Source organism: Panthera onca, chromosome B4 (assembly GCF_046562875.1).
Source record: "Panthera onca isolate mPanOnc1 chromosome B4, mPanOnc1 haplotype 2, whole genome shotgun sequence".
Lineage (NCBI taxonomy): Eukaryota > Metazoa > Chordata > Mammalia > Carnivora > Felidae > Panthera > Panthera onca.
In genome coordinates this window covers 46,743,071-46,814,596 of record NC_138345.1, presented here as the reverse complement: position 1 = coordinate 46,814,596, position 71,526 = coordinate 46,743,071, and the positions used below count along the sequence as shown (strand labels likewise).

Here is a 71,526-nt window from a genome sequence, read left to right as displayed (position 1 = left end):
TGACAACATTAAATGCTGGTGAGAATGTGGAGCAACAGGAACTCTCACTCACTGCCGGTGGGAACGCAGAATGGTACACCTACTTTGGATGACAGTTTGACACTTCCTTATAAAACTGAACGTACTCTTAGCAAATAATCCAGCAACCACACCCTTTGGCATTTACCCACGGGAGCTGGAAATGGATGCCCACGCAGAATCCTGTATGCAGATGTTTATAGCAGCTTTATTCATAATTACCAAAACCTGGAAGCAACCAAAATGCCCTGCAGTAGGTGAGTGGTTAAACAAACTCCAGTACATTCAGACAATGGAATATTATTCAGAGCTAAAAAGAAATGAGCTATCAAGCCATGAAGAGACATGGAGGAATTTTAAATGCATATTGCTAAGTGGGAAAAAAAAAGCCTTACAGCTACACACGGTATGGTTCCAACGATGACATCCGTCCCCCCAAAAAAGGTAAAACTATGGAGGTAGTAAAAAGATCAACAGTTGCCAGGAGTTGGTGGGAAGAAAGGATGAACAGGCAGAGCCCAGAGGATTTTTAAGGGGGTAAAACTATACCATACGTTCCTATAATAGTGGATACATGTCATTACACATTTCTCAAAACTCATAGAATGTGCAACACCAAGAATGAACCCTAATCTAACGATGGACTTTGGGTGATAGTGATGTATCAATGTTGGTTCATCAATTGTAATAAATGGACCACTCTGGTGCGGATGCTGATAGTAGGAGAGGGTGTAAAGGAGAGCCAGGAAGTAGATGGGAACGCTCCGTGCTTTCCACTCCATTTTACTCTGAACTTAAAAGTGCTCTCGGGGCGCCTGGGTGGCTCAGTCGGTTAAGCGGCCGACTTCGGCTCAGGTCATGATCTCGCAGTCCGTGAGTTCGAGCCCCGCGTCGGGCTCTGTGCTGACAGCTCAGAGCCTGGAGCCTGTTTCAGATTCTGTGTCTCCCTCTCTCTGACCCTCCCCCGTTCATGCTCTGTCTCTGTCTCAAAAATAAATAAACGTTAAAAAAAAAAAAAATTAAAAAAAAAAAAAAGTGCTCTAAAAACTAAAGTCCATTTAAAAGAGAAAAAAAGTAAATAGGAGGTATAGCACTAGCTACCACACATGTCAATGCAGGTTCCCCCTGTAGGTAAAAGACACAGGCGAAGTCAAGCCGTCTGGATTACAAGTGAAACACTCATGTGAAGAAATAAAAAATGTATTTTAAAAACTCATAATTGTATCTGATGAGTTTACCACGTGACCAAGGTCGAGGAAAGCCAGGTGATGAATATAAGGCACTAAGCCCCGAGAATGGTATGTTATAAATTCCCAATACATGGTGGCTGTTGTTATCATCCTCCTTTGCTTCATCATTATCATCATTAGTCAAAGCATTCCAGGGAGGGGGCCACCTTGTTAAAGGCACAGAGATTAGAAAAAGAAAAAACAGACGTGGAGCTGTTGAGTTTATAGAGAGTGTCTCTGGAACACAGAAATCGAGGTAGAAGCAGTAAGGAGACAAGCCAGGTCTTGTGAAGCCATAATTTACTCCCAAAGAACATTGTATCCTGTAGATAAACAGAGATGGTCTAACGCAAGAGAGTACTTGAGATCAGATGTGCAGTTCTCAAAGACTGGGAATGGGAGCCAGCCTGGAGGCTGCTGCCATTGTCCAAGAGGGGAATTGTGCACTGCTCTGGAACAAGTAGCAGGAATGAGGGGTGGAGACGGAAATTGAACCAGTAGAAATGATAGACTTTAGCGACCACTGAGATGTTAGAGGAAGAAGAAGAGAGAGAAGTCTAGAATGGCATTTGGGTTTCTGGTTTTAGTAACGGAGGATGGTGGAGACACTAAGGGGAGGCACAGGTTGGGACAAGGCGGTGAGGTAAGGAGAAAAGAGCAAACAGTATATGAGCTCTCTGCCCATAAGTACACCCCAGATGGCCACGGGCATCATGGCACCACCGACGACCAACATAGGTGCATGAAGCACTAAATATGGCCCTGCCACTCTGCTGAGCCTTCTGCCCACACTATCTCATTTGATCCTTCCAACAGCCTTATAAAATAGACACTGCTGTTATCCTTGTCTTACAGATGAAGAAACCAAGGCTTACAAACTTGCCCAAAGGCAAGCAGTAAGTCGTGGAGCAGAGCTCTAAACCCACGTCTCTCTGACTGCAAAGCTCACATCCTCTAAACCAAAATGTCTGATCTCGCTGAATCGCCAGCACCTCCAGCCCTTTCTCCTTGTGACCCGGGACATGCAGCTTCATCCTCTAGCACAGCCAGTCCCCACATGAATGCGTAGCTTGGTGAGAGAGCCCACTTCTCTCAGCTGGGGACCCTTGGCGGGACACAGCCTGCCCTGCTGTCCATGGTGGCCCAGTGTTCTATTTCCTAAGCACAGTTCCCTTGTTCTCATCCTTGGGCAGGACTGGGACAACCGGAAGGATTTCAGCCCTATAGGGGGGCATGTTCCACTTTGGCTAAACGACACTTCCCAGAGAAATGGTCTTTTTCTGTGTGTGCCGCTGTCCCCCTTGTGTGCACTGCCCTGGAACTAAATAAGACATCATGGTGAGGTGATTTTCAATAAAAAAAAAAAAATACACCTAGGGATAAAAACTGTACCAAGAGGAAATAAAAGATGGATGTGTATTTGGTACCTTTGTCATGAAAACCTTTGGGACTCTGAAATTTGCTCTCCTCAGCAATGTGCAGCAATGGCAATTGCAATAGTTAATTAATGACTCTGACTTTTCGCATAGCAGTTTCCAAATGCTAGTCCTCAGGCCACGTAAGTGCTTGAGGAAGTGTCACTACAAGATAGAATGAGAAAAATAAGCACACTGCAAAATGCTTGTGTGTGTGCGCAGGTCTGTGGCATACATAGGTACATCAGGATAACTTTTCTAACCGCCTTTCTTGGGAAGAACGCTCCTTTATTTTGAGATTATTATCTTCCCATTTTTAGAGCAGTTTTTACATTCTAAGCAGCAACTCCAAAATTCTGGAACAACTATTGCCGTTAGCCAGCCTTATTTCATCATTTAATCCAACGTGCGTTAAGCGTCTACTCTCTGTGCGGCTCTGGGGATGTCCCAGGGAGCAGGTGCCACCAAATGCTGCTCTTCAAGAGATTCCTGGCGGGAAAGATGGGTATTGACGATGTCATCAGAGCACGAGGAACACCAAGAAGGAGAAGCACGGGACATTGCAGAAGCATGTGACAGGCATCCTCGCCTCGCTGCGGGGGGATCTGGGAAGGCTTCCTTGAGAAAAATGGCATTTAAGATGAGTAGGAATGAGTAGGATGAGCAGAAATAAACTGAATGAAGTAGCCCTAAGTGGCAGCAAAAAGTGAGACAGTTTCGAGGAACAGAAGGGGCTCAAGAGCCAGGGGGCTGGCTATGTCACAGAAGCACTTTATTGTTTACATCTAGATGGTCTATGGCTAAAGAGGAAAGTTCCCCCACCACAGGGTAAGCCTGAATTAAACCCATAGTCTGCATCTCCCAAAAATGTTCCTGACTGCTTGCAGCAACATCACCAACGAATAAATGCCTGACTGCACACTATCAAGTAGTGTTTGAGAAATAAATGTTCAATGAGTAAGATTCTGTCCCTGGCTGAGGAGGTTGGACAAACAGGTTACTTTGCTGATCACTCTGTGCTTTGTTTCGTTTTGTTTTTTGTTTTTTTGCTTTTTTTTCCCGATGCCTAAAATAAGAGGATTAGTTCTTAGTGCTCTAAGGTCTATTCCAGGGCAAACATTCCATAACGATAAATGTGTAACAGCTACCATTTATTGAGCATTTAAAAATTGAAGTCACTGTGTTAGATTTTGTATCTGTATTATCAGTAATCCCCATCACAGCCTCACGAGATAAATGTTATTACCACCATTTTATGGATGAGAGACTCTGAGACATAGACCAAAAGTTCCAAGGTCATGCTCTAGTACATAGCAGATCCAGGACTCAAACCCAGTGCTGTCTGATTCCCAAACCCATGCTCTCTCTTATCAGTTTGTGCACACTACTGTGAAGTCTTGTGATGTTCTGTGATTCAGCTCCTTGTCCCTTTGATATTCTTCAGCATGGCACTCAGAGTCTCTTCTGAGCCACTCTTCCCCCTGGCTGTAGTCACACTTGCCTTGGGGCTGGTCCACGATACTCATCCCCCGGCAGCACTCTGCTTATGATGTTCATCCCTGATCCCCCCATCACCACCTCCTTCCCCCACTAGAATAAAATCAAGTAAGCAACTGGACAATGGCCCGGAAATAAAACACACTGAGTGGGGTCATACAAGCACACAGGAGCAGACGTTTTAAGAGAAGCTATTTGAAGTCCAACCGGGCTGATGGATGGAGTAATTCCTATGGAGTGACTAACAGGATAAAGGTCTTGGTGGGCCCGTCAGCATCCAGAATCTCCTACAAGTGTGACAGTTGGACCACATACACAAATATACAGGCATGATGCTGGCCAACAGTGGCCCAGGATACAGCGATGAAATTCCTGAGACTGTGGGACTGGGTGGACGACCAAGGCAGGTGCTTCAGCCCTGAGGAGCAAGGCAAGAAAGAATGGAGCCCAAGACTAGGGTTTGGCTCATGGGACAAAGAAGGAACCAAATGATTTATGAGGGATGCCTCATATGAGCCAGAACAGCAACAGAACCCCCCCCCCCCCGCCCCCAAAACAGGACGAGGGCTGTTCCCAGGTGCTGGAACAAATTTGAGTCTGATGTCTTGGACAGGGAATCAGTGAGATCATTACACTTCTCTTGGCTACTTTGGTTCTAACCCTAGCCCTGATGTTTACTAGCCGGGCAACCTTAAGCAAACTAGAAGACAACTCTCCATGAGTCTCTCAAGTTCACACGTCTCTATGAGAGAGGTGCTGATTACTCTTTGTTCCAGATTTAGCTCTTCAAAGACACTTGTGTAACAAACAGACTTGGAAGATAGAGTGCCCCTTGGAACAAAATACAAGGCTTATTGCCCTTTATAAAAGATTTGGGTCCCCTAAGCTCAAGCTTCCTCTTTTATAGTGAAACCCACTTCAGGTACAAGTATCATCTGGTCCACCTAGCAGATTTACTCAACAAATTACATTCCTTCCACCACCTCTTTCAGAGAGGTGGTGAAAGGATCCTAAAAAGCGCTCACCATAAATGCTAATGTGCTCCATTGTTAATAATTGTTACTAACAATACAAACCCTACGACTTCAAGTCCCAGCTCATTTCTCTGTCTCCATTTTGACCTTTTCAAATAGGTGTCAGGACAGAAGTTAGTCACATAATTTACACATATTGTCAAAAATGATTATGCTTACTTCTTAAGCATAACTTTTAGCTCCATGACTTGATTATTAGTGTTTGAGGGCAGGGATCATATTTCCCACCTCTTCTGGATCGGGTATCTACACTTAGCTTTATGATAAAGATGCCCAGTAAACACTTGTAAATGATTGAGTCTCATATGTCATCGTTCTACATACCTATTACCAGGAGAAGCTTAAGGAAGGTCAATAGGAAAGAATGTTAATTGTTTTTAATCAGTTTTACTGTCTCTGTGATACAGGCTTTATAGCCTGGAAAGAGGGCAGGCTGATAAAAACTGTTTGTGGGATGGCAAGCCCATTGAACTTATCTGAAAGGCTGATTTAGCAGTTAAGATGTTTATAGGATACTTGCATCAAGTGTATTATTGAGCACGGGCTTAAGTATTTATATATGCAAAGCAAATTGCAATAATTCACATGAGTTTTTTCCAGCAACTCATCATGTGGAACAAGCCATCTGCCCACCTACAAGAAACAGTCAGGGTCAAACCTCAGAAGCCACATCTTCACCCTGTTCCTGGGATCTCTGAGCCACAATGCATGCCATCTACTTCAAAAAGACATTAACAAAATTAAGCTCTAAGCTATTAGGGTCAGCAAGCAATAACTCCTATGAGAAAAAGCAAAACTAAAGCAATGAGAACCAAAATCAAGCTTATTCTACAAATAGTTACTATGCTATTACTATCATTATAGACAACGGGGCATCCAGGCAGTTTATTTTCTCCAAGACAGTTGTCCTACAGGGTGATAGAGGTACCTGGGTGGTGGCCTCCTAGTCTAATGGCTATACGTCTTGGACACATGGTTAGTAATGAGTTGAGAAAGCTCTCTCAATTAGTTGTGCTAAATATACGAAAGTGTTCCTAGAGTCACCAGGACAAATCCAAACCGATGCTGTCGTTGAATATGACAGTCCACAAAGTAGTATGAGTATATCATTTCACAAACCTGCAAGTGAGGATTGGCACTCAAAAAGCGCCCAAATGTGGAAGTCTACCCGTGTTATAATCTGACACATTATCAACAGCCAAATTATGGAAAGAGCCCAAATGTCCATTGACTGATGAATGAATAGAGAAGAAGTGGTATACACACACACACACACACACACACACACACATATATATATACACACACACACACAATGGAATATTACTGGTATATATTTATATTACATATATATTTATATTATATATATAGTTAGTGGTATATATTAGTATATTAGTTTTATATATATATGTGTGTGTGTGTGTGTGTGTATATATGTATATAATGGAATATTACTCAGCCATCAAAAAGAATGAAATCTGTCCATTTGTAACAACATGGATGGAGCTAGAGTACATTATGCTAAGTGAAATAAGTCAGAAAAAACCAAATACCATATTTTTCACTCATATGTGGAATTTAAGAACCAAAACAGATGAACATAGGGAAAGAAAAGGAAAAATAAAATAAGACAAAAAACAGAGAGGGAAGCAAACCCTAAGAGACTCTTAAAGATAGAGAACAAACTGAATGTTGCTGGAGGGGACGTGAGTGGGGGAGGGGATGGGCTAAATGGGTGACGAGCATTAAGGAGGGCATTTGTTGGGATGAGCACTGGGTGCTTTACGCAAGTGATGAATCACGGAAGTCTACTCCCGAAACCAATATTACACTCTATGTTAACTAACTTGAATTTAAATAAATTCTTGGAAGGAAAAAAAAGAATCTGACCACACTTCAGCATGTTCATCTCCTGTGAGTAGAGAAATACAAGAGGCCCTACTTTCTGGTCTGAAGTACAGATGGCCCACCACATTCTTTAACTTGGATTTTCAAACACTCACACACACACACACACACACACACACACACACACACGGCTTTCAGGTAACATTACAACCTGGGAAAAGAAGTGAAATCATGTATGTGATGTTTCTGATTCATCATTAGCATTCACTGAATGTTCATTCAGTCCTCTCTTTCCTTTCTCCCTAAAAGAACCAGAAATGAGAGCTAAGAACGTGCCAAGAAGTCAGAGACAGTAAGAGACCACAGCCCGCTTCATCAAATGCTACCTCCATCCTGGCCACTCACACGTGGTGCGGAGGGTGAGAGGAAAACCCAGACCAGACACCTGCTGCCGCTGAGAATGGAAACACTTGTCTTTAAAAGCTTGTGCTGTGATGAGACCCGCCCAGATAGGTCCAGGTTAGCATCTCTAGGCAGAGTGCTCTCTTGGGCCATCAGAAACAGAGCTTTCCCATCTCTTTCTTTCACCAGAACATGAAGCATTTGCAGTGCGAGTGAACTAGACTGAGAGCCAGCCTTTGGTCCTTCCCGGTTGCGCATTTGACAACCCCTACGTCACCCACTACCGCGCAGGCAGCCAGGCGAAGCCGCCCAGGATCGGGCAAACTCCGGCACATCCTCGATTAATGAACCCCGCGGACTTCATTAAAAATCAGAAAACGTGGGTCAGGTCTCACAAACAAATATATTATTGTCATTTGTTTCCAGCTAAGAGGTGAAATTCCAACCTTGGGCAAGTCAAAATACAACCTTGGGCAAGTCAAAATACTCTCTCTATAAATTAAGTACAATTATGCCTGGCGGCAGATATCCGATATGTCGAGTATAAATAGCTTTGAGATCTCAAGATGAAAGGTCCAGTTCTCTTTGCTCTTTGTGATGTTATTTGCAAGAATCCCCAGATACTGCCCTTTTCCTCTTTTGCCCTGTGCCTTCCACTCCCCTCCCCCAACCCCTTGGAAACTGAGCTCCAGGGAATGCTCCAGACCTTTTGCATCCGATTTGCCACAGGGGAAAGAAAGATGGGGGAGCTCAGGGTTAAATTCTGAGATTTAGAGATTATTTGGAATAAACTCACCCCTGCGAACCAAAATTTCAGATAACGAGCAATTTTATGAAGTGCTGTATCAGAACGACTTGTGGTAGCTGCCATACAAAAGGTAATGTTTTAATGAGTGTTTTTGCTTCTTTTATTCAAGGGCCTTGGAATCCTTTAGGATGAAAGGTCCTGGGAGCCTGAAAGGGATTAATGACAGGCTTTGCGTGTTATTATCCTCCCACAGAGGCACCTACAATCTAGAGTGCAGAAGGTGAGTTTTCAGCCCGAAGCACTCAGGTGACACGCCGTTTTTGCTGCTGCAGAAATCCTCCGCGAGAATGACCCTCAGTGCCAAGAAAATAAAAGGAGGGCAGGAGAACAGTCACCCTCATCCCAATAACAGCATGCTGAGGACAACAGTTTGAATTTTACATTTTCCAGATGAGGAAACTGAGGCAACAGGAGATTAAGTAACTTGCTCACATTTGAAGATCTTATAAGTGGTGCAAAAACCAAATTTGAATCCGGGGGCACCTGGGTGGCTCAGTCGGTTAAGCGACTTCAGCTCAGAGCCTGGAGCCTGCTTCAGATTCGGTGTCTCCCTCTCTCTCCGCCGCTCCCCTGCTCCCTCTCTGTCTCTCAAAAAACAAAATTTTTTTTAAAATTTTAAAATTTTTTAATTTTAATTTAATTTTAATTTAAAATTAATTTTTAAAATTTTTTTTAAAAAAACAGAATTTGAATCCAAGTAGTCTAATTCCAGAGACGAAGCTCTTGACAGGGAGACAAAGCTATTTAATCCTGTCCATTTCATAAAAGACCAGCTCAGGTGGGAATAGAGTCCCCATACTCCTTCCCTGTTCCTCCCTCTGTACCTCTGCTCTCAGTGTGGGGGAACACCCATCCTACCCATGAGAGGAAGAGAGGAAGAGAGCAGGCTTCTTCCCGAGAGAGGAAGCTCAAGGAAAGGAGGGGGGAATCTGCTGAGCATTGGCTCCTCGAGTCTGCCTCAGAAGCTGCTGTGTAAAGACAGATTGAGAGATCTAACAGATGGAGGCTGAAGGAGGGCCACACTGAGCTCTGGACAGACGCTTTCCAGCCCAGACCATGCGGAGCTCATTCAGAACAGCCAGGATGGTGAAAGAACAGGATACTACACCCAATAAGGAATTGCTGAAGGAACAGGGCATATTTAGCCCGGAGCAGAACAGACTTAGAAAACAGGAGGGCTATCCTCCCGCACCTGATCTGTTCTCCTGGAAAGAGAGATGAGACTTTGCCTGATGAACCCAAGGGAAGAATTTACGCTAATTTTAGCTAATGCTCAGAGCTGTCCAAAGACAATCGCACCGCCTAGTCTTAGCAAAGGTGTTTAGGTACGAGCCAGAGGCCCACCGGCATCCTTGTTAGTAACACATCCTTTCACTTTCAAAAGGGTCCTGACTTGGGTCTACAATACTGGTCACCGGAAAGAGGGAACACAGACCCTGAGCTCCTGGATGACCTGTGTAGGTTTCAAAACATTTCTAAGTGTGTCATTTTTAAACTCACATATACAAGATTTTTTGAGATAGTAATCCCGTTAATGATTCGTAACTACAGGGATTATACTTTTTATCTACTTTTCCATCATTTCCATTGTGGTGATGGAGCATAGTCCTTCACAGGCCTGCTCCGCTTTCCTGTCTGTGCGCTCCCACCGGCAGAGGAAACAAGCCCAGGAATGTTGTGCTGAACGGAAAAGACAGGAAAGTTCTGTTTGACTTGGAATTCTGCGCCATGTGGCGGCAGGGTGGAGGAGTGACTGAGCTCTCTGAACAGGGTGTTCTTTGGGGCCTAGAAAACTTGCTGAAAGAATCTAAGTTCCAAATAAACCGGGAGGGAAGGGCGGAAGGGACAGGCAGGGACCAGGCCAGGGGAAAACAGCGTTCGGGGACACAGTCTCACCCTTTGGTGTGGCAGCACCACTTTGTTTTGCTTCGTGCTCTTTCTTTTTTAAAGAAAATACATCACCAGGCTAGGGGCTAAAGCAGCCATTTGAATTACAGTGTATAGGGAGGGAGGGAGGGAAGAGAGGCCTCAGAAAGGAAAATCATTTAAGAAAAAGAAGTAAAGAGATCCTCATGCGGTCTAGGTACCAGGTGCCTCCATCAGAGGACGCGAGCTAAAGTTCTCTCAAGTTCCTTTTAGTTTATGATGTGCTGATTTTTGCAAAGAGGAACTGCAGTCCTGTGCAGTGTGAGAGAGCAGAGAACATTTGGCTGGGGTCACCACTTCCCTGCTTGATTCTGGGGCTTTCCCTAAGTCACTTCACCTCTTCGAGCCTCAGGGTCCGCATGTGTCCACATGAAACCTTGAGGACACCATGTTTCCAAGGCCGCTTCTTTTTTTTTTTTTTTTAAGTTTATTTATTTTGCGAGAAAGCATGAGCGGGGTAGGGGCAGAGAGACAGGGGGAAAGAGAATCCAAAGCAGGCTTTACGCTGTCAGCGCAGAGCCTGATGTGGAGCTCGAACTCACAAACCGTGAGATCATGACCTGAGTAGAAATCAAGGGTCCGACGCTAAACTGACTGAGCCACCCAGGCACCCCACCAAGGCCCCTTCTAACTGAAGTTCAGTGATTCTATGATTAAAGTCTAAAAGAGCTTGTAATTGCCCTGGGCACGTCCTCCAGGTAAGGCAATGAGATGGGAAGAGCGGCAGGAAGGGAATCTGTCCATGAGAGTTCTTGACAAGCTTGTAAAAAGGAACTGGGCTGATGAGGAATGCAAGCAGGGAAGCCCCTAGACTTTTCCTCTTACTCCATGTCTGATGATCACCAAAGAGAAGGGCAAAAACCACTTCAATTGCCCCCCTCTCCTCTGGAAATATCCTCGAAAAATGAGATAATGGTGACAACTGATAGCATCCCTTCTTCTGAGGGGCTGAGGAGGCACAGACAGGAGGCCTATATGACATCATCAGCTGATTTTATCAGAGGCCAGCTCAGGCTTCAAGCTCCACGGACCAGGCGTAAAGTGAGTCACCCAACACCACGAGTTAAGGCAAAGAATCGGGAAGGAGCAACCTGGCAAAATGTGGAAGGGAAGAGGGGAGGTCTCAGGGTAGGCATATTTGTAGAAGACCCTGAAAGCCCCAGGAAGCCAGAACGGCTGGGGACTAGTTGCCTTCCCACACGGAAGTTCTGTTCTAGGTCTTCAACAGCATCCCCAAGGCAGCCAGTTGCCTCTTAGATGCCTACACAGGCTCTGGACAAAACAGTCACCAGTCAGTGCAAACACACACATCAGAGTGAGGGGAACATATCTGAGCACGTCTCCTGCTGCTTCTGGAGAACCAGGTTTGGGTCTGTGCTGTCTGACAGCCCAGTTTGCGAGCCGGAGAACTAAGGCCACCGAGGGAACACATCCGCTAACGTGCTCTGTACAGCAATCCCTCCCGAAAGCCAGTGCAGCTTTGAATGTAGCTGTCCCCTCTGGGCAAGAAGCCACCAATAAAGCCCCATGCCCCTAGGTGAGTGACATCATAATAGTAGCTGTGTGTGCAAAAGCTTGTGTGTCAGGCTTTACTGTGTGCCTAGCTTTGATGTATGCTATCTCATCAGATGCTATAACAACCCCGTGAAGTAGATAAAACTGATCCTGTCACCCCTATTTTAAGAATAAGAAAACTGAAGCTCACAGTGACCCAATGACCTAATCAAGCTCCCACGCTAGGGAGTGTCCGAGTTTACACAGACTTTGGTCCCAATTAATGAAAGGCAATACTTCAAAAAAGAAAGAAGGAGCCTACCCACTCCTCTTTGCTTTGTTTTGGAATTTACTTGTATTTATGCCACTGTGGCTGTGAGCCCCAAGGAAGAGAAGTGTGTGCGCTTTCCTGCACAAGAGGCTCTAAATACCTGGCCAATCAGTAGCGTCTCCCTGCTCACTCCTCCCACACACTACACACAACTCCCCAGAATCACACTGGGTGGAAAAGTTAATAACGATCCCTGCCGCACTCCGACACCAATTAGTACCTAATGTACGGAACACCCACGCAGTCCTCACCAAGCCCTGCAGGGCTTTATGGCCACAGAGAAAATGCTGTCTTTATTCTCAAGGAATTTACAGTCTTAAGAGGAAGTAGGAGAAGATGCATATCAAGTTACGCATGGCATAAAATGCTTCACAAAATGCCAGGATGACTGGGAGTACCCGAAATCTGCACATAGGTGGACGATGTCTCCAGCGGGAGAGCGTCCTTGGGGTCGGGTCACACTTCTACGTCCAAGGCTAATTGCTTGACCAAGCATATTTGCCTTGCTCGTTGTCCTTAGTAAATAAAAATGCACGTGCATACTTTCAAAGGCGTGCTTAGATTTCACAGCCTTGCATTTACTACTACGATAGCTAATACGCTGCACACTTCCCTTTACCTTTTAAATGCCTTTTGTGTCAATTAGGACTATTAATAATAACAGCCTCCATTAAGTAGATGTTTACTCTGTGTCTGGCACTGTTAAATGCTTTGTATTTGCTATCTCATTTAATTTCTTCTAAGACCCTATGAAGTAGCTGTTTTTAGCTTCACTCTTCAGATACAGAAACTGAGGACTAGAGAGTTTTGAATAAACCGACTCAAACTCATGCAGCTTATAAGGAAAAAGTAGATTTGAACCAAGGTCTGTCTAAATCCAAAGCTCCTAAGCTTAGAGTCTTCCATTTTAGCTTTATGACACCTTTATGAAGTAAGTAGGAAAGGTTTTATTAACCCCATTTTAAAGATGAAGAAATGGATTTATCCAGAGTATCAACAACTTACCTAAGAGTTTTGGCACTAATCCTGCAACCCATTCCACTTAACAGTCTATCCCATCGTCTTTCCACGGTATCAGCCACTACATACATGAAGAGGGAAAGCCAGAATATTATAATCAGCCTTGAGACCTATCATAAGCAAGAATGCAATCCATGTGTTTTTTAAATTGTTATTTGCTACATGAGTAGCATCGCATCCAAATGTTAAAAATTCTACCCTTTACCCAGTAGAGAATGCAGGTGGTTTGGACTCTTCAAAGCCAAGCTGGAAATGACCTACATTTGAGAAAACTCATGTCCTGGCCTCTCTCAAAGCCACACGGTGCCAGAGATGGTTGGAACCTTGAGCAGACTCGGTTCAGCGCTTACCACTCGAAACTAGCAGTTACGTTGGAATCGCCAATGATTCAGACTCCAAACTCCCCCGGAATCCCTCCCTGCGAGCCCTGTCTGCTCTCAGTTTGCCTCCAAAGAGAGTCACCTTCTCTGAACTTCCGCCATGTTTGTTAGTCATCCTAGTAAGTTGGGTAAAATGTGCGTTCAGGCTGCGATACTTTCGCTTCCACAGAAACCCTCTGAGAGCTACAGTCCTGCTGTAACTTACCAGAAATTCAAGGGTCGTGATCTATACAGTCATATCCTTGGGTTGCTCATGGATAAAATAATATTAATGAGTCCACCTGACTGCATCACGGGGACTAAATGAGACAATGAACAAAAAAAATCCCATAGCAGAATATGTTGCAAGTAGTCAATAAATACCCAATATTGTATTACATCACATTATACCGTATTATGTTATTAACAATGTAATATCATTATATTATTACTACTCATGAGGAGTTTGAGTATATTGAATTTAATTAAGAAAGTATGACTAATCAGTATAGGCAATTGGCTTTTTTCTTTAAAAAAGTCTGAGTAGGATCCTTTCTCAGCCAAACAATGGTTTAAGAAAGGAAAAGACAAGAGGTAGAATTATTTGTATAGTCAATTTGGATCACGTTGTGCCTGTGATGTCTGAATGGATCAGGGGAAGAAGGCAAGGTTGAGAACCACCTACCTTTCATATATGGGAGGGAGAAGAGGCTTACATGAAGAGCTTGTATTTGGGGGACCTTTGCTCCTTTACTCACAGAATCCCTACGTATTCCATTTTTCTGTTATAAATTAAAAGCAGTAAGGCACAGAGAAGACATGCCTTCCTGCAAGTCTGTGTATGAGCTGGGAGTGAGGATGGAGACTGAAGTGATTTCCATTTCTACCACTGTATTAGTTTCCTAAAACTGCTGTAACAAATTACCACAAACTTGGTGGCTTAAAACGCCAGAAATGTACTGTCGCCGACTTCTAGAGGCCAAAAGTCTGAAAGTTATTCCACCAAGCCAAAAGCAAGGTGTCGGTAGGGTTGCACTCCCTCTGGGGGCTCAGGAGTGCATCCTTCTTTGCCTCTTCCAATTCCTGGCCACCGCCATATTCCTTGGCTTGTGGCCACATCACTCTGGCCTCTGCCTCCACGGCCACATTGCCTTGTCCTCTTCTGTGTGTGCCCAGTCTCCCTCTCACATAATGTTCAAAGTTCATCTAGTAACAACTTTGTCCCATCTCTGGGATTGGCCATTTCTTTGAGGAACTCTTGGTTTTACAGGCCAAGATTTGAATGCTAGTGCTCATTGCTACCGGGGAGCCTTTACTTCTAGGCCCTTTCAGTAGACAAAGCTAGAAAAAATATACATATATTTATGCATATACATACAAACATAATACATAGGTGCATATTATACATATACACACATGCACACATATATGTATAGGTATACATATTTAGGTGTCCATATATATTTATAAATATATATGTATATATATATAAATAATACATATGTGTATATATAATACATATGTATATATGTATATATATAATATATATACAAATATAAAAATATATATATATTTTTTTTTCACACTGATGCCTCTAATTCCAGTCCACCCAATAAGGTTCCTTCTTGCCTTCCCCCATTCCATAGTTTGATGTCACTTTCCCATATGGAAATTCTAGCTGCCAACTGCATTAACCATGTTTCCATTTGCCCAGTGCCACAATACCTCTGAAATGTTTCAAAATTGCTTGACACATCTACCACAAGATTAAGGATATTTACTAAAAGGAGTTCAAGAGGTGGCTGCCATTCTCCTCAACTGAACTTCACCCAAGACAGAAGGTAAATAGTCACGAGTTACTTGGATTTGCTCTGTTCCTTTTTCCCCTTCAGGGTGGTTGTAGTGTTTATATGAAATACAATTGCCTTCAGTTTGTTTCCCGTTTGTGTTCAGTTGTAGGTTTTTCTTTCCCTTCCCATCTTGTTTTAATTTTATTTTTGAATACGTAGAACATTAACATGCTTCCAAAAGTCAAAACGACACAAAAAACATTGTTCTCCGTGAAGTGTCACTCCCTCCTGAATCACTTCCATCCCTGCCCCCCACCAAGTAATCAACTTCATTGTTTTTTGGTTTATCTTCCTGTTTCTTTGGTAACAATAAGCAAATATTTATGTTTTATTTGCCCTTCTTTCTCCCACAAAAGACAGCATGTTCTATATCCTCTTTTGCACTTTCCAGTTTTCCAGTTAATATTTCCTAGAAATCATACTATATCAGTTCATGGAAATCTCCCTCATTTTGGTGTTTTTTTATTTTTATATAGCTGCACAGTACTTCTTGTTTGCATGTATCCATAGTTAATTCAACTAATCTATTTTGGGAGATTCAGGTAGTTTCCAATATTTCATGACTGCAAAGAGCACTGCAATGAATAACTTTGTGCATATATATTTCCATATTGTTGGAGGTGCATCTTCAGGGTAAATTCCTAGAAGTGGGATTTCTGTGGTTAAGGGATAAACACATGTGTAGTTTTGTTCAATGTTGCCAGTTCTCCTCCAAGGGGCTGGTACCATTTTGGATTTCTACTAGCAATGAATGAAAGTGCCTATTTCCCCCCACAGCCTTATCAATAGAGTTATATTGTCAAGGTTTTTAATTTTGCCAGTCTGCCAGATGAGAAATGAGATTCCATTGTTTTTTTTTCCAATATGCACTACTCTGACTATAAATGAAGGTGAACATCTTTTCATATATTTAGGGCCACTTATATGTCTCTTTTCTTGAATTGCCTGTTTCTTAATTTTGCCTGTTTTTTCTAAGGGAATTTTGATCTCTTTTCTCCCTTCATGTCTGAAAAATCTTTATATGTTAGGGAGAGTAGCCTTTTATCTGTCATATGTATTACTCATATTTTCTCCCAGTTTATGATCTGTTTTTTACTTTGTTTATGGTGATTTTTGCCATGGAGAAGGTTTTTGTTGTTTATTTGTTTTTTAATGTAGTCAAACTTATCAATCTTTTCTTATCTAGTATCTGGATTTTTAGCCATAGTCTGAAAGCCTCTTTTTCACCCAGATTATGAAGTAATTTGCCCACACGTTCTTCTGGTACTTGTATAATTTCATTTTTTTTACATTCAGATCTCTTGTCCGTTTAGAGTTTATTCTTGTATATGGCATAAAAATGGATACAATTTACATTTTTCTAAATAGCTAGCCAACTGTGTCCCAATGTCATTTGTTAAAAAGATCATCTTTGCCCCAGTAATTATGGATATCACCTTTATCATATACTGGGTGTCTATATGGAGCTGTGTGTATTTCTGGACTTCCTCTTCTATTCCATTGATCTGTTTGCTAGTTGCATACCAGCACCACATTGTTTTCATTATAGAGGCCTTGCAGCCTGCTTTAGTATCTGTTAGGGTTGGTCTCCCTCAGAGCTCTTTCCTTCCAGTATTTCCTAGCTAGTGTTGTGCGTCTGTTTTCCTAAATGAACTTTAATATCAACTTGTCTTGCTCTTTAAAAATGCTCACCGGTATTTGTATTAGGGTTACATTAAATTTGTAAATTAACTTAGAGAGAACTGACATCTTGATCAAGTTGAAACATGCCAAGAACAAGGCATGGTAATTCCTTTTGTTCAAGTTGTCAATAGGTCATTTCAATCTGGTGTCCTCCCTTAGTCATTTACTTAGGCATCTTAGTTAATACGAAGCTCCCCATTGTACAATCGGATCATACATGCTATACAAGTTCAGAGGAAAGGGAGAGAGGAGACTACTAGAATCACAAGAGAAGGCTCTGGGCTGAATAGAGACTGGAATCACGTGTCCTGAAGGTTGTGTAGGATTTAGGTGGGGTAGCAAAGAAGAGGAGGGAATGCCAGTGAGGGGCACGCAGGCAAAGCTCAGGGGTGGACTGAGGGTGACCTGTCTCACAGGACAGAAAGCCCCCATCCAGACTCTTAGCTGGAATAATGGGAAAGACACCACCTTGCTCTTTAAACCTCAGAGTTACATCTCAGTGTCAATAGCTCCCAGATCCTCGTTATGTATTATTAAAATTGTATTAGTGAACATCAACTAGATTTCCAGATACTGGAATGATAATTTCTGCACATTCTTGCCTTTTCTGGGAATGGTCTAGAGCTGTGTTATCCAAAACAGTAGCTACTGGTCACGTGGTTACCGAGCCCTTAGGTGACTAATGCAACCAAGGAATTGAATCTCTCTTTTTTTTAATAAGGTTTTTTTTTAAGTTTATTTTTATTTATTTTGAGAGAGAGACAGAGAACAAGCAGGGGAGGGTCAGAGAGAGAGCCAGACAGAAAACCAAGCAGGTTCTGAATTGTCAGCGCAGAGCTTGATGCTGGGCTCGAACCCACAAACCATGAGATCATGACCTGAGCCAAAATCAAGGGTCAGACGCTTAACTGACTGAGCCACCCAGGCACCGCTGGAGCTCATTTCATTTTCATCAGTGTCAGCTATTTTTCCATTGAACCCAACTTTATTGCTCTGAGGAGGACTACATTTTATTCTGGTGATACCACCGCATAAGATACCATTGTCGCATCGCAACATGTGTGTCCATTTTACTTTTTTAAATGTGGCTCCTAGAAAATTGTAAATTACATGTATGGCTCATATTATATTTCTCTTTGACGGCACTGGTCTAGAACCTCCCGCCTCAGTGCGGTCAGCAACGTGTGGGAACCATCCCAGGCCTTCAGAATCTGCTGGTTTACAAGGATCCCCAGCAGGGAGCGTGTTCTTCTGCCCAGGAACAGCAGTCCAGGTTTGGATGACTCAGAAGATATCCAGGTCTCTGGCAGGTACCCCAGAGTGGCCCCCCCCATCCTTCTGGGGCTGGCGAGAGTAGGCGGGGGGTGGGCAGCAGAGATATCCCTACCTCCCACTGTGATGTCACAGAGAAAACCTCTTGTGTCAGCCAGCCCCACCCGCCCTGGGCCGCAGGATATCCTTTCCATCTCCGGCAGCCCATCTCACACCACCTCACCCCTCTGCTGGCAAGAGGGGACCTGATTCGTCTTCACACCAGAAACTCATTCCGTGCAACCGATTAAGGCAGAGCCGAAGAGAAACGGAAACACCCTTGCCTCAGAGCTTCAAAAGTGAATGAGCAAACCCTCCCAACTGACTCAAAATGTTTGTCTCACCCAGAAGGTAGGTACCAAGACTTTTTTTTTTTTTCGGTTTTATTTAAATCCAGTTCGTTGACACACAGTGAAATGGTAGTTTCAGGTATACCGTATAGAAATTCAACAGTTCAGTATAACAACACGTCATCACAACAAAATTTTTGAAATCTCATGACTCTCCCCTGCATCATACCCCTTATGGTGGATTTCTAATACAGCTTATAAAAATTCACTGCCTTGTTTCACATGCTCATGGTAAGGAGCTTGAGAACACATTATGGGATTATACAAAACCGGATCAAAATTTGTTACTCAAGCCCCATTTTTATTGATAAACCTGGTGATGTCCATACCTCGGCCTTGGGGTTTTTTTCATCTTCTTCCATTATACTTCCCTTCCTTCCTCCTTTGCCTCTTCATCTTGCTTTTCCTTGCTGCTCCCAGGACAACTTAGAGCCCTCTAGTTCTCCTTTCTTCCCTCCCATCTGTATGATTCCCGCTGCCCAAATCTGGTTCCTGGTAAAAGGCTCAGTGGTAGTGGTAACCACAGAGCTGTGTATCACTCTAACGAAGAAAGAGCAGATTTTAAGTTCTCTGCCAGAAAAAGGTGAGCCATCCCCATGGTCCTGCTGGTAGTGAGCTCTGATCTGGAATCTACTGGAACTAAGGACAGCACAACCTTAGTTGGGCTCTTTCTGGTCTCAGGGAACCTGGGAGTATCTGCAGGGATCCTTGCAGCTCCAGAAAGACCCTCACGGTCGGCAAAAGATGTCTTGGCTTGTTTAGGAGAACTCACATCTGGAAATGACTTGCCTCCCATCTGAGATAGTTGGGAACTGCCATCTTTCCGCTCAAAGGGTTACTAAAAAAGCAAATGTTCATTCTCATACCTCTTGCCTTTCTCAGGAGAGAAAAATGAAGCTTACAATTCGCCAGAGAAATAAAACCCGCACGCACACTCACGCACACAGAGCAATGTGGTGTGCTGTTAATTGGCTGGATATTAGGGATCACAAAAGAAAGGATAGGAACCCAAAGTGAATAGGTCATAAATAGGAGAACCCACAGAAATGGGCAAGAACGCGATAGAAAAAGCCAGACATGGTAAATTTTATTGATTATTGATTTAGGAGAGACAGAGGGGGTATGGAAGTTTGTATATCTGAAGTATAAAACACAATGTGTCGCATCATTCTGTGTACATTTCCATAATCTGTCCTGCGATCCCTGTCTTTTGTTTAAGTGTGTGCGCCTCCCCTTTACGGAGGGGCAGCCTGGGGTTGAAACAAGAGACTTTGAATATTGACTCCACCATTTACTAGCATTGCGGCCTGGAGCAAGTCAAATGCTCCCTCTGGAAACCACCTGTCCTTCAGGCCTATTGTGAGGGTTCAAGGAGATGTTTGTGAGGAGCCTAGCAAGGTGTCCGGAACACCGTAGATTCCCTTCCCCTTCCTCCACACTTTCACGAGGCCTCTTGGTCTTCACGGCGGGACGGTGAAGAACAACTCTCTCCTAATTTACTTCTGAATCACTCAGGTAGGTTGTGTAACTTGGCCGAAATCGTTAGTCCAGCGGTGGGCGGAGTAGTAACGAGAACCCAGAACTACTGAGGCTTCTCGGTGTCCCAGTTTCCCCTCTTGGGCCCACGAAAGGAGGCAAAGACACAGTCTTGCTTTAGAATAGCGGCCAGGGGCCTGAGCCTTTAGGGGAAGGGCGGGGGCTGGGAAACGCCGGACTTTGGGCTCCCCTGCACCCCGAACCTCCTGACCCTCAGGCCTACAGGCCGGGGAGTGACGAGATGATCGGATGACCCGGGCGGCGCAGGAGCCGCCGCCGGCCAGCAGGCCAGCCCTGGGCACCACGTGGCGGCGGCCCGGCCTCCCTCCCGCCAGCTCTCGCCGGCTCCTGGTCTCGGGAGGCCCCGGGCCGCGGCTGTCAGCGGACGCAGGAGCCTGGAGAGGAAGACCGGCCCCAGTCCCCGGCCCCAGTCCCCGGCCCCAGTCCCCGGCCCCACCCGCTCGCGTCCCCAGCGCTCAGCCGCTAGGGCGGGGCCTCGCCAAACAATTCAAAACACGCTCGGGGCGCGTCGCCATGGCAACGCGCGCCCGCTGCTAGGCGACCGGGGAGCCATAGTAAACCGGGGGCGGAGGTGTTACTCATGGAGGGAGGGGGGCTAAGGGAGTCGGCGGGGACTCGGCGGGGCTCGGACACCGCGACTGCAGGGGGGAGGGAGAGCAGAAAAGTAGGGACGAGGGGGGCGCGCGCGGAGTGCAAATGGGGCGGCCCTGCTCCGGGCCCTGAGCATCCCTGGGGAGACCGCTCCCCTTCGGCGCCCCTTCCCGCCCCGCGGTCCCCAAGAGCCCCCAGCCCCGGCAGGCCCCGAGGGCTCGGTCACCCGCGCGTGAGCGATTGCCCCACAGGATGTGCAGATGTGGCTGCCGCTCTGATTCACTCCAGCTGCTTAGGGCATGGAAGAAAGGCCGCTTCCTCTCCTGGAAATGACTGCATTAGCAAAAGCCCTCTAACAATTCCACCAACAACGGAAAGGGAAAGGCGACAGAGGAGAGGCCCCCAAATGCTATTCTTCAGTCCTTCCCACTGGGCATAAGTAGAAGCGTTCCCAGAACTCAACTGGGGACCCATGTTAGAAAGGAGTCGTATTTATTCTACACGCCCCTATTCTGGGGCCATGCGGACCCTAAACACTTGCGGGTGAGGTTAACCTGAGGCTGAGAAATCCCACAGCTAAGGGTCCTATGTTAATATTTTGGACATTCGGCATGGGCACTTTGGTGACATGACTCTTCCCTTCTGGGCTGGGAGGCCTATCAAAATGTCCTGCGTGAAGACATTCCTCGTTTTATCAGTGATTCTGTGAGCTGTGGAGCTGTGAAATCTCAGATGACTCAAGATATGTCATCCGAATGGGTTCCAATCACTAGGGAATCACAGAGCTTGGGAAAGGACATGGCATTTCCAATCCGTCACTGGCTTTTAAGCAATCTGTTTGTACCCTGCTATCTGTGAACCAAAGATAATACTCGTTCGTGAGATCACTGCTGTTTTCTGGGCTTTGCTCATCAAAAAGCAGGAATGTTTCCACAGGTGGGAGGAAATGTATTGGCAGAGGATCTGTTCAGTGAAACTGTGGGTGCATCTGTGTAGAAAGGCACAGGGTGTGTCTGTGGACCTGTGGACCTTCTACCTTCTCACTGTTCTCCTGTATGGGAATCAGGAAGATTTGCGCGTCCCTTAACAATAAAAGACTGTTTGGGACACTTTTCTTTATTCACATGTGCTCTTCACCCATAGGCTTCCTCATTGTATTCTGAGCCTGGTTTCCATTACAAACCTCATTCACTGATTCCCGGATGTTAGAAAGTGCTGGGCGCTGAGGATCAACAATGAATAAAACACAGCTGCTCCTGTATCTAGCGACTTAAAGTCAAGTGAGCATGTTATGAGCTGCCTGAGAGGCACACGGTAGAACATGCAGGAACAAAGAACAGGGGCATGTAGATCGGAGCCAGCGACAGGAGAAACATTTCGCATTCCGCTCCAGCTTTTTGTCTGCTGAGTAACAGAAAGGGATTAGTTAATGGGTCATGGGTCAGATACTCTGACTCCTGGGCAAAGGACAGAGATACTACTGCTAGGGAGGGCAAATGAACCTACCCTGGGAGAAGAGGCCACTATTGATAATGGGGCGGGGGGGACAGACAAGAAGGGATTTGCCACGAGGCTTTGCCTTAGGGAAGTGGTATGCTATGCAATTTTCTCTGGCTCAGCATTCTTACCCATTGTTTTAATCATGTCTAATGGACACTGTATTCACAAAACAATAAAGTGGATTCCTGTTTACAGAGTTTGTGTGGGTGTCCCCAAACCATTGTTTCCCTTTGTGTGTACTTAATAAATATGGTTTCGTACAGTGCAGGGAACAGGGACTGAGGACCTTAGCAAGTATAGGTTAGTCCCAACCCTTGGTTTGGTGATGTCATAAATGCTGAGTCACCTATACATCCCCATGGGGAATCGTCCTGACATGGTAACAGTCCAACATACCAAAGTTAAATACTGTTTTGGGATGTGGAATCTTTGTGTCTGTCCTGAGTCATGAGCTTCTGAGCCCAACCTAATTATAGTCATGGTGCATTGACTAGCAATGACTTTTTCTGTTCTAAGAGAGGAAAGAGAAGAAAAAAATATTAACATGCCTAAATTATAATGAAAGGAAGTGAGTGGGATGCCAGACAGAGAAACTCATGGTTCATCAAAAAGGGGAAATTAGACATTGTGGCATAGGGTCCTCGGGGAGGGAGGGTGTCCTCCCTGGATGGATCACAGCTAGTAGCCAGCCAGCCCAGCCATGCAAAGAGCCAGGCTTCGAAGGGGTGGATTCAGGCTTTGGGGAGGCCTAAAATAATGTAACTTTGGAGGCTCTCTTTAAGAAGAATCATACAAAATGAGGAGTATGTAACGGTCTGGGAAAGGGGCTGAGTTAGCAGAAGACCCCAAAGCCAAAGTGTCCCTGGCTTCACTCAGTCTACCTCTAGGCCTCCTCACATAACCTCCAGCCTGTGCCGCTCCCATCCCCTTTCCCTTGGAGAAGGCACATTTAATGCTATGAGGGCAGAGGGGGTGCGGTTTCTGAGCAGAGGCAATAAAAACCAAAGACATCAGACTGTGCCAAACAGTGACTCAAGCGGGGTATGAGAAGTGTCTGCAAGTATTTGAAGGGTGTAAGCACAGAGCAGGGAAAAGAATTGTTCACTGTTCTGGGGTGGAAAAGGGAATGAGGATACGATTCGATAAAGAAAAATGTGCACAAAACTCATCAGGAAACATTGGCGAACTCTATTTTCTGACACCGTGGAGTTGTATGTCCCATGGGAAGTATTTGAGGATCTATTGAGTCACTGGAACTGGAACTGGCCACACACACACAAAAAAAAGTGTGCTACAGGAAATAATCCTGCGAGATGTCCTCGAGGGAGCGGCTGGATACTCCCAGAGTTCTTTCCGAGCCCTGAATTCCAAAAGGCTGACACATGGCATTGTATAGATTAGTGAGTGGGGAGGAGGCCAAAGGAAGAAAAAAGAGCCATCCCCCCGCAGGGAGGGACAACCACCTGCACCCCCCTGACTGGAGTTCAGGACGGAAGAGGAAAAATATGAGGAGACAGTGCCACCCAGCGTCAGGACAAAAGCTGTAGCCAGTTGAAACGTGAAAAGTGACCACAAAATTCCTCCTCCCTTCTCCCAGAGAGAGAGCTCTGCCACAATGAATTAAGGGTCCTTTGGGTGAAACGGAGAATCAACGCCTGGGCATAAGCACATGCGTGTCAAATGTGCTGTTACATCAGTCCTAGAAGAGTAGGAAGCAAGATCCAGAGACACCCATCTGGCTACAATCTGGATTAATTCTGTCAGAGGGGAGCGGGCCTTTGAGTCCCCAAACTAACTGTACAAATACACAACGGGAAAACCATGGCTTGGTTGGTGGCAAATCTGGAAGAGGTGGGGGAGGGCCGGGGTAGAACACGAAGGGTTTCATTAAACCTAAGCCCAAAAAGGAATCAAACAGGTATTACTTCATGGTACATTCATTCCCTGGCTGTATATTTTCCAGTCTGTTCGGCCTTTTCCTCGTTGTAAGGCTGAAGTGGCAACTTCCAAGCTCTTTACCTGAGGAACCAGAAACCAGAAGTCCATCCCTGGGTATATACGAAGAGTTTTCTACAATTGCACATTCCTGGACCTCACTCAGCCTTACTGTGGAATCTCAGGATGGGGCCCAGGAACCTGAGTATCTTTCAGTTTTCTGATGCTCAGAGGTTGTTCTGATGCTCAGGCAGAATTGAGAACCTCTGCTCTCCAATTAAAGAGTGGCCTTTTGAGGACAGGACGATCAAGCCAACTAACATGAACCACAGAAAGCATTACGAGAGGGGTGCAGTATGGAAGGACAGAGAGGAGGGGGTTGTTCTTTGAGAGAAAAGAAACATTTTCCAAGAATGAGTGGCCTTAACACTACTCTTGATAAGAGGCAGATCGGGGCACCTGGGTGGCTCCGTTGGTTAAGCGTCCGACTTCAGCTCAGGTCACGATCTCGCGGTCCGTGAGTTCGAGCCCCGCCTAGGGCTCTGGGCTGATGGCTCAGAGCCTGGAGCCTGCTTCCGATTCTGTGTCTCCCTCTCTCTCTGCCCCTCCCCCATTCATGCTCTGTCTCTCTCTGTCCCAAAAATAAATAAACGTTAAAAAAAAATTTTTTTTTAAATAAAAAAATTAAAAATAAAAAAAATAAAAAATAAAAAGAGGCAGATCGCCAGATAAAAAGGGACTGAGGACATTCCAGGTAGAAAAAAGAGCGCCTGCAAAGGCACCCAGGACAAAAAAAATGTGTGGCATCGGGGATTTGGAGAATCAAAAGCGGCTGCAGAACGAGCTCCATCCTTGCTATCCCAATTAATTGGTACAATTTTTGAGGACGGAAAGAATTCCTGGTTCTCAGGTGGCTGGCCGCAAGAAGCTATGCAATCCACCCCTTACTGATTTGTCAAGTTACTTTTTTAAAGTCTTAGAAACACTTTTTAAAAAAATAAACATTCTTCTTCCTATGCCCTGTAATATTTTCTGTGACTGCCATAAAATCAAGCCCAGTCCCACCAGCTACCGAGGGAACGGCAGTCAGATGGAAACTGAATCTTCACTTACTTTTTAAAGACCCGTCCCTCTGAGAATGCAGGTCCTTGCTTCTTTGTGCTTAATCCTGGATCCCTATTGGCAAGCTCTCCCATGTAATCTTCCAGAACAGCTGGGCCATGATTGCGTTGTCAATTATTAAATGCCCACGTTCCCTGCAAGGCAGCGGTTTAATCAAGAGGCACTCCAAAAAAATAGGAGGTAGAGGAGGAGGGAGGGGCCGGGAGGTGGGAGGGTGGGAAGGCAGTTTCATTCTGTCAACATTAAACCAAAGGGACTTGGGGCACAGATGGCATCCGTGGTCCTTCAGACAAGCAGCAAGTCGCTGACCATGGCCAAGGTAACCCAGCTTCCCGTTCTTATTGCTCAGAACGTACATTCCATGGTTATTTTGCACCTGATTTAGAGGTGTGTCTGTCTCATCAATGTGTTGTCTATGTTAATTCTGAGTTTTTCTGTTAACCTCCGTCGATGGAAGAATTAGTGACGTTTTGGCACCTATGCACTTCCAATTGGTCTGAGCCAGAGTGTCAAGGGAAGCCACTCTCTGCCCCTTTTCTCAAGAGTAGAGAGTCACCTTGGCGCGGGACTTGTCAGCATATGCAAAGATAAAATTTTCTTATGGCTGCTACCCCTTCATGATGACCTTAAAGAGACCATTGCAAAATTAGACTTGGCCTTCCAATGCAAGAGGTACCTGAATCCTGGAGAGAAAAGGCCATGTTTAGAGGAGAAATAAAATACAGGATGAAGGGCGCAGTACTGTAAGTGTTGAAGATGATTCTCGAAAAGGCTCTTGAATGAATTCCCATTCAATAATCAAAATAATTCTTGAATGAGTCTCCTTGCGTCCGTCCTTGGTAGGACACTCCTTCTAGAAGCAGCTTCTTTGAGCTTTACTCCAAGCTGTAGTTCACCCTTTGTCTCTCAACTCACTGCTTCCTTAAATTGGTTATCACCTTGGTGCTGCAAAGTGGTCATACCATGGTGTGGGGTTCATTATCCTTATCTGGCAACAGTCTGCAGAATAACTTACAAATACGTGTAACTGGAAATGGATTGAGGGTAAAGAAAAAAATCTGATGTGATAGTAGTCAAATCTCCAAGCCATAAAGTTGCTGAAAATATAGAATTGCCTAAATCATTAGCTCAGTCTGTATACAGAATGATTAATGAAGATGTTTCATCTGGAAGTCCATTGCCTGTTCAAGCAATGGATATGAAAATAATTAGAAAGAGTATACCAATAGATTTCAGAACTAAAAACAAGATGAAAGCATTCTTTTGGGGGGACAGGGGCAATATGTGACTTCCATACCTGGTAATATAAGATCTTTCTTCATTCCTGATGCTGTGGTTTTCAGTCTTTACCAAGGTCACCCAGAGTCTTGCACAGACTGACAATTCTTGGGGGATTTAATTTGTTGAGTGCTTTTTTAAAAAAATCATATTAGCAGATTGCTTTCCAGAAGTCGTTTTATCATGTATTTTATGTATTGATTTTTATATGCATATGAACCTTATATATTTCTTATTGCCATAAATAATCTGTCCTTTATCTGTGGTATGCACTGTTTTAGTCCCTGGAAATTCTGAAGAACAAACTGTTATATTTCTAAGATAAAGTTCTCTGTTAAATGTAGAAAATGTTAAGCTGGAGATGATGAGGCAGATTTATGAACCTGTCCCATTTAGCTATGGTTTTATTTACGTTTCTTAAGCTAAGAAGATTTAGGTCTGATTAATTCTGATATGAGAGATCCCCCGGAAAGCTCAAGATGGTTTACTTAAGAAGCGTCTGTCAGCAACTAAATATGGGCTTCTTTTCTGTTCCGTATGTATTAATGTAACAGTATAAACAGCTCCATAACACAAAAGTGCAAGACCGGTCAGATTTCTTTATTTTCTAAAGTTCAGTCTGGCTCCGAGCCACCACTCATCAGGGTTGAAATATCTACTATTAGTCATTTTTCAGCTGGCTCTCCTCTTAGGCTAAAAATGAGGAGGAGGTCAGGGGCTCCGGCCAGAGCCACACGGGCCACAGATCTTTCTGCGGCCACACACTGTCCCCGCTGTGAGGCAGGCACCACTGCTGCCTCAAGCAGTGGAGATGCCCCTCCAGTTCCTCCCCAGTGGCCAAGGGCATCCTCCCTGTGGCTCCATGACCATGACACTTGGTGTTCAGTCTCCACGGGCACCACCCGGATACCTCCCATTTGAGATTCTGTCATCTCTGTGGCAGTGTGTGAAAGCCGGACCCAGATCACCATCTCTCAGAACCTATAGCCCCATCTCCTCTCCCGGGGTCTCAACAACCCCGCGTCCCAGTTGGTCCGCTGCCTTCTTTAATCCTGAAGGCCCTAATCCTTGCTCCCCGCCCCCTGACTGGGGTGAGCCACTTTAATGTTTATCAAGACAATATATCCCCCTTTCCTCTCCACTCAGAGGAATCTGTCAGGCAGAGAAGAGGGCAGCAAAAACTTCTGCTGTTACAATAACAAATACCTCAGCCCATCAGGACTACTACGTTCCAGTGAAGACAAGATCAAAACAATTCTCAGCAAGAGCATTAGAGTGACCACAATTCTTTTACTCAGCTTGAGATAGACTAGCTCAGTGGCTTAATCGCATTCTGACTGAGGTTATTATCTGATCCTTATTCAGATCATCCTCAGTAAACATGTTCGTGTAATAAGGTCCAGCTTAAACAAACAGCATCGCCACGGTGTCTACTCCGGGCCACTGCTAAAGCTGAGCCTCCACACGGCTCCTTGGAGAGAGCCCCCGGGGCGGGCTGTGCCTGGCACAGGGGAGGGGCATGGCTTGAGCCCAGCGAGCCTCAGGATCGGGCACCCTGTCCAGATCTCCGAGGGGGCTCTGCAATCAGCTTCTCCGCTCCTGTTGGTCTGTTACAGGTGGAACTCTCGCAGGGCTTCTATGGCCAACGGGCATTCCTATCTGCCATCCTCAACATGCTATCACTCAGCCTCTCCACAGTATCCCTGCTCAGCAACTACTGGTTTGTGGGCACACAGAAGGTGCCCAAGCCCGTGTGCGGAAAAGGTCTGGCAGCCAAATGCTTTGACGTGCCGGTGCCCTTGGATGGGAGCAGCACCAACAACACATCATCCCAGGAGGTGGTGCAATACAGCTGGGAGGCTGGGGATGACCGCTTCTCCTTCCATACCTTCTGGAGTGGCATGTGGCTATCCTGTGAGGAAAGCGTGGAAGAACCAGGTGGGCTCCTCACCCAGGGGACCTTACGCAGCCAAAGAACCAGGGGGCAGTGGCACTCGCCATCCCCGGCTGGGCCCCACCCCCGGACTCGGCATCTCCCACTTCTGTGTTGTGTCCCTTCTCCTCGGACTCCCTTTTTCTTTCTTTGAAGTTTTATTTATTTTTGAGAGACAGAGAGAGAGCGAGCCCACGTGAGCTAGGGAGGGGAGGGGCAGAGAGAGAAGGGAGAGAGAGGGGCGGAGAGAGAGAATTCCAAGCAGGCTCCCCGCCGCCAGCACAGAGCCCCAAACCCACGAACTGTGAGATCATGACCTGAGCAGAGACCAAGAGTCTGACGCGTAACCAGCTGAGCCACCCAGGCGCCCCAGGACTCCCTTTTAATAGGGTCAAAGGCCATCTGGATTTTCCCCTCCTGACTGTCTCGTAGACCCTCTGGTTTAAAATAGCATTACCCTTAAAGGGTTTCATTTAGACTTGTAACATCATGAGAATTCCCACTCTAGTGAGTTAGGATTGCCGTTTGGAGACCCAAGGGAGGAGAGATGATTCTTCTAGAAAAAGCCCTGGCTCTGCCTACCTGTGACCTTATATGAGCAGCTTCCTCTCTACAGACCTTGATTTTCTCACAGGTGAGATGAAAGGATCAGAGTAGGTTACCTGTACAGCCCCTTCCTCCCCGCCCCCAAAAGGGTTTTTTCCTTCTAAGTATTCTCATTATAATTTACCAGGTCAGGGAACTGAAGCCCAAAAGGAGTAACTAGACCCTGTAAGGGTGCCCTCGACCCTCCCAGGTCTCCTGCCACTCAGCGCATACTGGCAGAGCGGTGCCCTGTCATTGTGCATTCCTTCACTTGTGGGTCTCGGTCAGGAGCAGTTGGCCTAAGGACACCCCCCTCCCCCCTGCGCAAAGCATTCAGAGGTCACTTGCTAGTGAAGTTTCTCTAAAGCCCAGAATTGTGTACAATTAACCACATGCTATTTCTCCCAATTTGGGCTAAGGGAAAAAGGAGATGGAAGAGAAATATAAATGCGTGTATATTTAGATTTAGTATGAACGTCCCGCTTAGCACTCCTCCAACCCCAGTCCCGGAAACAATCGAGAGCCATTCAGACCAGTGGTACAGCGGCAGCAAAAGGTTGACACTAGGATTGTGAACCCTTCCTGGCACGAGAAATGGGGACGTTTCCCCGCGGAAGCTCTCTCAGCGATGTTCTTGTCTTCACTGTCTGGAATCGGGACGGGGCGGGGCGCGGGGGGGGAATTAATCCTGAGGAATTCTAGCCTATGCCATTGCCTGCCTACTGTATGCAGGCAGGCACTGGTCTGAACGGGTGGAGCTGCACCAGGTGGGAGACTGGGGGCAAAGTTTTCATCCCTCCCTGACGTCAGGCCTCGTCTGTGTTTCAGGGGAGAGGTGCCGAAGTTTCATTGAACTCACGCCACCAACCGAGAGAGGTGAGAAAGGACTACTGGAGTTTGCCACGTTGCAAGGCCCATGTCACCCCACTCTCCGATTTGGAGGGAAGCGGTTGATGGAGAAGGCTTTCCTCCCCCACCCTCCCCCGGGGCTTGTGGCAAGTATGTGGGTTTGATAACAAATTTAGTTGCCGTTGACTCAGGCCTCTCTGGCCCAACTGTGCTCTGCATTGTACTGTCATCTCCTTTTCTCTTCTTCTGAGCCCCACAGGCTGACACGCATTGCTTCCAGAGTTGACGCTCATTCATATTCAGGAATGCAGAACAGGAACAGCAGGAACAAATAAAGTTCACAAATAGAAAACCGCTTCCAACCAACCTCTCTAACTTCCTCTTATTGCCTAGTAACCATGTTGAAAAGCTTAGAGGGTTTTTCCCTCCCATATATACATATAAATATATTTTTTTCTATATATATATTTTTAGTGGAATGGAATGAAAAAGGGGAGGGAGGGAGAAAGAAACAAAATTGATCGTTCCAAATTCAATAAGGAGAAAATGACCCATAGCAGTCATGCCCCTGGAAGATTTTATGACCATTAGATGGTTTCTTCTGGAATCTCCCTAACGGTGTTTCCAGCCAATCAAGTTTACTTGATTATATATCAGGTAGTGAGCAGAGAGAGCCGAGGGGCTGACAGCAAAGGACCCAAATTGGAGGAAGCTCCCAAGCAGGTTCCGGCTCTGTCTCATTCTCCCCTTCTCTGACTCCGCAAGGCTTTTCCCTTCTGATAGTCATCATTTGTACCACGTTCAGTTATTTAACTGCCTGGGTGAGGGCTCTTCTTCTTCTGGTTTGTGACAGAGATCCTATGGTTATCAATGGGAGCCCAGTTCTCCTCCATTGGACTTGAATTCGTCAGCTTCCTCCTGCTACTGATGGACCTGCTGTTCACTGGGAACCCGGGCTGCGGGCTCAAGCTGAGCGCCTTTGCGGCAATCTCCTCCGTCCTGTCAGGTGCGTGCCTCCCGGGCTGGAGGGGGTGGGTGTCCTGGCCACCTTTGAGGCACCCCCGGAGGGTGTGTGTGTCTGCAGGGAGGGCAGGAACGGGGTGCCCACAGGCGGTATAAAGAATGGATGTTGCAGGCATGTTTAAGTTGAAATGAAATTTTGTATTAGAGCATTATGTACTCTGCAAAATGATTTATCTCTAGGTTCTTTTTACTTGCAAGCTTTCCCAGTATGTGAAATATGGTTTGGTTTGCTTTTCAGTTGTACATATACACACACAGCTTTTCAAGACTCTTTTGTATCAAGTAAGAGAAAGAGATGCTGATATCTATCTTACATCTTATATCTGCAGATATAAGACAGATCAGGAATAAAGCTCACGTACAGGGCCTGGGTAGGAAGAAGTAAAAGCCCCAAATGCAGCATTGATGCAGAAACTTTTCCCATAACCCTACACCTAAAGCCTGGGGCAGCCTATTGGAAAGCTATGCGTTCAAGGAGAGGCCCCCATTGCAGATGAGTCTCCCTGGGAATGTGGTGGCAGCTGGGTAATGGAACTTCTCAACCTAGGCTGCACCTGATGCAAAACAAGGCGGTTGCTCCAAACTCCTATTCCCTGTAGACGGCAATGCCAGTGTCTCTCTAAAGGCGCTGCCTTCCTGTTCCCTCTGTAGGCCTTCTGGGGATGGTGGCCCATATGATGTATTCACAAGTCTTCCAGGCAACGGTCAACGTGGGTCCAGAAGACTGGAGGCCACATGCTTGGAATTATGGCTGGGCCTTCTAGTAAGTGCTTACCGTCTCCTGAGCCTTTTACCCCCTCCTCGGCCAACCTGCATTAGATGTTCTGCCCTTAAGCAGGTGCTTGCTCCGTGTCATCCTATCTTCTCTTCATCCTTCATCCCTCATCAGGGGTCTGTGGACCAGCGGGCTGGCCCATGAGGTCACATCTATTCTTTCCCCACCTCCTGGGGAGCTATGGAAGGGATTCTGTTTTTCCGATGATACGGTGGTAGCAGTTGCTTCTTCGCCTAATACACATGTTGCTTTGGGAAACGAGACTGGTTTTATGTGACTTACGGAAGCGATGCTCCATGTTTTATGTATTTTGTGGCTCAAGGTATTGGAGGACAGAGCAACGAAGAAATAGCCTTGAGATTTGGTTGGAATCCCATGGGCTGTGAATGGCTGACTCTTCTCCTGTAATGAAGAGTAACTTCCTCCTCCTTCCATTCTTATCCCACCAAACTGTGTGAGAAATAAAACCTCCCCTGCTGGTCATTCCCTAACCCTTAAAGAATGAAGGGGCCAGTTGTTTTCGATTTCTCTTGAGGAGAAGCAGCCACCGTGACAAAATAAACACCAAGTAAACATTCCCTTTAAGAGTTCCTCACCTTCTCCCTTGAGGAACATGCTGTCTCGGCTGCCCAGGTGCCAGCTTGGAGTTGCCCTACTGTCTGGGATTAAGTGTGAAGTACTTTCATCGTGCTGAAAAGACACGGTGCTGGGCTCAAGGAGGCGATATGGAAGCCCATCCATGTCTGTTAGGAGATCCTATCCCCTTTTCTCATGATAGGAAACAGGCCATTTGATTCAGGCATCTTTGGCCTAATCCACCAGCCACCAGAACTTATTTTCCAGACACATGGTTTTGCACCTTGTGTCTATCTTTAAGCCATTCTTGGCATCAACATCTGCGGGGCTCAGACTACAAAACTCCCATCAGAAGCATTGCCAACCTGAGCCCACTGAGTCTGTCAGAGGCAGCAGATAGGAACACACTGTGCCAGTGTGTGGCCTGGCTTTAACCATCACTTGACCTCCTGAAATTCCTCGCTAACCTCACACAACTTCCTGTTTCCTGGGCTTCCCAGAATCATGGGGAGATTTAGGGGTTGACTTTCCAAGTTTTTAGGAATGTGTTTGATACAGTTCCCTGGTGGGTTTTTTTTTTTTTTTTCCTTGTCAAATCCATCCAGCTTCTCTTAAATCTCCGGCTTCTCTTCCATCCATTATAAACTCCCTTAAGCCAAGAACCACACTGTTTTCATAATAGGCAAATTCCACTATTACAACCTATAATACCTCCAGATTTGTAGTGAGTATTTCGTGAACGACTCTGAGAGGCTCAATTTGTGAACCCTAAGAATGCTAATCTCAAAACGAAGAAGGCAGAGGAATGATCACTCTCAGCATCTGATCTGAACAAAGGAAAATCTTTGGCAGGGTGTGGGGGGTGCTGAGGGGGTGCGTTGGGCTGCATCCACTCTACACGGCTGAGCTACAGGTTTGTGGAATCTCGGGAGATTACAAGGGTATCTGCAGCTTGGGAAGCAGTAGTCCAGAAAACTGTGTGTGTGTGTGTGTGTGTGTGTGTGTGTGTGCGTGCTATGTGTGTTTACATATGTATATAAAACAGGCACACTGGGAATAAAGGAGCTCAGCACTGACAACGGATCAATCCAGTGAAAACGAATCTGTTAAACTCCTAGTCTGACTCTTAACACTACTGACTACAAGAGTCATTCCCTTGGACTACAAAACGTTCAGAACGTATCCTACTAAGACAGACCAAATTAAGGCCTCGTGCCCATGGTTCTTGACCTACAACGTAGTGGAGGGAGCACACGCAGGTCCCTAAACCCTGAGGGGCATCGGCCTAGTTTGCTGGTAGGAAGGAATCATGGTATTTTCCCTGAAACCTGTAAGGAGGTCAGGTTCTTACTGCCCAATTTTTTTGTTCATCCCTAGCACGGCCTGGGTTTCCTTCACCTGCTGCATGGCATCGGCTGTCACCACCTTCAACACATACACCAAGCTGGTGCTGGAGTTCAAGTGTAAGCACAGTAAGAGCTTCAAAGGAAACCCGACTTGCCTGCCACATCACCACCAATGTTTCCTCCAGCAGCCATGTGCAGCCCACACAGGGGGTCCTTTGACCAGCTACCACCAGTATCCCAATCAGCCCATCCGCTCTGTCTCTGAAGGAGTTGACTTCTACTCAGAGCTCCGCAACAAGGGATTACAACAAGGACCCAGCCAGGCTCTTAAGGAAGAGGCGGCGGGGTCAGTCGTAGAGGAAGAACAGTGTTAGGAGTAGTGGGGGGTTTAGAGGGCAGGCTGAACCCAACCTTACATGTTCGTTATCAACATGTACATAAGCCAAAGTCTGTGTCTTAAGCATGGTTTTGATGGGTAAGAACAAGAGTATCTTAAAGTACAAGACCAAAGGGGTGTGTGCCCAGGTGCCATCGCTCCCTTTTCCTTTCCCACTCCGTCTCCTGTCTCATTTCACTGTCCCCCTATCTCCCATGTTCAGAATCACCTCCTCTCCTTTAATGATTGCTTGTTATGTGCCAGGTTCTGGGCTAAGCAGCACAGTCCCTGTCCTTTAGGAGTTTATCAGTTTGGTCATCTATCTGGGATTTGGAGGAATGGAGGTGGGCAACTCAACAGGTGATTGTGACTCACCTTTCCACGATGCACTTGAATTTTCCTGGAAGCCTCAGAATGGAAAACGAAGGCCCTTCCGGGAGCTTGGACATGTAGGACAGATGTCCTCCACACTGCCTGCTGCAGTGTCCTGCATCCACGTAGGAGGGTACCCAATAAAAGTTTAATTAGGTATTAACCCAAAGGCCACCAGGAGACTAGTATCCTAGTATCCGGAAAAGATGCTTCTCTTTTCCGTAAGGGAAAAGAAACCATTCTAATGGCTAAGAAGAATGAGGATAACACACAAGCATGTTTCTACACATAATTTTTATTTGTTCTGCAACAATTCACATTTTTAATAGTGCTTCCTGACCATATACCAGCTGGCTCTTCTGTAGTATGGGCAATAAAAGTAGCAATTCACATTCAAGGGGGTTGGTATCAGCATCCCACACTGCCAAGGAGGAGTAGAGACCATCTACGGGATGGGGGGATGCCGTCTAGGATCGAAGAGGCTGTAAGGATAGCAAGGAGAAAAGCTTGGGCGAAGGAAGCCCCTTGCATTTGCGGAAGTCACTACTATCCCTAAGTGGCAGTCACGCTGGCCTTGCCGGCTCCCCATGTTGTGAGTGGGGGGAAGGGAGGAGCTCTTCTTATCTTAGATGTCAGGTTGGGTGGGTGCCTGTAAGGAGAAGGAAGTGTGGGGACCTATCTGACAGACCAGCACCCAAGCTGGTCAGATGAAGCTTCCTCAGTCCTCAGCCACCATTTCTACCCTCTGCATGGCTGCAGGAGGGACGACAGCTTGTACTGTGTCTAGCAAAAAAGGGAAAATTATAGTCAAAACAGCCTATGTTAAGTTAGTCTGTAAACACATCACGAAGAATGTAGGGATGTATGCTTTCCTAGCTTCCTCTTACATAGTTCTGGGACTCACCCAGCATAAACACAATCTTCTACCAAAAAGGATCCCCCCAGAGCAGGTCCTCCGTAAATGACCTTGCATTTTATTCCTCTACCTAAAGTGGCTGGCTTCCCAGAGAGCCTCAGCATGGTAGAGAACGAAGTTTAGGCATAGATGGCTCAGCCCAGGCCACAGGACCACAACCCAAGCTTTAGGTATTCAGTTGACTATAGATTAGTCCTTAGAATTATCTACTAGGCCAAACAAGATCCTAGGCTCTTCCACCCAAGTAGATTCAAACCCTAGAAGTGAATCTAGAATCATCCCCATCCTCTTGGGTTTTCATCTAATTAATTAATTGTTTCCCCAAGTTTACAACAAGCTGGACCCACACGTGCTTCCCAAAGTATTGAAACCAGATTTGCTTTCAGAGACTATGGCAAGGGGGTTTCCAAGAAACATCGCAGGCCAATCTGCTAGTGCTACCAAACTCGTGTTATGTCATAATGCCAACCAGTGGGCAAGTAATATACATCCCTTTAAATCTGGGATCCCTAAATTTCTGTAATCTCTAAATTTTCTGGACTCCCTTTATTAACACAAGCTAAAAACACAAAGGCTCAAGCAAAGACAGAACCTGAGTTGCACTCAGGCATGACCTATCAAAATTATTCAAGAAGAAAAGCAGTTCTTCACCGGCTAATGTGGGATTTTCTGCTATACAAACAATGACCTAGAAGTTTAGAAGAAAACTTAATAGAAGTAACATATTTATTGAAGAAGGAAGAAATAAGCACTGGAAGTAATTCCAAAGAACTTAATTATAAAAGTTATAATATTTACATGGGAATTTTCCCAAAATACAGTGCTTCCAAGGCTCTACAAGGAAGGAGATGTGCAGGCAAAATGGTTGCATACTGGACTCAAGCAAGAGTAAAAATCCAGAAACAGCTTTGCTGTCATGCAAGCAAAGCAAAAATATCTCGGCAAGTGAGAGGCGCTAAGGAGGATGCCCCGTAGGAGATGCTAAGAAAGCAGAGTAGAGATGAGGCAGGGATAAGCCTACCCACCTCAATCGTTCCTGACTTCACACACGTAAGGACCACACACACACAAGCACTCCTGACGTTACTGCCATGAAAAGGTCATGATGGGCAGGGCAGAACAATCAAGACCACATAATACCATTGTTAGAGGTCGGTCCCCAACTATACTTCTCTGGCTCCCCTTCTGACAGGAATATGGTGGTGGTTATGGTAACTAAGAATATAGAGATGGAAAGTGTGAGGAGGGAGGCTCTGTATGATAAGAAAGTGCTGGATGGCTACCTCAGCCCCTCACTGCCAGTCTTCTCCCTGCTGTTAAAGTAGGGAAGAAGCCAAGGTACAGGTGGTGAGAGAATACAGAGGGAAATGACAAGTGGCCCTGAATATTGGAGGCAGGGCACCTGACGTCTCAAGATGACCAAATAACCCAGATGTATTTCAGAAGGACAAGAAACCGGGTCCCTGAAGCTTAAAACAGACCTAGAAAATATTTCATCACAATACTAATACATACACACGCGTGGCATGATGCAAAACAAAATGTTCTGGGGAAGAACTTCACTGGAATTTCCCAGTAAGAGTTTATAAATTAGACATACAAAAAACAACATGGAAGATTCACATTTGCATACTATCCACAGAGTGCCCAGAGGGGGTTAACGCAGGGACTGAAAACGTAGGTCAGACACCCCAGCCAAATGGATGGTGCTGTCATCAAAGAACTCTGATGCGCCTTCCAAAGTGCTTTGCAACAATTGAGCAGACGTGGTCAAATGAGGTTGAAGTCTTCCTTCTCTCCAAAGCACTGACTCTGCGCTGATGGGGGGGAGAGAGTACCACCCTGCTCACTTCTTCTGAGACTGAAGATTCCATCAGACTATATCTAGGGGCAAGAGCACAAGTATCAGAGACTTTATTTTTTTCATGGTAGAGAACTGGAGGAAACCTAAAGGTCAGGCTATTCCTCTACTTTTCTGTCCTTTTGTCTAGCCCCAGTAGTTCATAAGTCTTTCCGGAAAGGTCCAGAGACTTTACCTTTTTCCATGACAAACTCATCAACACTGAACTAGACCACAGTATTTGAGGGGTGGGGGGTTAGCATTTTGAGCAAGATAATCCTCCGGAGTAACCACCACAATCACTGCATGACGTTAGCACCACTAGGCCCAACCCAGAAAATTAAAGTAGAAGCCACCCACCTCCGTCACTGAGACGGTGAAAACCATGAGCCCACGTTTCCAAATGTCCCCTAAAGGAGATGGTACCATTCCCAGCTAAAAACAACTGAGTATTTCTGAATGGTCATGAAGCACCCTAAGAAAAGAGTGCTGCTCTAAAACAACTGGTTCTTGGCACCCAAGAAGACTCCCACTCTCCCTACCTTCTAGAGAACAAAGTCGGAGTTGGTAGTATTTGCCCCAAACCCTCAGTGGTAACCAAGTATTTCTTTCAGAAGCGATTCACCTGGTAGGGAAGATCAACAAACTTTATCCTAGAGAGGAATCTTCGCAGCTCCCCGCGGCCAATTTTGGGGGTGGTATCCTCGAGTTGGACCACCTGGCCTTCCATCAGCGCCCACCGTAGACTGAGCTTGCTGACCACCAGGGGTGCTGGGTGGCCTTCGGAGCTGGGGCCTGTTGTCCTGGTAACATAAAAGGCATCTTTCCAGAGGTCGTTAATTCCAACTGAGGAAGGACAAAAACAAGAGCAATTAACACAAAGACCAAAAACTTCTGCTAACAGGAGAGTGGCTCGGTTCAGCAGCTAGATTCATTCATTCATTTACTCTTCCATTAATTCATACACAAAGTTTATTGAGCACCTAACAAATGCAGGGCACTGAGCTAGGCAGTGGGTGCACAGTGGGAATGACTGGAGGCCGGCAAACCAGCACATTCCTCTCGGTCTCTGAACCTTTCCTTCTCTGAAGCTGTTTCCAAGAAAACCCCAAATCAGGAAATGAGGATATGCCAACTCTGGTGACAATTTGGTAAAAAAGTGAGCACGACAAACTAGAACTTCTGAGAATTCCTGGACTGTCAGTGCATGGTCACAGAAGCTATGTGCCTCCCCAGAGTTTATTTGGCCTCATCCTTAAAACAGGGATCATAAAAATGGTCTGGATTCTTAATCACCATCATTTAGCCCTCACTGAATAATATTTGATGCTAATATTGAGAAACGGCTCATTTAGATCCAATCACAGGATTCTCCCCCACCCCGGCCCCCTACCACACACACAGCCAGCAGGCCAGTATGCCTGCAAGTTCCAGATCAGGTGTTCTTCCCGATGTATCTCAACAAACTGAGAGCCACAATCATTGGCTTTAACTTCAAGGCAAATGAGTTTGTGCACAGTGAGCCAGTCTGTGAATGGCAAGAGAACACAGAAGTAAAGGAAAAGGGGCCAGTCTGGTCTTCCTCTCCACAATACCCACAGCAAGGACTACAGACTCGCTTAGGCCAGAGAGAGGCAAGGATCTCGGTGGAGGACACCATCAGACACTTCCAGACCAGGAGGTGGCAGTGGCTGAGTTTCCAGAGCTTTGACCACCTGAATTACAGGACTCCAATACAGGATCCAGATTTTGCTGTATGGTATTATTTACATACATATATAAAGCTGAGGAATACTTCTAAAATGTTAATAGCAATTATGAGTGGTCAGATTCTGGCAAATTTTTTTTTTTCTTTTTCCTTTGATTTTTCTCTTGGCAGCCACTTCTATGCAATGGGCATGTTTACTTGTACTAGTCAAAAGAAAGCCTCCCACTGATCCTAGACCAATATCCTGGAGACAACATGCTATCTCCATCATATCCCTCACAGTTAATTCTAAATCCTAAGCTCTTGGAGGGTCGTGAAACCAGTCTTATTTGTATTCCTAGCACCTGGCACGATGCCTGACATACAGGTGATGCTCAGTGAATGTCTGCTGAAGGAGTGGCTGTGGGAATCACATCCCCCCAAGAACCTCTGGGACATGGGGCTGCACTGGCCCTTGGCCTTCAGGCCTATTGAGAGAATTGGGTCCTCAGCCTGTGAGCCAAGTGCTCCTCCCAGAGGGAGCACTCCGGCCATGGCCCTGGGCACCAGGACGCCAGGGAAAATGCATGGGAGTGCTCAGCTGTCATTTGAAAGTACACATCCCTCCGCTGGTAGGACGGTGGTACCCTCACACACACACAGCCGGCACATCTCCTCCCCTCGCTGTGCACACAGTCCCCACTGTCACTGGGACTCACCCTCTGAAGCCGTCACTGTGCCCGTGGCATTGGCCAGATCGAGAAGAAGAGAGGGGAATGCTGGGTGCAGGAGGTAGAGGTGGTGAAGGCTGGGTGGCCCAGTTCCCGGGATGGCGTCCTGACAATGAGAAGCAAAAAGGAAGAACGCAGGTAACTCCACGTTCCCACATGTGAGGTCCTCAGACGAAAAGGGCAGAGGGGACAGTGATTACTCACTCCTCTCTGATGCTATGACCTGACCCCAAATAAAAGCATGTGTTTGAGAAAAACTCCCATATAAAAACTCCACATATTTCAAAGGGCTCAAAACAGACTAACCACTAATTTCTTCAAACCACTAGAGCTGGAAAATGCCCTCTCCCTTATGAGAAAAAAAAGAACGGAAATGTGCATGCCCCAGGAGAGAAGTTTGATGGGGCGGCTCCCAGTCTTCTGCCCGTGGAGTATTACAACACTGGGTCATCTCTTGCAGTAGGTGGGGCTTTGTGGAGACAAAATGTATGTTTGAAAAGACATCTGTCTCCTCTCACTGGATATTAAAGCCAATTACAAGTGTCAAGCTAAAATCCACAAAACTCTTCTCAGTTCCTGAGATAAACAGAGCATTGGCCACACAGAAGCAAATCATTAAAAAAAAAATTCCAAGGCCCAAGTGTCAGTCGTCTTTGCAGAAGACATGCACATTGGCCCTTCCTTTACCGGTGTGACTTTTGCGCAGAGATGACATTCCACTCTTGCACGTGTGCAGCCATTCGGTTGTTAATGCACAAAAATACCACGGATGGGTTAGTAAATGACTGCTCTACCAAGCTCCTCGAGGACCTCCCCTCCCCTGGGAGCATCCTGGGGCTCTGCTAGTGGAGGAAGTGGAACCCCATATTCTTAGCATAAGAAGTCCACTGAGTGAGGAGAAACACAGGAGGGAAGCTTGCAGCCACGCTCCCACCACCACACAGAAGAGGGCGTTTTCCACACACACGCTCAGGAGCCCAGGCTTGAGAGGACAGACCTCTGGCTCTGTCCACGTGACAAGCAAGGAGTCAAACTCCCTCCTCACTGCCTAGGGAATGGAGCCCAAATTCCTAGCCTGAAAACCAAGGTCTTAACGGCATTTAATCCAAATCTGCCGTTTCCAGCCTCTTCCTACAATTATTTACCTGCCCACCCATGCTTCAGCAACCTCTACTGCCCTTGCCCTCTCTAACCTCTGCCAACCTATTTCCTCCTTAGACTGTCTAACAATCCCTGCAGCCCATTTCCATGCATTAATACAATTCTCAGCCTTAGGTCCCACACCTAAATGCCACCCCTTTCACAAAAAGCTCTCTAACTGCCCCAGACAAAATTAATATCCTCTCCTTTTGTGCTTCCACCTAAACCTCTTATTTGTGCTTCCTTTGCAGCATTTGTGACACGCCTTTGTTTTGTGGTTATTTATAGACACTTACATTTGAGAGTCACTTGCTCCAATCCCCTCATTTTATTAAATGAGGAAACCGGGAAGTTTAAAATGTTAGGCAAACTATCCGTGGGCACACGTTGGGGCAGAACAGAATTAGGACTAAAACCTAGATTTTGAGTAAATCTGATCCTCAAACTGGGGGAACATATTAGCATCTTCACTGACAGATAAAGAGCATGAGGCTCAGAAAAGTGAGGTGGCTCGTCCAAGAGTGCACGGTTGATGAACTCAGGACTCTTCATCCTTTGGGGTCTCCCCCTCATCTGGGGACCATCTGCCTTCCCCTCTAGAGGACCAGCACTCTTTCCAGGCTATCCTTAGGTCCCTACAGAGAACACGGCATCTGGCACAGAGTGAGTGCTGGTCAAGACGTGTTTAATTGAACTCATTCAGGGTGGGTCTTACCAAAAACTCCCAGGCACCTAATACAGGTGGCACCCTGCCTCATCAGCCCCACTGAAATGCTGTGTATAGCACTTAACACATTCCAAAACCTGCCTTCTGGGCATAGGACCCTCTCTCCCACACTTCCCCTGGGGAAACTCTCAACCTCAGCCTCAGCCTCGTCATCCTCTCCAACTGCTTGCCATCCCAGCCCCACACCGTTTCTGCAGGCTCCATTTACTCGCCTCAAAGCCCAGCCTCACCCCCCATGAGACCTCCTCTGCCCATTCCACACCAGTCACAGTTAGTTCTCTTCGACTGTGGCACAGATGGATCATCTGGAAATCTGGACCTTGTGGCTTTAGAAGACCTATCCTTTATCTAGCCTCCCACTGTCAGCAGCCAGCATCCAGGGGCTGTCGGCTTGCACAATGCTCGGCCGAGAGGAAGGCCAGGGCAAGCAGCGCTCAGGAGGAAGCAGGGTCTTGCCCTGCCTGCTCCAGTGCTGCTGTGATCCACCCCTGCCCCCCGGAAGCAGGGCGGCTCCATGGACCCCCGCAGGCCCAATCAGCCCAGCAGAGCAGCTATCACCTCACCAAGTGACAAAGGCCCCCACCCCCCAGGCCCACTTACAGAACTGGGAGATACCGCCGACATCCCCTCGGCCCAGAAGAGGAAGACAGACTTCTGATCTGAAGTAACCGCTGAGGTGGTTGGCGTTTCCTTCATGTGGCAGGGAGCGTTGTAGGTCCAGGTAACAGAGCCCGAGTCCCCATCCACCACCATCATCTGCAGAAGAGGAGCCTGTGTACAGCCCGTCTCCAGAAAGGCAGCAGGCCAAGAAAACACACAGAGCAAAGAAAACCCGCAGAGATCCAAATAACACATGTATTAACAGGTTGAGCTTATTACATGTGAACAAACTGGGTGTTCGGAGAGCATTATATAAGGCCTAGGGACCAAGCCCCACTTTTCAGCAGCCGTTGTCTCCATTTTGTAGAGTTTAAAGGATTGTAGAATTCTCCAGTGGGAAGGAGATATTAATCATCTGATCCACCTCTCATTCTCAGGGTGAGAGGGTGGAGGCCCGGGACAGGAAGAGACTCAGATTGTTCAGGGTCTGTGACAGTGCTCCGACAGAGAGCGGCCCTTGGAGGGGAGCACCTCCTCCCACTCCTTCCCTCCCGCCACTGCAGCCACCACTTTAGGGAACAATGACTAAGTGGACGCAAGTCCTACGGGCTGTGCTAAAAGCTTTCTGGGTTTGATGATGTCACGACACATGTAGCTCAGCCCCAGGGTGGTCTCAAATTCAAAAGAGCACATCTAAACAGATGAACACATAAACTAAGAGATTCACTTAGTTTACTTAGATTTACTCCTCAGCTGCGTCTCTCGAAGGACAATTAAGGGGCCTGAACTCATCATCCCTGACACACTGCTATCTCCTTTCACCCCAAATACCTCATACCTCACAGTTTTAGAGCCTCTTCTCGGCCAAAATCCACAAGAAACTCCCCATCCACCTCTAGCCCCTGTCTTTATGGCCCTTCTCCTCAAGGGTTTTTGTTGCATAAACGGAAGGACTATAGCTCTGGCAACAATCACTTCCCTGTTCTTCCAGCCTCTGGGTCCTGCCCTTCTTTGTCCGTGCTCGGACTCTGCCTCATGGAAGGTCCTGGAACCACACAGAGGGACAAACTCCCCTGAGCCAGCAGTTCAAGATTCCCTCCGGCAGTCTGAGGAGAAAAGTCTTGAGACACCACACTAAAAAATTTTATCCAGTCACACATATTATTTAGCTGTCATAATAACCCTATGAAGATAGGTGATACTCCCACTTTATAAAGCGATGTAGAATCTGCAGTTGGGTGAGATTATGTAATTCACCCAAGGTCACTAGCAAGTAGTGGAGCCAGGATTAAATTCCAGGTCCAAACCCTCAGCATCTCAGCTCTTAAGCAAGCAACATATCCCCTTCTCCCTTAATCCCGCTGGAATGCCCATGAAAATTCCAATCTCTACCTGAAATCTTTTTGAAACACAACCAGACATTGCTTCCTTCCTGGACAGCACTGCTGGAACTGCTCCCTGAAGTGATGCTTCCATCATCGGCTCTGTCCTCCACTCATGACCAAATAACCCTACTGCCTCCAATACATCACCTAAATTCTGCAGCCTTGCTTTTCAGGGCTCCCCATCATCAGCTGAGCTCACTCTGATCTCTCTGGAGGAAATGCCCCTTGGCCTACCCTTATATACCAACCCAGCAAACCACTTCTCTGCTTTCATGATTTGAACATCTCACCTGCAACCAACATGAAGCACCTCTTGACTCCCTGCACTCTATCTGCTCCCCACGTCCCCATGGCATTGGGCAGACCTCCTTTACCTACCCACCATGATGTGGTAGGGCTGTGTGCATACAGGCACCCCAAAGACTATGAACTACACAAAACCAGGACCTTGTCTTCATTACTGCTGTGCCTCCACAGACATCATCTGTGCATCTGGCATGGAACTTGGCAGATATTAGAGGAGATGATTAAGTGTTGTGTTTGCTCACAGGGAACAGGGCATAATATATAAATATATATGTTACAGTAAAGATAAACTGAAAAGATTGGTCAGTTATAAAAAAGAAATTTTAAAAACTCTAATTCTCCCTGTAATAAGAATGAAAACTGTCTATCCAACCATTATAACCTCATAATATGCAACCTCACATAAAATCAGGAAGACCTATGGAGCATGCCATACCATTCTGTCTCTGGGCCACTGGTGTCAGTGTTTCTAACCTAACAAGCCTTCCCAACCACCCTTCCTCATATAAATGTGGTTCAGCTTTCCAGGTTCTGCTCATCATCTTTCCCTCCTTTGTTAAGTCTTTCATAACAACCCAACCACCCCAGATATCCTGCCTTCTCTGAAATCTTGGGAAGATATGTACTGAAGTATTAAGTTCATTTATGCCTGCCTTTCCCCACCAAGAGACTTCAGAAGGTTCCTATTGCCTAACTGTGAGTTACGAATCCAGAAAGGGGGGTGGGGAGGGCAGCGGGGAGGCGGGCAGCACCTGGGTGGCTCAGTCAGTTAAGCATCCGACTTCGGCTCAGGTCATTATCTCGTGGTTTGTGAGTTCGAGCCTCACTTCAGGCTCTGTGCTGACAGCTCAGAGCCTGGAGCCTGCTTCAGATTCTGTATCTCCCTCTCTCTCTGCCCCTTGCCTGCTCACGCTGTCTCTGTCTCTCAAAAACAAATAAACACTAAAAAAAAATTTTTTTTTTAATTTTTTTTTTTAACGTTTATTTATTTTTGAGACAGAGAGAGACAGAGCATGAACGGGGGAGGGTCAGAGAGAGGGAGACACAGAATCTGAAACAGGGTCCAGGCTCTGAGCTGTCAGCACAGAGCCCGACGCGGGGCTCGAACTCACGAACCGTGAGATCATGACCTGAGCCGAAGTCGGCCGCTTAACCGACTGAGCCACCCAGGCGCCTCCAAAAAAATTTTTTTAAAAAGGAAAAAAAAGAATCCAGAAGTGGGAACTCATGTACAGGAAGGAAGTTAGCTAGACAGGCTTCCAATGCTATAGATTGTAGCACCGAATTGTGAGTTTTCATTTTATCCATCAGCCAGAGTTTGAGTTCTCTGAAGGAAGGGACCAAATTTTAGGTTCTTTTTATTTCTCACAGGGCCTAGCATATGGCTGGACACAACATATATACCTTATATATGTTTCAATTGATTTGAGTCCCAAAGTTTTACCTTTTTCATCCCAACTCCATCCTGTATCTGTAGAAGGAAGTCTAACGTCTGATCATCAGTGAAATACCCAGGAGTAGGCTGGCTACAAATGAGAACACAGTGATCAGTGGTGAATAAGAAGAAGAGGAAAACAAGGAATTCTCTTCTCCTGCATTGCCCCACATATCAAGCGATTGTTCTGAGGAATTTTGACACATGGGAAAGCGGATCAGAACGGCAAACACACAGAGGAACACGCTGCAAACCTGTGCAGGCCTTGCAGGCTCAATGTCCAGGAAGGTGTCAGATTCTGCCCCCGCAGCAGGACAAGGCCTTGTCTGGCTGTAATCAGGAGGTTGCTGCAGTTGGAATCAGGTGCCTTCACCATCTGGAGTAGCTCGACACCATCACTGAATTAAACAAGAGCCCAACAGTTAGCCTCCAGCTGGGATGAGATTCCCAACCCACCAGCTTGGGCTTTTGGTCTTGGTACTCTTGTATTCATCTCCCACCATTATCTCATCAGGTGGGCACTCTGTCATTCCAGGGAATCTCAGTTTAGAAACCAAACATCCCTAGAGAATTCATGCAAGTTCAAAAGGAACTCCCAGGAGAAGCGCTGCAGAGCCATATCTCTGATGTTAGACGCCCTGGGAAAGATAACAGAGCCAAGGATAATGGCAAGGAAGGCGGATGGAAACCTGGACAGGAGGCCTGAAACTGTCACTAAGCTTGGACAGCAACTCACTTGACACTGCATCAAATTATTTCTCTGTCTGGACAACTGGGACGATTCTATTTAACAACTGCCAAACTGACTGAAACAATGTGATACTGCCAGAGAAAATGCTAGAAAATGATTTGAAACTTCTGACAGAAAAGAATGAAGACAATTACCATCCAGGCCTGGGGTTAAATGGGTAAAATCCACTCCATGTGGAAAATGGCATGCTTTGGATTAAGAAATAAACAAAAATAAAAAATAATATTTCATGGATGCTAGCCTTGCTTCTGCCAAAATGAGTTTTTAACTAAGAGAAAAACACAGAAGAAGAGTAGGGCAGATGCTTCAGCACAGTTTTACAAGCAGGTCTTTTAAATAAATCTGTCTCCCTACCTGAAGGATTCCCAGTCTCACCTATCCCTCTCAGAACCCTAAACAAATATCCTTCTTTGCAACCTATGTGCAGAGTGGTCACAAATCATGATCACCAACACACAGCTATCAACACATTATGTTACCAAGAAAAGAAAGTTTCTAACTCACCAGACCAGAAGATGGTATATTAAGGGCAGCACTGTTTCCCCCCAAACTTCTGCCCACTTATTCACCAGCCCAACCAAACTTGGAGACTCCATAACACATGAGATCTCAGATCTCACTGTGACAAAGTCAGACATCTGCCCTACCTGTAAATGTCAATGAGCTCAGACAGGTTGATAGATCTTCGCTTCTCCCATTCTGGCTCTTCTATCTGCAGAGAAGGTGGTAAGCTGTCTCGATTTTGGGCCTGAACAAAAATGTCCCGCAGGGCGACAGCTTGGATATTTCCTAGCACCACAGGAAGAACCAACACTGAGAAGTTGAATTTACTAGAACTCTCCCAGGGTGAGGATCTGAGCAAGAGACACAGAGCCGAATCAGATGGGTCTAATATAGCCCACCCAGTACATATCCAACATGGAGTGACTGGAGAAGTGATTAAGTGGATGCTGCACAGTCTTTGGAGAAGGCAGCTGAGAAAAGCAGAGTTAATAACCCGCAATGGGTGGGGGAGAGTGAGAGGCCCCTGGGACAGGAGGTGGCAATAGGGCTGGTGACAGCAATTCCCGAGCTTTCATTGTCTCAAAAGGGAGGCCTAACACACACACACAGATGGGGAACAGCAGCGAAACTACACTTAATTCTTACCAAAGCCAAAAAGGATATAGACAGCCCCGTTTGTGGTGACATAAACCTGAGGACCAATCAGATTCCCCACGCCCACGATGTTGTACTTCACAGGTCGGCCCACCGGACTCCCTGTCCGGCCAGACACCAGCAGAAAGCACAGATCTGGCTGAAGAAGCAAAAAAACGGGAGTCAATAGATGTCATATCATCTCCTAATCAAGTAGCTTCTACAGAAGTCACTGCACTCTGATTAGCTAAGGGTTCAGAAACACTTCCCAACGTTGCACAGCACAAAGCCAAACCTGCTTCCCTTTTTTTCCCTGGAAGCAAGAAAATGAAGCCAATGTCCCATTCCTTGTTAGATATGTGCAAAAAGCATCTTCATGGTAGCTCAGGCAATTTCTCTGAAGCATGGTTGTTGCTGATTAACAGTCCTCTGAGGCACAGAGTTCTAGCCGAGAGCTAAGTATAGGACAGCTGACTGCTGGGTCTCTATTCTCATACCCAGAAATCCCCAGTAATATTTGGTCCCAACTAAAATCAACACGGGCAGTCTCTCCCATCATAACATTACATGTCTAGCCTGGCCACTATCAACCCTCAAGCAGAGATCAGCAAACCTATCCTGTGAAGAGTCAAAAGGTGGATATTTTAGGTTTTGCAACTCAGATGATTTCTGTAGCAACTAGTCAACCACCATAGTGTGAGAACAGCCATCGATAATAATAAATGAAGAGGCATGACTGTGCTCCAATAAAACTTTAGAAAAACAAGCAGTGGGCCAAATCTGGCCTGCAGGTCAGTTTGTCAACCCTGCCCTAAAGGGTTTTCTTTAGGAATAGAGTCACCGGTCACTACAATATGAGGATTGTAGTGATATCCTGACTTAAGTAAAGCTTTTGACGAAGTTTAACATCATGAATTCTTCTGGACAAGATAAAAAGATATGGTTTTCAGTGCACCTAGAGTAAGAGTCAATGCCAATCCAGAGGGAGACTTTTGGTGGGATGTCACAGCACTCTGCCATTATCCCATTGCTACTAATCATTCTCATCAAAGACTTGAATGAATAGCTTATCTCAAGCTTATCACAGAACTGAAAGTGATAGCTAATATGCTATATGACAAACTCAAAATTCAAAGAAGTCTTAGGCTTGGAAGATGGGTCAAAATCTGAAAGAAGAAATGGGGCCACTAAAGAGTTGATTAAGTAAAAGGTGTGGGTGCTTTAACGGATTATAAACAAAAACTAAATCTTAGAAAGGCTATCGCAATCTTCAGCTGCATTAATAGAAATATAAAGCCTATATCTAAAGAAGTAATAATTTCCCTATGCTGGTAAAACTGGCTATATCACAAATAGAATATTGTTTTCAGATATGGGTACCACATTTTAAAAGAGATATGGATAAAATGGAGTGCAAAGGAAAAGAAAGCAAGAAAGAGAGGGGTCTAGACTTCATTTTGTACAGAGTACAGTATAAGAAATTGGAGGTAGCCTTAGAGTAGCAGGTGTAGTGGGACGAGGCTAAGGGCTCATAGGCCTACATGAAAGCATGTAGAAAGAGGATTAGATTCTTTCAGAGTAGCTTTGTGGGGCTGAAGCTGGAACAGTGAGTGGAAGCTATGAGAAAACAGAATTCTCACCAATGTGACAGAATTTTCTTGACCAAAAATGAAATGAACTGCCTTACAAATCAGTGATATTCCCATTAGCCTGAGTACTCATGGAGAGTATGGATGCCAATGTGTCTAGAATACGGTATCAGACTATAGCACAATGGAAGAGGGTTCACCACATGGCTTTTAAGGTCCCTTCCCACCTAGAAGATCCAAACTGTTCTAGACCAGATCAGTTCCTCTCACCCCAAACCAGGTCCCACTGTCCCAAGCCCACCTCACTCTAAACCCAGATCTAAGAACAGAGTCACTCTAAGTCATAGACCTCGTATGTTCTATTCCTCAAGAAGAAAGAGCCTTCTATACTGTAGCTTAGAGTAAACCAGCTTAAGTTTCCCAGGTTCTTTGTTGCTGGCATCATGGTCAAGAGAGGTCAGTAGAAAGATGAGGCTACTGCTGTAAACCCATTGCTTCACTAAGATTTTTTTAATCTATCAACCATCTATCAACCATCTATCAACTTTTCAGGCAGAATGTGTAAATAAGTAAATTCTGTGACACAAGTTGGGCGATACACATTTTTGCTGTTTGGTTAAGACAAAAAAAAAAAAAAAAAGCACAGAGTTGGAGCAGACAAGAAGCTAATTCCTCTAATAGAGGCCACCTCACTATGGAGGGTCCTTAGAAGCCAGAACCTCTAGCCTGTCAACCACCTCTGGCTAATAAGCCAAAGGGGTATTAAGGCCGAGATTTTTAAACTTATCCAGGATACAGAAACTTTTTCAATTTCTTGCTATGCCTCTGCTAACCATACTTCCATTGAAAAGAAACTCCCCATACTTTCCACTTTGGCACCTTCAGATAATCACTCCCTGATGGGCATAGTCTTCAAAAATTTCCCTACACCCTGGTCTCTTTATTCACAATGACTGTAATAAAAAAGGTTATGTAAACAATAGTTGAGTTTTGGGTTCAATCTACTTTGAGACCAACTGGCTAGCTGAAGAAAAACTAACAGAAAGTACCCTTAAAACAAACTAGCCTTCAGAAATTTACCTAACTTCTTTGTTTTCATCTTACAAAGTATCACCAGGTGTCCTAGAGCAGTGCTCCTCAACACTTGTGATTGGTGAAGCACTTTCAGTTAGTCTCTGGTGCTCCTGGCAGAAAACCATAAAACACTGATAGATTTCACGCTATTCTAAATAATTTTACTTGCAGATTTTATAACTATACTCTACGCATATGCGTTACAAAAATCACAGCAGCAAACACAAGGTCTACTAAAAATTAACATATGCTACCAAATAAAGCAAAATCATCTACATCCACAGTTTTCCACAAATGTTATCTGCCAATTGTTCCTGGCAAACTCACATAGGAAGTCTGAGAAAAAGACTTAGAGGAACTCTGACACAAGCTTGAGGAAAAGCTTTAGGAGTAAAAACTTAAAGTTGAGATAAATCTGTTCATTAACATATTCTTTCCTGTGAATCAGGAGGGAAAACTACTGTTATTTTAACTGTGCACAGAATAACTAGTTCCAGTACCCCACAGCTCCAATAAAGCAGAATTGAGAAGCGTAATTTAAGGACCAACGTACTAGACTCAAAGTCTGTATTATCATAGCCTGCGTTACAGCTATCCTTTCTTAGGTCATTGTTGTTATTACTTATTCAATTTACAACATGCTCTATGTACATGAACTATCAGCCTATCTTATTGTTTTATGTAAAATAAAAATTAAGTATACATAACTAACAACACAAACGCATGGTCCAATAGGCACTACGTTAGGCACTTAAATACATTAGTTCCAACTTTCACAACAATCCTGTGAGTAGACAGAACCTTCCCATGTCCAGGGCCCACCTGGATCCCATGGCTTGCCCACGGCCACACAGCTACAGCAGAGCACGAATTGAAACACAGACCTATTTGGCTCCAGAGCTCTACCATGTCACAGTCAATGGGAACATAATGAGGCTGCCGGGGAAAACGAGTTCATGATCGTAATTTATTCATTAAGTCTCACAAAGACTATTTGCTTAAACCCAAGCCCTCGTAAAAAGCTTTCGAGCAGCATTTATAATAACAACACCAGGAGCTGACTAAAGTTGGAACATTTCCTACGAGAAACACAGACCATTTAATACAGGGCATACCTGCAATTCCCCAATGGCCAGGACTACAAGATCTCGAACACCATCTTCATCCAAGTCTGGCAGCACCACCCCTGGGGCAGCCAGGGTACCGTTGGATAAGTAGTTTGGGTTTAAAGTCCAAATGGCTTTCCCTAGGGGAGGGCAAAGAGGCTGATCACAATTTACAGCTTTCGGACTCTGGAAAAGGCAGACGCCATGCTCCCAGATCAGAAAAGAGAAACCCAATGGGCAAACGACAGACAGCAGCTCTTCCTTACTTTTTTAGTTTTTATCTTACAGGGGACAAACAGAGCAGGGAGTGTAAGCTGAAATCCTCAAGTGTCTGACTCATAAACCTGTGTGATAACTTCATGCCTAGATTTTTTAGATAAAATAGAAGTGCTGAAATCTCTTCAAGAAAGAGGAGCCCACTTGTCTGGGGCAGAGAAACTGATCTGTAAGAGATTATTACAACTACTAAGGAAACATCCAGGGGCAGCCGGCCAGACCAAGTCTCCCTCCCGCTACCACATGTTCACATGAGCAGGGAAATTGTAGGAGGTTTTCAAAATGACTTCACTTCTGCAGTTAACTCACATTTAAATTTTTTTCACTCAAAGTTACCCCACTACCAAACTCCAACCTCTAAAACTGGGAAGGTTGCTATGCATTCATTCAGCTTCGCTCAAGTACACTTATGGTGGTGTCGGGGGCCTTCATTATATTTGATTCTCTTTCACTCCTTGTGTCATGGATGTCTGAGTATAATAAGAAGTCAAAAGGCCAAATCAACATGCATCAACAAACCTTAGTTTCTTCCCTGACCTTTGCTGAGGTGGTTAATGGCCAAGTTTACACAGGGACCCTGTATATATCAGATACAAGAGACAGAGCTTGGCTGTCTTTTGTACACAGCAGGAAAACTAGAAACCAAAAGCCTCAGGGTAGTTTCTGTTTGGGCAATTCAGTTTAGCCCCAACCTAACACCAAACAGGTTTAACCATGGATCTATTACTCAATCTATTCAAACCCTTTCTCTATCTACCTTAATACTCACCTTCCCAAGTAGTAAAATCAGATTTTCCATCATGCGACAGTGGTAAGGCCCCCTCCACACGAGACTGTTCTGACCAGAGACTGTGACTCACTGGAACAGAGGCTTTTGTGGAAAATGATCTTTACCTGAAGTCGCATTGAACGCACTGAACATCTTATGCGTCCCTGTCACGAGGCAGATGGTCTCAGCCACGCTTCCCGGTATCAGATCCAAACATGTAATATCTCGGGCCTCCTCGGGGAGGGGACTCAACCAGAGTGTGCTGCCATTCATCCCCGAAAGGCACACAAGGATAGCAGCTGGCCTTGAGACACCTAAAAGCACTCGAGAGATACAAGAAAAGAAAGGAGACACAGAAGATAAACAGTACAGGTGAGAAGGAGGCCAGAAAACCAAAAGTAAATGGTGCCGAAGCAGCACCTCACACCTGTGTATTCTGCTCCTTCCCATATTTCTGGCTCCAAGTCTCAACAACAGAGTTCCTCTCATATCTGCCCAACACACTTCTCACGTAAGACAAGAGGTGTGGACCTCATCCGGGCCACCTTGTGTGCATGTTGCACCTCCCCCAACACGCTTGTTTACATGTCCGTCACCTCAGCCCCCACTAAATAGCAACACTCGTAAGGATAAAGACTGTCACATTAATTTCTGTATCCTCAGTGCCTCACAAAGCACCTAGCACACACAGCAACCAATCGTCTGCTGAATAAAAGACAGGAGCAAAATCTAGAACATGGGAAAGTCACTGCGGAGAACAAAAGCAATCAAGAGGGTAAGGCATGCTCAGAAAAGTCAGACTGAGCTAGAACATGCACAGAGCAGGGGCAAAGAAATACCTGAGTTCTGAGACGCCGGGGTGGCTCAGTCAGCAAAGCCTCCGACTCTTGATTTCAGATCAGGTCATGATCTCACGGTTTATGAGATTGAGCCCTACATCGGGCTCTGTGCTGACAGTGTGGAGACTCCTTGGGATTCTCTCTCTTCCCCTCTCTCCGCCCCTCCCCTGCTCTCTCTTTCTCTCTCAAAATAAATAAATAAACTTGGAAAAAAAAAAAAAAAAGAAAGAAATACCTGAGTTCTAATCATTGCTAGCAAGTGCTCCTTGAGAGCAGAAAAAATAAAACATTTTAAAAATAAAATCCTGAAGATTACATGTAGCAATGATCAGTAGGCCTTCCTGGTCTAGACTCCCATGGAATCAGCTGATATAGCCCCAGTCAGGAAAGAATACTTGGGAAAACTTAATGTCTATGTTCAAGGACAGCTGGTAAGGGATCAGAGTAGCTCATCTCTTTAGTAAATAATCCTTTACGTCACTTAATTAACAATTAGAATAACAACTTTCTCTCTTGCCAGTTTTACATTCACCTTCAAGATAGGGATGCTGACTCATCTCAACACTTTCCACTTCCAGCAACAACCAATATGGACAAAGCAATTAAGTTTTAGAGCTTCACTGTACCTATTCCTCAGCACTGCTAATTAAATATACAACCAAAAAACAAGAGACAAGCTGTGGCTCACTGTTTCAGACCCTGTTGCCAGAAGCATTGATACACATGACAAATTACAGTAACATATGTTAGCTTCCGGACTTCCCAGGGTTGCTGTGATTAATATACTGTGCTGTCCTTCCTCCTTAAGGACCCTCTGAGACTCCAGATCAATTCTCTGAATCATCTTTTTCCAGGTGGTAATGGGCTATCCGTTCCCCACCAGACTGTGGCTCCTTGAGGCAGAGACCACATTCATCTTGTTTAGCTTCAATATGACTGGCACAGCTCTATGTAAGGTGCACAGCAGGTATTCAATTCATAGTTGTTGAATAAATGGATGCACAAATGAATAAATAAATAAGTAAATAAATAACATAATCCTTCTTGTGCTCAGTGGCACAGATCTTTGAACCCACTGGCTGGGGTTATGGGCACAGCAGTTTGACATGAGGGTCAAGGATGTGAACTCCAGAGACTCTCAGCTATACAGTTTGATCCCAGCTCTACCATTTACCAGCTATGGGACTTTGCCAAGTTCCTCAAACTCCCTATGTCTGTTTCCCCATATGCAAATGGCGAACAGAGGGATATTAGTCTACCCCATAGGATTATGTTGAGAGATAAATTTGTTCATAACATGTTATACACTTATACCAGTGCATAGTATACAAGAAGTACCATATGTTAGCTCCAGTGTTTTCATCATCTGTAACAAAATCAGGCTAGCCTGCATTGTGCCCAAACCCATGGCCTTGCCATTAGGAGTCCTGATATATAGCAATCTGTGTAAAACAATAACTAAAAAAAAGTCTCCAGGGGCGCCTGGGTGGCTTAGTCGGTTAAGCGTCCGACTTCAGCTCAGGTCACGATCTCGCGGTCCGTGAGTTCGAGCCCCGCGTTCGGCTCTGGGCTGATGGCTCAGAGCCTGGAGCCTGCTTCCGATTCTGTGTCTCCCTCTCTCTCTGCCCGTCCCCTGTTCATGCTCTGTCTCTCTCTGTCCCAAAAATAAATAGACGTTAAAAAAAAAAAAAAATTTTTTTTAAATAAAAAAAAGTCTCCAAATCTAAAGGGGATAGGGAAAATTTTTACTTCAAAGGCTAATAGTCATAGACAAAAAAAAATGTAATTAAAGTTCAATCATATAAAAGTCAATTAAAGTCAAAAGTCAACCCTCTAGGCTGAAGTTTCTCTCTGCAAACAGATCTATTCCTAAATTGCTTCTACAGATTACACAAGACCCAGAAAGTTTTTTTCTAATAATGTCAGAGAAGAGGGCAGCTTAGCATTCCCTAAAACATACCTAGATGTTTATTCCAGGGCCTGGATGATTAAAAAGTAGCTACTAGGGCATCCTCAGCCTCAAACCAGAGTTCCTGTATCAGTTTACAGACTACAGTTTGAATCCACAAACCAGAAGCCCCCATGTACCTACACTGAAAATGCAACTTTTTTTTTTTTTTTTTTTTCCTGTAGTTGACATATATCACACAATCAGGTTAAGTTGTGGTAAGGTTTAATAAAGAGACTGTTTACAAAGTTGTGGTCTGGGTACAGACAAACCACAAGGGATAGTGCAACCCCTTAGAACTGTTACCACTCCCAGGCACAAAGAGACAGGAGAGGAAGTGATTCCTGAAATCCCAAAAAAGAAAGTCCTATGAGAAGACCACCTTAAGAGAGGATGTGACCTATGATCAAGGATGTAGCCAGCCTGAGTTCACCCTGGCAGGGAGGGAGCCAAGGGAATAAATACCCTCCCCCCACTCTCTTCCTCTCCTCCAACTTCTTGCCTGTGCTTCCTATTGGCCAAACCCAATCAGAAGTTGGTAAGCAAGGTAGCCTGTTGACATAATGCCTACTGGTTGGCCTTCCAGTGCAGAGAGCAGGGTGGGAGACCAGAGAGAACGAGAGAGGACTAAACACGAGTAAAAAGAAAGCACCTGGCCAAGATACATGTGTGTAAAAATATGTTAGAACATGAACAGAAGCTTTCTGCTGGGGATGGGAAGGTCAGATTGGATTAGCATTTACTATAATCTAAGAAGCAGTGGAAAATTGGCCGGGAGAAAACTCAAGAACCCTGAGAACTAATGCTGTTCATTGGTGTGTAGACAAGTCACTTCCTCTCTGGATCTCAGCTTCTGTATTATGGGACTGGGCGACCCACTAAAAGTTCTTCCAGCTACAACTCTCCATGATTCCTTGAAACGAGCTTTGCTTACACACAGGAGCTTTCCAATAAGGTTAGTCACATATGATAGACCCATGATGACTTTCTATTGATTCCAGATCCTTTTCTATAGTGCCCTTCCGGAGACAACCCTCATGTTTTCTCTTAGTTCACAGCCCCTCCAATCAATGAACTTCTCCTGTAGCAGCCTCTATAAGACATGTCTCTTACCGACCGCACTCCCATTCCTTGAAGTTACGAAGGAGAGAAGTACATCGCGCAGGCCATCTCCATTTACATCAGCCAATTCCAACGGAGACAGGTCCCCACCTGATGAATACATAAAAACAAAAAAGTCCTGAGTTAAGTCACCACAAACCAGTTCTCCCAGGTTACAAAGGGAACAGACACAGAGCACTGCCAGCACCTCCCTAAAAAATAGGCAGACTTCTGGTTCCTAGATAAGACAGAGTACACACAGTACTGCCTATTCTTCTAAGTGCAGCTCAAGTCCCCAGGCATTACTGAGAAAACAAATGTAAGAAGACTCTGGAAGGCGCAGAGAAGGTAGCATGGCTAGAGATTGCAAAACCCAAGGAATGACAAGGTGATGACTCCCCTGGGCTTTCTTTTGGCCTGAAATGTCCCAGACGAGGTGCTGCAGAAGCTGGCAACCAGAAATGCCAGCAGGTACAGACAAAAAAGGTCCAAGAAAAGCTGGCTCCCCTAGCCAAAGGACCAGGAAAGGAGCAGCATAGCAAGACAGGCAAGTTTTAGATGACAAGTGTTCTACACCAACCAAACACCATACAGATAGAACTGTGCCCCCACCCCACCCCCACAGCAAAGGCCAAGTGAGAGCCTAGAGTTCCACTTTGCCCAGCTGTAATAAGGCACCCTTCCCCCACCCCAACCAAGGTCACATCGGAGAAGGCCAGGTGGGGAGCCAGGACTTTCATCCCTGCCTAGTGCCCTCCACACACACAAGGGAAGCCTATAGTTTTACCCCTACCTGGCATGAATGAGGCAGCTCGCACCGCCCCTGCCTGGATGGTGTCAGCAGAGGCCTAGCAGGGAGTTTGGGCTTCCCACTGAGCGGTGACAAATAGATAGTGCCACCCTACCCCTCAACAGTGTGGAGTCAGAGGACACCTGCCAAAGTTGGAGAGAACTCATGCACAGCTGGTGGAAGTGTAAACTGGTACAACCACTATGGAAAATAATTTAACGTAAATTGAACACACACACACCTTATGACCCAGCAGTATCACTCACAGGTGATCTAGAGAAATGCTCACACACTGCATCAGCAAACATGTACAAGAATCTTCTTAACAGCATTATTTATTTTTTAAAAAATAGAAGTCACCTAAGTGTTCATCAACAGTAAAATGAATCAATAAATCATGGGATAATCATACCATGGGAAATCAGTGATGAAAATGAGTAAGGTCCAGTTACAGTATATCAATATTGATGAACCTCAAAAAGCATTTTATAAACATGCTAAACAAAAAGAAAAAACAAGTCACAGAAGCCTGCTTAATTACATTTATACAAAATTCAAAACGGGAAAAATTACTTTACCATGTGGTAAAACTTTAAAGAAAAGTAAAGAAATAATGACACAAAACTCAGGGCAGTAGAACTCCGGCAGGGAGAGGTGGCTTTGGTGAGGAGGGACACATGGTGATTTCAACGGTCTTTATAATGTCTTATTTCTCAAACTCGATGGTGGATACATCAATGATTTGTTCCTAGCCTTTACACCATATACAAATATTATAAGAGCTCACTTAGAACCATCAAAAAAGGAAAGAAGAGGTGTGCCTGGGTGGCTCAGTCAGTTGAGCATCCAACTCTTGATTTCAGCTCAGGTCATGATCACAGGGTCATGGGATTGAGCCCTGTGTTGGGCTCCGGGCTCTGAGCTGAGTGTGAAGCCTGCTTAAGATTCTCTCACTCTCTTTCTCTCTCACTCTCTCTCTTTCTCTCTCTCTCCCCCTCTGCCCTTCGCCCCTACTTGAGCTCTCTCTCTATATAAAATAAAAAAAATTTTTTTTTAATAAATTGAAATCTTTGAAAAAAGGAAGACAGGGAGAGATATCCTGTGTGGTGGGAATACAGCATACGTCACATCTACCCAGTCTTGCCTTAAGAGAAAGTAAAGGTGAGAACACAGAACTCATCAGAAGCTAAATCAACTAAAATTAGTGAAGTGTCAGAGGTAAAATACTTCTAAACGAAGATGATGTAGGGGTTTGGGAGTATCGTAGGGGAGGGAAAATTTCTCCTCTACCTTCTTAGGGTTCCTAGCTGGGACTGAGTAATAAAACATAATGAGATAACTGGTTAAGAAGACAGACTGACGTGACAAAAGGACTCAACGTTTACTGAATGAAATTTCACATGTACGTGGGAGCCCCCACAGAAAAATAAAGACCTGGAGAAGTGCTTACGTACTAGGTTGAACAAAGAGTGGTAGCCATGGGAAGGGAGCTAACACGTCTAAAGAGACTAAAGGAAGAGAAGAGTTATTTTAACAAGGTCTCTGTTTGCACAGACTTCCCTCAGCCTCAACCCCCTGTCTCTGTTGATTAGAAGGCTTCTTTCCTCCTGGTACTGGGAGGGCATCTTTCACATAGGAGTTTCATCTCCTGCTTCAGGGAAGAATTAAAGGTCAAGGTCAGAGTGCCCTTCTTGCATCTGCTGCTATTCATGTGCCTTCAACTCAAAATAAACAATATTTTGTTTGCTGTGACATATTTTGGGGTGGTGTTCTGAACCCCCGCACCCCAAGGCAGTTCATAAAAGACAGGACTGTTTGGCACTCACAGCTCAGATGGAATCGCATTCTGGACCCAGAGCAAGCTGTTTTAAAGAAACCTGCCCCAGAATGAGACAAAATAGCTAGAATTACTTGGGTGGCACCAACCTAACCATTAGGAGCAAGAAAGAAAACTTACCGCAAGAAAACAAGTCGACTTTACTTGAAAGAAATTATTTCAAAATTCAAATTGGGTGAGGCTCTTATAATCGACAAATGCCTGAGGGTCCTACAAAGCCCTGGCCTCTGGTCTGGCCAGGCCTTGAGCCTTACTTTTCTCTGTAAATAGCCCGTCTCACAGCTTTGCTCTCCCCTGACAGTGTTGGCTGCACTGCAAGGACCCAGCAAACCAATGCTCTGTCCTATCTGCATCTAATTAAGACCAACGCCAATAGAAACACAACAGAGCAGCGACCTTCCCAAGCTTCTGGAGCTGTATCAATCTTTTTGTTTTATTTCCAATTTTAACCTCCTAACCACCTCCACACACAGGGAGAGGAATGCTATATGACACACATTTATTTGTAAAGACCTGGAGGGAATTTTCAACGTCATCAGCATACAGTTTTACAGAAGTTTTACAAAATTACATGTAAACTTGAAGTTTTCCACAATTGGGGCTGGAAATCCTGCAACTCACCTCTCTGGGGGCCCAGGTGGCGGCTCCAAGTGCTGTGCAGATCTCTGGGGGGACAGGGGATCAGGAAAGCACACACGAGCACCAGGATCATGGAGATGACCAAAGTTAGCAGGAAGACAGATGTGCGTACGTAAGACACAATGGAAGAGGTTGCCTTCTGCTCCAGGCCCCCAAGAGGTTCTGAGGGGTACCCCTCTGTGGCGACTTCTGAAAGATGCGGCTTTGCAGCCCCCACAGCCTCAGCATCTGAGTCAGGTTCTGGCACTTCTCCCAGAGGGCTCTTCCCGTTTTTGACCCCTCCATTCTTCTGCTGCAAGTTGAGCACAAGGTCATCCTCGCTCTCGTCACTGTCGGCCTGTGTGAGGGGGTCATACTCCCCTAGATCTGGACTTTTCTTCCCTGAAACACAGAAAGACGGAATGTCAGGAAGAACTAGGAAGGAAAAACCCTCAACAATTACATGGCAACTGTGAACAGCTAAAAGAACACACAGAAAACAAAATAACTTAAGTTTACAAACTTAAATCTTGATGGCTATCTATAAAACAGATGCCAGCAAAATGGGGAAAGAATGGGGGGGAAGAAAATCAGTGTTCTAGAATTATTGCTTTTATGACTTTAAAAAATTGGAAAAGAAACAAAGTGGCAAATTTCAAATACCTTTTTAGTTTTTTTTTCAATATATGGAATTTATTGTCAAATTGGTTTCCATACAACACCCAGTGCTCATCCCAAAAGGTGCCCTCCTCAATACCCATCACCCACCCTCCCCTCCCTCCCACCCCCCATCAACCCTCAGTTTGTTCTCAGTTTTTAAGAGTCTCTTATGCTTTGGTACCTTTTTAGTTTTTAAAAAAAAAACTCTTAATTTGTGTGAATCTCACTAAAGAAAGACAAGGCTCTTATATCAACCTTCCATATGCCTTATGTGCAGATTTCCTTTGATTTTCTTAGATCTGTGATGTTCCAATCCTTCCTGGAACTTGCCTAAACTTCAGAAGAATCGTTCTCTGGGCACTGCTTCTCACAGTCGGATATTCGTGGCTTCCTAATGGTCTCCACAGAAACAGCTTGCAAAGTAGAACACTGTCACCTGAAAACTCACTTCTGAGAAACTTCCTATGATTCTAAAGCCCTGTCAGTACATGTTTCAGTAAACACTGTTTACCTTTAAAAATGCTATTCCGACCAAGTATTTTAGGAGGGGTGGGACCAAGCAGGAATGCAGCGGTAAAGGATTTTTCTCAAAGCTGGCTTACACAACAAGCGCCCTATTTTTACTTAGACTCTACATTTATTTGGGGTGGCTGACAGGTGAAAATTATAGGAGAGCTGGAGCTCCCTATGTTGTTGGGAGCAACACTTGCTCCCAAGCCACTCCTTGACCCTCACCGCCAATGACTAACTGCTTTTATGCCTTTAGTTCATGCTATCACCATGCAAAAACCAAGAAAAAATTTCCAGTGTTAGAAATTACATGGTAAGTTGTACTAACATAAACTCCATTGTTAAAGCTTTTATTAAGAAGAAATGTAAAGGGGCACCTAGGCTCAGTCAGTCGAGCGTCTGACTCTTGATTTCAGCTCAGGTCATGATCCCAGCATCGTGGGATCAAGCCCCACATCAGGCCCCTGTCAGACTCCATGCTGAGCATGGAGCCTGCCTAAGATTTTCTCTCTCTTTCCTTCTGCCCCTCTCCCAACTCTCCCCTCCATCAATCAATCAATCAATCAATCAATAAATCAATCGTGTTTAAAAAAGAAATATAAAAAAGAAAATACGACCCAGTTAATTAAAAAGGAAAAAAGAAAAATTCTTGATGTTGATCTCTGCCTCTTGTCACTGTGATCTTGGTGATGTCACTCCATATATTATGTCTCATTTACTCAAGACATAATATGAAGCAATAAAACACTATATAGAAACCAATATGGGAAGTAAAATCTTTAGTGTAAAGCTTAGTGCTTGGTACACAGAAAATCAATAAATATTTTATTAAAAAAATAAACATTGATGGGTATTGAGGAGGGCACCTTTTGGGATGAGCACTGGGTGTTGTATGGAAACCAATTTGACAATAAACTTCATATATTGAAAAAAAAAATAAACATTACACAGATATACTTTATAACATTAAGTATTTTACAAAAAAAAGCACAGAAGATACTGAGCAAACTGGCATTCTATTAACTAGACACTCCTATGTATTTTCACTTTCAAAGCTATTCATTTTATCAACAAATATTGGATTTGTCTTGTAAAGGCACAAATTGTAAGAAAATAGACCAATTATTAGGAATTTAATTCAAAATAGTATTTCCAAATTATGCTATAAAGTCAGTACAGGTTTTAAGCTAATCTTCTACAATTTATATGTCTACTCCGTGAACCAAATTATTTTATTAATTAGGGTACCCCATTTTCTAACTGTCCCATATAATTTTAGTTATAATAATCTGCAAACAGAACCATAGGCTGTTATAATAATATTAACTCTAAAACTTAAAACAAAAAAATTTTTTAACTAAAAGGATATACCTGATGGGATTAAAAATGTGATATATACATCCCATGGATTACTATCCCACCTTAAAAAGTAAAGAAACTCTAACATGCTATATAATACAGACGAACCTTGAAGGCATTATGCTAAGTGAAATAAACAGAGACACTGTATGATTCTTATATGAGATATTTATCTAGATTAATCAAATTCATAGAAACAAATTAGAATGTAGTTTCCAGGGCCTGGGAGTATGGGTAAATGGGGATTTGTTATTATTTAATGGGTACAGGTTTCCCTCACTATCCAAAAGTAGAGTATTCCTGTCAAAATCCTCCTAAGCTGTAATAGCATAAAACAAAGAAGCAATTATCATTAATTTATATGGAAAATTTTTTTGAGCTTTCCCAGACCCAAGCAATAACCTCTCCTAGGCTTTTCTGATACCTCAGGGCACATCTTGCTAATGGATGCACAAAATAAGTTGGGATGAAGCACAGATGCCCCCAGACACAGTTCAAAGCCCTGGCGGCTTGGGGCTGAGATGCTGAGGGTGGTTCCCAGGCAAGGAGTTCGGCGGGACCCCTCCCACGGCTGGGGTGAGCGCTGCCTCTCTAATGACTTGCTGCAAAACAAGCACCGAATGCTCTTTTCACTTTTTGCCTTTTTTCACAAAAGCGAAAATCCTCTTTGGATTTCTTTAGGTTAGTGAAAATAGGCACTGACACAGGTCTTTCATAAAAGCAAAGGGACATAATGCAAACTATCAAAGAGCGGGGGATGCCTTACAGAGTTTCAGCTTTGCTAGACAAAGTTCTAGACACTGGTTGCACAACAATGTGAATATGCTTAACAATACTACATTTAAAATTGGTTACATTTTAAACGTGCATTTAAAAATGGTTGAGAGGGTGACTTTTATGTGTATTTTACCATGATTTCAATTTTTTTTTTTAACGTTTATTTATTTTGGAGACAGAGAGAGACAGAGCATGAACGGGGGAGGGGCAGAGAGAGAGGGAGACACAGAATCAGAAGCAGGCTCCAGGCTCTGAGCCATCAGCCCAGAGCCCGACGCGGGGCTCGAACTCACGGACCGTGAGATCATGACCTGAGCTGAAGTCGGACGCTTAACCGACTGAGCCACCCAGGCGCCCCTAAATTTTTTTAATTAAAAAAAAAAGACTATATCTAACAAAGAGGAAATCAAACACCCACCATGCAGTCACTCAGCATACACCTGAACATAAGCAGTGTGAGGGAAACTCACTGCCCTCCAATCCAGAAAGCAGTTCCATACACTGATTCGAGAATCTGTTTCTGGCCATTTGCCGATTATCTGCCCTAGTTCTAACTTCTGGGACCCCTCTTCCACATGCAAGTCCTTCAAAACGTGAAGACACCAGTCATAAGAAAAGTATGGCATGGTGTTTAAGAGTTCAAGTCTTTACAGGCAGACAGACAGACAAGACAGACAGTCAAATCTTGGCTCCATCTCTTTTTAATCATGTGACCTCAATTAATTTCTCAGCTTTAGTAAGCCTTATTCTCCCCATTTCTGAAATGGGGCAATTATTTTTCCCACCTCATGCAACTATTTTTGAGGATTAAATAAGATAACATATGCATGGTCCTTAGGGTCTGGCTTATAGTTGCAGTCAACAGATTTCAGCTTCTATTATTACTGTTGGCATTATTTCTCCCAACTGCCCAATCTTGTCTTCCCCGGGTTAAATGTCTCCACCTCCTTCAACTCGTCACTTGAAGAAGCACCGTTTCACGTGTCCTCAACATCCTGGTCGCTCTGCTCTGGACACAATGTGATATGTCAGCGCTTCTTAAAGTATGGTTCTTGGAACTGGATACAATCCCCAGGGTGCAGTCTGACCAGGCCAGGGGAGGGAAGAACCATGTCCTCCCTAATCTAGAGAATACGCTATAATTTGATTACTGTAACCTAATATCTTGCCAGCTTTCTTGGCAGTCACATCACACAACGGATTCAACTCAAACTCCCAAGTATTGTCTACATACACTCAGGCCATCTTATATAATGGTACAATTGGATTTTTAGCATCAAGTGAAAAATTTAGCATTGATACTTACTAAATTCAACCTTGCTTGTCAGTTGCCACCTTGCAACAAATATACCAGTCTAAAACAGTCAAAGTAAAACCATTACTAAAATATTGGCTAACAAAACAGTTTAAAAGAAATGCATTTTATGATATCACACACTATCACAGGCAGGAAGAGAACTTGGCTGCTTATGCTACAGAAACTAGTAAAATCTTTACTAAACCTATAAAAATAATTTGCAAGCATCCTTTGAAAATCAGCTGCTCTTAAAATGGTCTGTGTAAAATACTATATACTTCCAGTTGATGATAGCAAAGGAAAGCATTTCTGTCAGTAGTCGTCCTAAAAACTGGGGGGTGGAGGGAGGGGTGTAATAAAATGGGAGAAAAGAAAACAACCACATTCCCAAACTACAATTTATGAAAAATTGTTGCCAAATGCAGCAAAACTTGTATCCTATTGAGGAAGCACAGTAAGAGTAGATACATGCATCTCAGGTCCCCACCAGTGAGCAGAGTTCACAGAGTTAATAATGACAACAATAAAGGTGATGGCAATGATGATAACTGAAAAGTAGGAGTGCCTACTATCCTGGGCACTGGTCCAAGCATGTTAATTCATTCCATCCTCATGACAACCCTGGAAGGTAGGTATCGTTGTTGTTGTTGTTGTTGTTGTTGTTGTTGTTGTTGTTGTTATTCCCATTTTACCAACAAGAAATGAAAATATAGAGAGATAAGTTGCATAAGATCACAGAACTAGGGAGAAAGAGAGCCAGGATTCAAACTCAGGCAATCTGACTACAGAATTCACAATCCTAACCAATCAATTGTATTACCTCCCTTGTTCCATGGATATATAGCCAAACTGGTTATTTCTTGCTTAGAAAGACCAAGTCCGGGGTCCCAAAGGCATCAATGGGCCCCATTCAACACCACAGACTCAAAAGCAAGGTAAGAGTAAATGAGAAAGGCTTCTATGTTTACAGGAAGCAGGCTGTCAGCCTGGCAGGTAAGAAAAGTAGCTGTACACAGTCAGACCTGAAGAGGGGGATTTTTTTTTTTTTTTTAAAACAGGCTGGGGCCCAAGTAGATTAAATTCTAGCTTCTAACTGCCCTGGCTCACTCCCCCAGCCTCTGCCTGCATGTCAGCCAAGAGCTAGCTATAAAACAAATGACCATTAAATATGATTTATAATCAGAAAGAAGCCATCATTAGTACTGATTCTATGAGATACTTCAAAGTTCTGCAAATATTCAAGAAAGAAGTTACAAAAAAACATAGCCAACAAAATCTACTGAGGAACCAATGCTGGACAAATTATGCCACAAAATGGAAGAAATAATGAACAGATACTTCCCCAGGGAATCCAAGAAATTAAAGAAAACAGTTTCTCTGAAATAAGAGTACACACACACACACACACACACACACACACATAATATTTCTAAGAATAAAGGACAACTGAATAGAGAAGATGAGAAGTAAACAAGCAGGGCTCAGAAAAACAATGGAAAAAATAATAAAACAAGTTTAGAAAAGATACCCTTACTGGAATGAGCAAACAGGCAGACATGGCTGAAAAGAGTCCGAGATATAAAGGGCAGACTGGTGGAAAATCAAGCAAAATGAAATGGAAACAAGAATGGCTGGTAGTATCAAGCACTTAGTGTGCCCTCTTCCACACCCTTTTACTGCCTTATCTCTGCAAATCTTCATAACAACTTTTGGAGACAGAAACATTATTATCTCCGTTTTCAAGATGAAGAAACTGAGGTTTGGAAGTTTAAGTAACTGGGCCCACAGTTAAACAGCAAGTAAGCAATAATGCAAGCATTCAAATCCAGGCAGTCTGGTTTTGAGGTCTCCCATGGAAAAGATCAAGGCTTTCAAGAAGACTAAAAAGGCATAGATACAGACAGCAAAAGTGACCCAATATATGCGTAACTGAAGAAGACAACGGAAAAGAAAATGGAACAAAAAACAACAATTAAAAGACATGCCAAACAAGCTCCTGTAATACAGCAAGACCCAAAATGGTAAAGGGTACACTGAGTCCCAAGAAAAACTGATACAGAATAATCAATACTGAAATATATTGCAAAAAAGGGGCTAAACTTCAAGGACAAAAAAAGAATCATATACGAGCAGCCAAGCCAACGGAAAGAGAATCCAGTCACTAAAGATGGGAACAAAAACCAGGCTAACTTAGTAGTGCAATTGCTGGGTTGTAGGGTTTTGAAGGGGCACATGCACCCCAATGCTTACAGCAGCACTATTAACAATAGCCAAAGTATGGAAAGAGCCCAAATGTCCATCTACGGATGAATGAATAAAGAAGATGTGGTGTGTACACACACACACACACACACACACACACACACACACACACACACAATGGAGTATTACTCAGCAATCAAAAAGAGTGAAATCTCGCCATTTGCAACTACGTGGATGGAACTAGAGGATATTATGCTAACTGAAATTAGAGAAGGACAAATATCGTATGACTTCACACATACGTGGAATTTAAGATATAAAACACATAAGCATAAGGGAAGGGAAGCAAAAACAATATAAAAACAGGAAAGGGGACAAAACATAAGAGACTCCTAAACAGAGGGTAACTGGAGGGGTTGTGGGAGGGGGGAGGGGCTAAATGGGTAAGGGGCATTAAGAAATCTACTCCTGAAATCACTGTTGCGCTATATGCTAACTAACTTGGATGTAAATTTTAAAAATAAAATAAAATAATCAGGCTAACTTCTCATCAGTAACCTATATTATCAAAAGATAGTGTATTTTTCCAGACATTACACAAAGCCCAGCTTAATTATTCCAGACTATAAACTTGATCAGAGAACTCCTATGTAAATATGTTTGCTATCTTTCACAGAAAGACAAGGGATTGTGAAGTATAAAGTACACCAACTTGCCTGAAGTTATAATCATGATCAAATCCACACTTCAGAAGGCAGGGCACTTTAGCACTCTTTTCTCTACTGATTACAGCCACCACCCATATTTTTAATCAATGAAAGGTTTTCAAAGAATAAAGGAGAGGATACTGATTTCATAATGTATCAACATAAATGAGCTTTCCACAGCTATCACTTTTCACCTTAGGAAGACTGAGGATGCCAGTTAAACAGCATTCCCAAAATGGTACAGAGGAAAACAGGAAGGAAGTGCAACTGTATCTTCCCCAGGTATGTTCAGGAAAATATGGTGTAAAACACACCATTCTGTGATATGTGATCATAGATTAGATTATCCAGGGCCCATAACGATTCTAAATTACACATAATAAAACAAATCATTACAGTAACATTGCGCTCTGATATACCTTTCAGGGTTTGACCTTCAAACTTTAAAATGGACTAAAAAAAATATTTACTTAAGATAAGTTGTTCCACAGGCTGCTTTATGAATGTCACATTGTCCTTCTGTTACTAATTTACCCTATCATATGCATGTGAGCCAAACATCTTTCCATCTTGGGCTTAGTGGAAGGGTAAGAGACTGAAATAGATTCCAAGCAACTGTCCTTTCTTCACCAACTTGATGACATCTGTCATTAGCTCACTGTTACATTAGGCCTTCCTTCAGGAAGCACATTCCTAAATGAGCCTGGTGCTAACAAAGATGATAATAAGAACTAACACTTACTGAATAATAACAAACCTCTTCAGTACATCCATTTCTTCTACTAAGACAAATAATCCCAGGGCGCCTGGGTGGCTCAGTCAGTTAAGCATCCAACTTCGGCTCAGGTCATGATCTCACGGTTCATGGGCTCATGCCCGGTATCCGGCTCTGTGCTGACAGCACGGAACCTGGAGCCTACTTCAGATTCTGTGTCTCCCTCTCTCTCGCCCCTCTCCAGCTCGCACTCTCTCTCTCTCAAAAATAAATAAACTTTGGAAAAAAAATTTTTTTTATTTTTTTTTAACATTTATGTATTTTTGAGACAGAGAGAGACAGAGCATGAACGGGGGAGGGTCAGAGAGAGGGGGAGACACAGAATCCGAAACAGGCTCCAGGCTCTGAGCTGTCAGCACAGAGCCTGACGCAGGGCTTGAACTCACGGACCGCGAGATAATGACCTGAGCCGAAGTCGGACGCTTAACCGACTGAGCCACCCAGGCGCCCCCCAAGAAATTTTAAGCCAAATAACCCCATGAGGTAAATATGTAGCAGAGTGTGCAGTACCTAAAGAATTTTCCACAATAATAGTATTACGACACATGAACAAACTAAAGCTTAACAAGATTAAATAACCAATCTGGTAAACACTGGACTTGAACCCAAAGCTGTGTCATGCTCTTAGTTACCATTCTAGTCTGCTTCCTTACACATAGAAATAGTGAGGATGTCACTGTGGTGATCATTTTGCAATATATACAAATATCGAATCATTACGTTGTATACCTAAAACTAATAGGATGTGTCAATTAGACTTCAGTTTAAAAAAAAGAGACGATGTTAACTAAGGTAACATAACACAGTAGCCCAAACTGGATAACAGCCTCACAGTCCCAATCACAGGAAATCCAAAAAAAAGTTATTAAGAAGGCAACTTCTACCTAATATAAAAACTAAAAATTGTATTTGGGGCAGTGGGGAGAAACGACAAAAGGGAGACAAGCAAAAGTACTAACAAAAACAAACAAAAGAAACCACAACCCACATCATCGAAGAGAACACATGGCCATTGCACCCGGGCCTTAAAAAGTATGGAACATACCTGTCTCTTCAGGTCCAAGGCGCTGCTCAAACACAGGCCCAAGGACCAGACTATACTTTCCCTACCCTGTCAGCTGAGTTACTGCAACTGAATACTCCAGGGAGTGATAGTGTCACAGCCTTACGATGTGAGAATGCAAAAGAGCTCAAGAGTTTCAAAAGCGTTTTTCTTGCATTCCCATCCTTAGAGAAGAATAATTATCTATGCCGGAAAAAAAGAAAAGGAACTTAAAAGAAATAAATCTAAATATGTCTGACATCTCATTATCCTTGGAGAGGATATCATCCTACACTAAGGATATACAAAGGTACTCTCTTTAAAGTTAATTAATCCTGGGGCGCCTGGGTGGCTCAGTCGCTTGAGTGTCTAACTTTTGATTTCAGCTCAGGTCATGATCCCAGGGTCGTGGGATCGAGCCCCACGTCCAGCTCGGTGTGGAGTCTGCTTAAGATTCTCTCTCTCTCTGCACCTCTCCCCTACTTGTACTCTCTCTGCATTCTCTTAAAAAAAAAAAAAAAAAAACTAATCCTGCAGGTAAAGGCACACATCCATCCCCCACTTCATTCCAATGTTACATACACATTCCAAGACAGATATTATCAATGTTCCTTCCAATGTTCTAATGAGCCCATGTCGGGGGAAAAATGTCTCAGGTCACGAAGTCTGGGGACAGAAATGCAAATTCATACCCATCCCAGTGTCATCCATGGCACAATGTGGCAGCAGGCTGGAAGCTCTTTTAGAATAAAGTCCCTGTGATACACCCTGTGATGCCATATGCTGGATTATCCACCAGACACCAAACTAGCCCTTTCTTCTGATGCCAGTGAAAGCAACTGTTTTTCCTACTAACCCTGCTTTTCCCACTATCACCGTATCAGCAAATGCATGTTTGCAGCTTAATGTTCAAAATTTATTTGGGCAGGACAAATATACTTTTATTTAAAAAAGCAAGCTTGTAGCGGCACAGTCCCATTCTGGAGGTTTAAGAGAAAATTTTTAAAAACTTGAAGCTGCTGCCGGAAGTACTGAATTAGCTCTAGAAGTTGTCGACACTACCAGTGTGCCTCCTTAAAGAACATTCCACAATTTATCTGTAACTTTCAGGGGCCAAATCCTTTCCCTCCTCAATACTTAGCCTTGAAAGCCAGAGGCTGATCAATAGGAATCAAACCCCAGGATCTAGAATCAAGAGACCCCAGAGGTTCTAGTCCAGGCGTTTCCAATACCGTTTTTGCGACCTTGGGACAGGTCAATTAGCCAAATAACTCTCATTTTCCTCTTCTGTAAACCAGAAGGGGTAAACACCTGTCCCGCTTACCTTATGGCTGCGTCAGTGGTGTCATTAAGCGGAGAGGCTGCTCCAGAGGGTGGCCCGCTGTCCTGCAGCTCCTGTCCCCCCCTCGCCCGCAGGGCCAGCCCAAGACAGAAAGAACTGGGGACCCTGCGGTATGTGGTCCACGGCGCTCAGGAAAGGATGCTCCCCTCACCAGCCCTCCCTTTGGGATGGCGGCGACGCGCGCTCTGACTGCCGCCCTCGAAGCAACGCCCGCCTGCTCCAGGCCACCAGCCCCGCGCGCCTCCAGCGCTCCCTCCCTCGAGTCTCCCAAGCTCGCCCCGCGCCCGCGACCCCCGACCAGCCTGGCGCCCCTCTCGCCCCCTGGTGGTGACAGACCCCCAGCCCGTGGGGGCTGCACCGGCTCGCCTCCGCGCGCCTGCATCTACGCTGGGGCTGGGGCCAGGCCCCGACCGGCTTCGCCTCCAGCGCCTCGCCTCCCAGTCTCCCCAGGGCCCGCGGGAGCAGGGTGGTCGCGAGGCTGCGACTCCTTACCCGGGAGCTTGAGCGCCCTGGACAGCACAGTCGCCATGGCGGAGGCCCCGGTGCGCGTGCGCGCGCCCGCGTCCTGCCGGGAAGTGTAGTTCGCAGCGGGCCGTGCGCGGGACTGGGACCGGGGAAGGTGGGAGCCGCGAGGCAGAGCAGAGCCGGGGCAGGCGCGGGGTTGCGGCACCGGAGTCCACGTGCACGCTTCTGCCCGCTCTCCTCCCGCCCACTCGGAGCCAGACCCCTTTCCCGGCAAGTCACTTCACTGCTCTGAGTCTCACTTTCCTGCTCAGTGAAATGGGGAAATAATAACTACCCCGGAGGCTTCCAGTGAGAATGGAATGAGATAGCAGGTATTAAAGCAGGAACTGGTTGTGAAATGAGCCTGGGCTTTGGAGTTAGACGGGATTTGAATCCTACCTGCATACCTTGCCAGCTGGGCCATCTTGGTCAAGTCACTTGGCATGACTAAGCTTCAGCTTCGTTTTTTAAATGGAGACCCTACCTAATTCACAGGCTTATTGTGAGAATTAGATAATCTGTTTAAGACACAGGGCACACACACAGTAAGCGCTCAGTAAATGTGTTTCTTTATGTTTCTTAGGTAAAGGGTGAGGTTTCTTAGGCCTCTAACCCTCGTCTGGTGTTTCCAGTTCTTCCCAGGTATCTACTGGACACTCTACCCTGCAGCTTCTAGCTTGAAGGGTGTAGGAAGCAGGAACTGACCTGCTTCTTCCCCACAGGCACCAAGAGATCAGCATTTTAGCGCAGGATTGCTGAAGATGTTATTTATCTTAGACTTGGGACGGGTCTTAGAGGTCACCTAGTCCACCCTCCTTGTTTCTCTGAAGAGAAAACTAAGATCTAGAAAGATGATGTGACTTCTTAGTGTCAAACAAAAGCTCTAAGATACCTCTCTCTTGGACTCTGCCCCCTTCCCATGAGAAACCGTCAGTGGGTATCCTGTGGGTGTAATTCACATCCCATCACCCTTTTCCATTCAAAAATATGTCATGGACTCTGACAGGACACAGAGTCTGGGGACAGGCCACTGAGTTTGAATCCCGACTCCACCATTTCCTAGCTGCCAGATCTAGGGCTTCTTGCTTAATCTCTCTCTGCCTCAATTTCCTCATCTGCAAAATGAAATAGTTCTAATCCCACAGAGTTGTCCTGAGAATTAAATGGATACATGCAAAGCACTTAGAAGAGTGCCTGGCACCTAGTACCTGTCATATAAGTGTCAGTGCTTCTTTTTATTAATAAGTGATTAATTTTTGACAACTTAATAATTTAATAACATAAATTTAATAATAATTTAACGGATTGGTAATTTATCCATTTATTCTTTCAGAGTTCTACAATACCCCAAATGTT

At 44.9% G+C, this 71,526-nt stretch overlaps 2 protein-coding genes and 1 long non-coding RNA gene across 5 annotated transcripts; 2 read left to right on the top strand and 1 right to left on the bottom strand.

Moving 5' to 3' along the window:
* Window positions 1-11,369: 11,369 nt before the first annotated feature.
* On the top strand, window positions 11,370-15,216 carry LOC132660363 (uncharacterized). Its single transcript, XR_009601740.3, has 3 exons — window positions 11,370-11,714; window positions 13,232-13,521; window positions 15,096-15,216. It is a non-coding gene; the product is annotated as an uncharacterized LOC132660363 (long non-coding RNA).
* A 3,141-nt stretch (window positions 15,217-18,357) lies between these two features.
* On the top strand, window positions 18,358-34,092 carry GSG1 (germ cell associated 1). 3 transcript variants are annotated; one of them, XM_060658325.2, is made up of 6 exons: window positions 18,358-18,576; window positions 28,175-28,496; window positions 29,905-29,952; window positions 30,779-30,931; window positions 31,600-31,711; window positions 33,677-34,092. In XM_060658325.2, the coding sequence occupies exons 1-6, from the start codon at window positions 18,529-18,531 to the stop codon at window positions 34,017-34,019; spliced, it is 1,026 nt and encodes a 341-aa protein (XP_060514308.1). In that variant the 5' UTR covers window positions 18,358-18,528; the 3' UTR covers window positions 34,020-34,092. The 3 variants fall into 3 exon arrangements, with proteins under 3 accessions (XP_060514308.1, XP_060514307.1, XP_060514306.3); XM_060658324.2 differs by having other exon boundaries at window positions 29,905-30,075; XM_060658323.3 differs by having other exon boundaries at window positions 29,905-30,075; window positions 30,752-30,931.
* A 595-nt stretch (window positions 34,093-34,687) lies between these two features.
* Window positions 34,688-70,290, bottom strand: FAM234B (family with sequence similarity 234 member B). The gene is made up of 13 exons (XM_060658322.3): window positions 70,159-70,290; window positions 58,999-59,397; window positions 55,763-55,861; window positions 51,988-52,176; window positions 50,827-50,957; window positions 47,061-47,208; window positions 46,559-46,700; window positions 45,415-45,558; window positions 45,170-45,251; window positions 42,035-42,190; window positions 39,556-39,673; window positions 37,775-37,995; window positions 34,688-37,193 (listed from the first exon to the last, which is right to left on the bottom strand). The coding sequence occupies exons 1-13, from the start codon at window positions 70,193-70,195 to the stop codon at window positions 37,188-37,190; spliced, it is 1,872 nt and encodes a 623-aa protein (XP_060514305.1). The 5' UTR covers window positions 70,196-70,290; the 3' UTR covers window positions 34,688-37,187.
* Window positions 70,291-71,526: the final 1,236 nt, after the last annotated feature.

Bases quoted from the DNA above. Each gene is read 5' to 3' on its own strand.
- GSG1 (XM_060658323.3), top strand. From the start codon at position 18,529: ATGAGCAAACCCTCCCAACTGACTCAAAATGTTTGTCTCACCCAGAAG. The intron at 28,497-29,904 runs GTGGGCTCCTCA...TCTGTGTTTCAG, and splicing joins GGAAAGCGTGGAAGAACCAG to GGGAGAGGTGCCGAAGTTTC. The intron at 30,076-30,751 runs GTATGTGGGTTT...TGCCTGGGTGAG, and splicing joins TCCCCCGGGGCTTGTGGCAA to GGCTCTTCTTCTTCTGGTTT.
- FAM234B (XM_060658322.3), bottom strand. From the start codon at position 70,195: ATGGCGACTGTGCTGTCCAGGGCGCTCAAGCTCCCGG. The intron at 55,862-58,998 runs GTGAGTTGCAGG...TGTATTCATCAG, and splicing joins CCACCTGGGCCCCCAGAGAG to GTGGGGACCTGTCTCCGTTG. The intron at 50,958-51,987 runs GTAAAGATCATT...GCCCTCCCCTAG, and splicing joins TGCGTTCAATGCGACTTCAG to GGAAAGCCATTTGGACTTTA.